The sequence below is a fragment of the Entelurus aequoreus genome, linkage group LG06, assembly GCF_033978785.1.
Source record: "Entelurus aequoreus isolate RoL-2023_Sb linkage group LG06, RoL_Eaeq_v1.1, whole genome shotgun sequence".
Taxonomy (NCBI): domain Eukaryota; kingdom Metazoa; phylum Chordata; class Actinopteri; order Syngnathiformes; family Syngnathidae; genus Entelurus; species Entelurus aequoreus.
The window spans coordinates 63,246,361-63,318,449 of NC_084736.1; the positions used below are offsets into that span (position 1 = coordinate 63,246,361).

General features: G+C 39.7%; 1 protein-coding gene across 1 annotated transcript; it reads right to left on the bottom strand.

The window, feature by feature from the left end:
- Positions 1–11,083: 11,083 nt before the first annotated feature.
- Positions 11,084–37,505, bottom strand: tmc1 (transmembrane channel-like 1). Its single transcript, XM_062049613.1, has 19 exons — positions 37,488–37,505; positions 31,831–32,293; positions 31,573–31,761; positions 31,424–31,514; positions 27,996–28,077; positions 27,760–27,866; positions 27,581–27,679; positions 27,372–27,514; positions 27,161–27,305; positions 26,885–27,079; positions 23,021–23,200; positions 22,800–22,949; positions 21,583–21,711; positions 21,411–21,478; positions 15,946–16,185; positions 15,754–15,879; positions 13,329–13,407; positions 12,133–12,256; positions 11,084–11,940 (listed from the first exon to the last, which is right to left on the bottom strand). The coding sequence occupies exons 2-19, from the start codon at positions 32,016–32,018 to the stop codon at positions 11,744–11,746; spliced, it is 2,532 nt and encodes an 843-aa protein (XP_061905597.1). The 5' UTR covers positions 32,019–32,293; positions 37,488–37,505; the 3' UTR covers positions 11,084–11,743.
- Between the last annotated feature and the right edge of the window lie 34,584 nt (positions 37,506–72,089).

Below are 72,089 nucleotides of genomic sequence, written 5' to 3' on the forward strand. Positions count from 1 at the left end.
ATTGATCTGTTTCTATATATATTTATTGTGAGAAATCATTAAGATGATCAGTGTTTCCACAAAGATAAATATCATTAATTATTAATAATAACAGAGTTAAAGGTAAATTGAGTAAATTGGCTAATTCTGGCAATTTATTTAAGTGTGTATCAAACTGGTAGCCCTTCGCATTAATCAGTACCCAAGAAGTAGCTCTTGGTTTCAAAAAGGTTGGTGACCCCTGTGATAGAGTGATTGGAGCACATACTTGTTGGTCACAAAAAACATTCATGAAGTTTGGTTCTTTTATGAATTTATTATGGGTCTACTGAAAATGTGAACAAATCTACTGGGTCAAAAGTATACATACAACAATGTTTGGTTACAATAAATAATAAATTAATTAATAAATTCATATAAGAACCAAACTTCATGAATGTTTTTTTGTTTTTTTTACCAACAAGTATGTGCTCCAATCACTCTATCACAAAAAAATAAGAGTTGTAGAAATTATTGGAAACTCAAGACAGCCATGACATTATGTCATTCACAAGTGTATGTAAACTTTTGACCATGACTGTTTATGTTGTATTCAGTTGAGAGATGTTTCATGAGAGAAGAGTGCGTGAGTGTGTGCTTTCAAAAGGCGCTGCCTATTGCCAAGTAAAGCGTGATGTTTGCGAGGACACGCTCATTGGCTGTTTTAAACTGTAACTGAAAGAAGTTTTCACTGATAGTTATTGTGGATGATTGTCATTTTATTGAATGTTCATTATTCTTCTGTAGTAGTAGTACTGTGTGTATGTGTGCACTGGCTGCTGCTTGCACTAGTAAAGAGCTACTTCCTGAAGTAAACTTGCTGGGATTCTAAAGCTGTCTTGTCCGAAACAAAAGGAGCGTACCAAGTTATTTCAAACGTATCGGTAACGGTGGTCTAGCATATATAAAAAAAATAATTATTAGATTAAACCTCTAAAGGCCTTAGTGGCCACATGCGTGGACAGCACCTTTTAGCTCTTATTTCCAAAATTGTGTACACTACTAAATTAGGGTCTTATGCCGACATATGGACACTTATACTGCCATCTGGTGGTGTCAGAAGAGTATAATAAACAATGGAATTTGGGGAAAAAAAGTGTAAAAATAAAAATTAGCATGTCACTACAAATGAAGTACACATTTGTGTACTTATGGACTAAGTACATCACATCAAAAGATGATTTTTAGTTTTTATTCTAATTAGGGTCCAATAAGCCCAAATAGCAAAAAAAAATTGCATGTAAACAAACAGCTTGGGCCTTAAGAGGTTAAAACTAGCAACGTCATTAGTTTTAATTATGCTATTTTTTGTAACACTGTTTATAACATAAAATAATAGTAAATATATTTCACTGCATAGAATATTTTGAGGTACATTGCATTGGTTTTTGCATGTAATTAAGTAAACTGAACAAAGCTGAAGAATATCAAAAAAGTGGTCCTTCGCCTACATTATTTTTTTTCTGTATGAATTTAGAAAATTTAGGACACCCTTGGCTTATACAAATGATTAATGGGGCCTAATGGCACATTTTATCGTACCCAAAGTATTGAGCTATAAAAAAGTCACAGCTATAGGAAACTAAATATAGATTGCTTTGATACTCTTGGCCAGGGCTTTTCAAATGGGGGCCAAATCTGGCCCGGAAATGTCACTATACCGGCCCCCAAGCTCAGTTTAAAACTTGGGAGACAAACATGTTTGCAGCAAACTCGTAAAATCACTAGAGTGCTCTTGTTGTATAGATAGAGCAACCAATGTGAACACATTGGCAGATTCTTGACGGACATTTTAACCTTGCTTAGCAAACATAAAATATTGCGGTCCAAACTTGTAATTTACATTACTGAAGGCACCCTTTTAAGTTCACTCTTTTTTGGCATTTTTGTTTTTTTCAAAAAGTGACTTATTTAATTAAGGTTTTGCAGTTACCGCCAGTAGTCATTTATTCAACTTCTATACTATTCTTATACTAGTGGTGTTCCTCAAGGTTCAATCTTCGGTCCTCTATTTTTCATCATTTAGGCTATTCAACTGGTGGCCAATTAGTTATTTTTTGGAATTGTGCTTATCATTCACAATCCCTATGTAAGACAAGAACACATGTGTTTTTGTTGTGGCTAAGAATGCAGCTAATGGGAGTACACTATTCGCTCATGAAGCCAAAAACCACCAACAATACCCCATTTACATTTCGTGACCTGAATATTAATGTCGACAAACTATTTTTAGTGACGCATTGATCACAGAGAGCTAACTAGCTTATGTTGCCATGTTGACATACTGTATTGAGCCCGCGAGCTGCTGCATCGCTTCTGAGCTGGTGAAAGTTAATTCTAGATTATAAAACATGTCTCACACCTGGATAGTAGAAGGTTGTGGCCATAAACCAAGAAAATGGTCAATTTTGGAATCCAACTCATACCAAGCGACGGCGAGAAAGATACGAAAAGACGCGTGTTTGCGGCACCTTGTTTGGTTTTGCTTATTTTTTTTAACCCTTAGTGAGGATTATGATTATTTTTCCATCTCAACAGGAAGATATTAACATAACATCAGTCGGCATCCCAGTGACAGCAGACATTGTACAGTAAGTGATTGTTTATTATGTTCATAGTTTGTATTTCTTGTTCAGCGCTTAGCAAGACTGCTACATGGTGCTTAGTGTTTCACTAAAGCTGAATCTGTTTAGCACACAGCTTCTCATACTTGTAGTTCATCCCCCTTATATTCAGACTCAAAAATATAAGGTTCTGGATCATAATTTGTTCCAAAGTAGTCGTATTTATCTTTCATTGAGATAGGCTCCAGCACCCCCCGCGACCCCAAAAGGGACAAGCGGTAGAAATGGATGGATGGATGGATGGATGGATGAGTCTGTCATGATTAGTAGTACTTGTAATTGTTTAAGGAAAAAGCGAACGTTGTGATGTGTTTGTGAAATGAATACGCCGCCATATGCTTAAAATGAGCAAAATACATAAAGATAACATGTTATTTATCATAGTACCTGTTACTACATTACATACAGTATAAACTGTACATACAGCATAGTGTTGTCCCGACACCAATATTTTGGTACCGGTACCTGTACCAAAATGTATTTCGATACTTTTCGGTACTTTTTGATACTTTTCTAAATAAAGGGGACCACAAAAAAAAATGCATTATTGGCTTTATTTTAAGAAAAAATCTTACGGTACCTTAAACATATGTTTCTTAATGCAAGTTTGTCCTTAAATGAAACAGTGAACATACAAGACAACTTATCTTTTATTATTAGTAAGTAAGCAAACAAATACTTCTAATTTAGCTGTTGACATATGCAGTAACATATTGTGTCATTTTCCATTTTATTTTGTCAAAATTATTAAGGACACGTGGTAGAAGATCAATTATTAATCTACTTGTTCATTTACTGTTAATATATGCTTACTTTCTCTTTTAACATGTTCTATCTACACTTCTGTTAAAATGTAATAATGACTTATTCGTCTGTTGTTTGGATACTTTACATTAGTTTTGGATAATACCACAAATTTGGGTATCAATCCGATACCAAGTCGTTACAGGATCATACATTGGTCATAATTTAAGTCCCTGTGTGTCTAGGGACGTATTTCCTGAGTTTATAAACATAATATACATTTTTAAAAAACGAAAAGAGATTTAGTGATGCTAAAAAATATCGATATAATCATAGTAGTATCGAGTAGATCAGGGGTCAACAACCCAAAATGTTGAAAGAGCCATATTGGACCAAAAATACAAAAACAAATCTGTCTGGAGCCGCAAAAAAATTAAAAGCCATATTACATACAGATAGTGTGTCATGAGATATACATTGAATTAAGATGACTTAAAGGAAACTAAATGACCTCAAATATACCTACAAATGAGGCATACTGATGAAATATGTACATATAGCTAGCCTAAATAGCATGTTAGCATCGATTAGCTTGCAGTCATGCGGTGACCAAATATGTCTGATTAGCACTCCACACAAGTCAATAACATCAACAAAACTCACCTTTGTGCATTCATGCACAACGTTAAAAGTTTGGTGGACAAAATGAGACAGAAAAAGATGTGGCACAAAACACGTCCTAGAAAGTCAGAGAAAGTTATACATGTAAACAAACTACGGTGAGTTCAAGGACCGCCAAAATTAGTAGGAAAAAACGGTGCTCGCCAAATACTTGAATCAGTGAAGCATGTTTAATATAAACAGTATGCTTTATAACAATTAGGGAGGTTTGTGTCATGCCTGTCCTCCTACAGAAACCATATTAAAACAAAAAATATATTTTTTTCCCCTCATCTTTTTCCATTTTTCATACATTTTTGAAAAAGCTCCAGAGAGCCACTAAGGCGGCGCTAAAGAGCCTCATGCGGCTCTAGAGCCGCGGGTTGCCGACCCCTGGACTAGATACACTCCTGTACTTGGTATCATTACAGTGGATGTTAGGTGTAGATCCACCAATGGCGTTTGTTTACATTTTGACACCGGTGAGCTACGGTGTGTAGTGAAGCATGTTTAGCTATTCCTCGTCCTGCAGGGATGATACTTGTAAGAAACGTACTTTATTGTTTTGGAGGTTTTTTGATGTTTTTAGAACCCTTTATAGGTGGAATAGAGTGACTCCCATTGACTCTGTTGTTAGCTGACTTTTGCTAATGTTTATTTATGATTTAGAATGCTAAAACAGAAAAATACATATATGTGTGCCAGTCTTACCAAAGGATTGTGAATGATATACAGAATTCCAAAAAAAAGTACAGTTCCACTTTTAAAAAAAACAACATAGTGCTGTCATAGAGATTACATAGCAGAAGGCTCCTGTAACTCTGACAAAATAAAATGACCAAAATCAAATGTCCACTGTAGAGGACGTTGGTTATCCGGCACATACAAAATCCAACTATAGTGAAGGGAGAAGTCTGCCAACCGGGTCCTTAGCTTGATGGAAACATGTTGAATATCCCTGCTATAGGCAAAACTGAGGAGTAAATCATGACTCCCTGACATAATGTGTTGCAACAACTATGATACTAGCCCACGGTCAAATGTCAGATGGGTCTTTTTGAATAATGCAAGGTAACAGGAGAAGCTAAGGTGCCCCTCACCTCTACCCCAACAAGCAAGCTGTCATCCTGCAGCTTCTCCTCTTGGCCCAGCATGTCCACACCATCTAATAGTCCTCCTTGTCTCTTTGAGTCCGCGTCCTTCCTTCTCCATTGCATGTCTCAGATGATTATTCATGTCTGAGTCATGTTTAAATGTGCTGTGTTTTAACCCAACCCCAGACATGTTGTGTGCATGTCTAAGTATTTTGTCTAAACGTGTACCAGTGAGTTTGCATCTTTATTTTATCCAGTGTAAGGCAAATAAGACCAGATTCTCATTTGCAATGCTGACTTAGCAAACAAGCAGCATTTGCATGCTCTCATTCTCTCTTATTTACCAACAAAAAATTCTGCTATAGATTGCTCTCACCTGTTCACAAATGCTCTTAACGTGCAGCAGTGAATGTGTTGGAACATTAACTTATGTTTAGGATGGAGAAAATGCAGTAATTTGACAATGCTCAAAATAAAATATGTTCATAAATTTATTTCTAAATATAGTTTTTAAAATTATGAGAGCCCTCCAGACGTGAAATAAAACCCTTTAATCACCTTTAATTCTCTTTGAATCCAAAAAAAAGGGACAAGCGGTAGAAAATGGATGGATGGATGGATGGATAGTAGACACAATAATAGAAAAGAAGATATCTACTGTATACTGACTTTGGGAGCGATGGTATTATCTACTGGCCAATACTACTGTAATATTGATACACTATATTTAGTTCATCTAGGCCAGGGGTCGCCAAACTACGGCCCGGATCCGGCACGCCAGCGTCCAAAATCCGGCCCGCGGGAAGTCCCAAGTTAAAAAAAAAAAAATAGTTTTTTTTTTTTTTTTAATTAATTTTTTTTAATTTTTTTTTTGTGGAAAATCTGTCCTTTCTAATCCATTTTCTACCACTTGTTACTCTTGGTGTCTCCTAGCCGCGAGGGCAAATCCTATGGTCTAAAAATGCATTTTTCCATCGATAACGTGACATCCAGTGATAAATGATAAATGGGTTATACTTGTATAGCGCTTTTCTACCTTCAAGGTACTCAAAGCGCTTTGACACTATTTCCACATTCACCCATTCACACACACATTCACACACTGATGGCGGGAGCTGCCATGCAAGGCGCTAACCAGCACCCGTCAGGAGCAAGGGTGAAGTGTCTTGCCCAAGGACACAACGGACGTGACTAGGATGGTAGAAGGTGGGGATTGAACCCCAGTAACCAGCAACCCTCCGATTGCTGGCACGACCACTCTACCAACTTCGCCACACCGTCCCCTCTTTCAGTCAATTAGTGCGTGTGGAATATATATATATATATATATATATATATATATATATATATATATATATATATATATATATATATATATATATATATATATATATATATATATATATATATATATATATATATATATATATATATATATATATATATATATATATATATATATATATATATATATATATATATACAAACGTATATATACAGCCTGGCCCCCGGCCAAATTTTTTTAACCCAATGCGGCCCCCGAGTCAAAAACTGTTTGGTGACCCCTGATCTAGGCTTTTATTGATTGAAAACGCTTGATATAGGCCAAAAATACATAGAATATGCTATGAAAAAACAAAACGACCTGCAATAGAATGACGCTGCAAACTTTGAAGCGTGCTGTGGCGACTGTAGTTGGTATTGTAGGGGAGGCAAAGGGGATAAATACAGTATGCCCTAATATCTGCCTTTCTCAAAATGTAAAAAATAAACAGGTACATTGTGTGCAAAATGTATTTGATTTGAAAGACCAATAAAGGGTTGGAAATGTTTCCAGGTCATTCAAGCACCAACCGGTCCCGTAGTTTACAAATCTGAACTTTTGGACAATTTTTCAAATATTTTAAAATAAATAAAATGTGTTGTTATAGTCATCAAAATTATGGAGAAATTAGGTTCTTAATTTAAATTAGATTTATTGCTATTATTACTACTATTATATGTTTTTATCAGTTTATTATTTATAGTTAATTTGAACATATATTTAAAAATGTATGTTTTATATTATTATTTAGATGGATTTGAGCTATTCTCCAGTATGGATGTCTCAAAGGTGTCTTTTTTTCCCTCAGTCCTCAGTGCCATGCCATGTTTTGTTACTGTCAAAAGTGCTTGTTGTGTGTGCGTGTGTGTGCACGCTTGCATGTCTGTGTGTGTATCTTGTTTTTTTTGTTTTTTACCGGCGTAAAGTACTTTGTGTTGCAACTTGCCTGTGCATTAAAAGTGCTCCATAAATAAAGTCTGAGTGACTAATTAAAGTACATTCTTGAAAAAGTTCAGTAAAAGCTTCGAAGCCCTATTAGTGAATGTAGTACTTCATCTTCATTAAAGTCATGGAATAAGATATCTATTATTGTTGTACAGAGAAAGTTAAGATATCAGATAGGAGGCTGTGGTGTGACTCACTTTACTGGCACATTCGCCAAGCATGGAGGCCGACTAGTTATCAAGACTCTACTTGTGTATCTAGGCTTCATCAAATCATGTGATTGACAATCTTTGGCCATGTTGACGGAACTTGTTCTGTCCCGTGGCTCTCAAATAACTTTCTTGCCATGAATTCATAATGAGCTTCAATGCAACAGAATGTAATCAATACTGTGAATTAACATCCCGGGATATTGTCCTTGTGATCTTATATATTTACCCTTCCTTAGAGCACAAGATGCTCCACAGCAAGCACACCATAATGATAACTGAGAAATGTTTGTTTGACTGACAGGTCAGTGAAAGTATGGATAATTGTCAGGACCACAGAGCAGAACAACCACTCGGACACTGGATCTGACAGTTATCAGATGATACAAGACATCCTTGTAACATGATGAAATTGAAGAACGTAGCTGAAGTAGTTTGGCACGATCACAGGTCAAAAGTATGCCAGTCCAATAAGTGAGGAGCCAAAAAAGGACATTGGATAGTTCATCCACGATCCCTATGTGAGACAAGAACGCACGTCTTTTAAAAAATTGTTAGTACGAGGCAGCTATCAATGCAAGAAATAGGATTCATCTACTACGCCTATAAAGTGCTCTAAAAAAACATCCAAAAACTGCCAACAATGCGCCATTTACATGCCGCACCCTGCATATTAAAGGCCTACTGAAATGAAATGTTCTTATTTAAACGGGGATAGCAGGTCCATTCTGTGTCATACTTGATAATTTCGCGATATTGCCATATTTTTGCTGAAAGGATTTAGTAGAGAACATCGACGATAAAGTTGCAACTTTTGGTCGCTGATAAAAAAAAGCCTTGCCTGTACCGGAAGTAGCGTGACGTCACAGGTTGAAGAGCTCACATCTGCACATTGTTTACACCAGCAGCGAGAGCGATTCGGACCGAGAAAGCGACGATTACCCCATTAATTTGAGCCAGGATGAATGATTTGTGGATGAGGAAAGTGAGAGTGAAGGATTAGAGTGCAGTGCAGGACGCCAGGGTGTATCTTTTTTCGCTCTGACAGTAACTTAGGTACAAGGGCTCATTGGATTCCACACTTTCTCCTTTTTCTATTGTGGATCACGGATTTGTATTTTAAACCACCTCGGATACTATATCCTCTTGAAAATGAGAGTCGAGAACGCGAAATGGACATTCACAGTGACTTTTATCTCCACGACAATACATCGGTGAAGCACTTTAGCTTCGGAGCTAACGTGATAGCATCGTGCTTAACTGTGGATAGAAACAGAAGAAACATGCCCCTACCACTTACTATTACTTCTACTATCAGGAGACACCGAACCAAACCCTGGACCTGTAACCACACGGTTAATGCTGTCCAGCCTGGCGAAGCCTAGCAATGCTGTTGCTAACGACACCATAGAAGTTAACTTAGCTACGGGACCTCGACAGAGCTATGCTAAAAACATTAGCTATCCACCTACGCCAGCCCTCATCTGCTCATCACGTCCCGTGCTCACCTGCGTTCCAGCGATCGACGGCGCGACGAAGGACTTCACCCGATCATCGGTGCGGTCGGTGGCTAGCGTCGGATAGCGCGTCTGCTATCCAACTCAAAGTCCTCCTGGTTGTGTTGCTGCAGCCAGCCGCTAATACACCGATCCCACCTACAGCTTTCTTCTTTGCTGTCTCCATTGTTCATTAAACAAATTGCAAAAGATTCACCAACACAGATGTCCAGAATACTGTGGAATTTTTCGATGAAAACAGACGCTGTTTGTATTGGGACACAATGGTGTCCCAATACTTCCGTTCAATCCATGACGTCACGCGCAAACGTCATCATACAGAGACGTTCTCAGCCGGATATTTCCCGGGAAATTTAAAATTGCACTGTACCGAGGATGTCGTTGTGGCTTGTGCAGCACTTTGAGACACTTGTGATTTAGGGCTATATAAATAAACATTGATTGATTGATTGATTGATAAGTTAACCCGGCCGTATTGGCATGTGTTGCAATGTTAAGATTTCATCATTGATATATAAACTATCCGACTGCGTGGTCGGTAGTAGTGGGTTTCAGTAGGCCTTTAAGCAAAGCTATAGCGACATTGTTGTTGCGAGGGCTAACACTGAGGAACTACTTTTCTGGCATTGTGACATATCGCCTTGCTCACATTGCTCGTCCAACGACTAGCGAGTATTAGGCTTTGGTATGTAAAAATAAAGTTAAAGTACTTATTTGGTTTACAGCTATGTTGTTATTATGCTGTTTGTTACTTATGTATGTTATGTTGCAGCTATTTAAAATAGTTTTGTCAATTTGTTCTGGCCTGAAATAAGTTGGCCCTTTGAAACATATCTTTGTCTTTGTGTGTTATATGTGGACCTTATTGCTTAGCAGAGTTCAGTGATGCAAATGTATGTCAAGTTGGTCAACAGATTGTATTATTCTCCAGTGCAATAACAGTACTGAAATGAAGGCTAAAAGGGCATTAATGGCAGATTTTTTTTTAAAAAGAAGAAAAAAATAAGTAACTAAATAGTTACTTTTCACAGTAACGCATTACTTTTTGGTGTAAGTAACTGAGTTAGTAACTGAGTTACTTTTGAAATAAAGTAACTAGTAACTGTAACTAGTTACTGGTTTTCAGTAACTAACCCAACACTGCCTTTGAGTTATGAAAAGTTAATGCTCGATTATATCATACGTCTCACCTGTATAATAGAAGGTTGTGACACCAAGCCGAGAAGTTGGTCAACTTTGAAAATCCACACGCTACCTGTAAATGGCAGCAAAAATGCAGTTCTGTCACTTTACGTTTTTTGTTTTTTTTGTCTCTTTATTTTGAAGAGCCCACTCTTATTCTGTTACTTCCTTTATTGCTGATGCTTGACTTCCTGCTGCCGTTCCGTCTGACATCAACAGCATATTCACGTTACTCCAGGACTGGTAAAACATGCTGACAAAGATATATTTGTCATATTCTGTGTGAACATTTGTGAGAGGTTATTTTATTGTGCCTCGTGTTTTTGTTGTTTGTATGTCACATTTAAGGAGAGTCACTACGAGCTGTGTGTGGAAGCTAGGCTAACAAGCTGAGCAAATTTAGCGCCCTTGGAAGCGGAAGGAGGCAGGAGGAGACTAATAATTTATTTATTGTAAAACAAGTGGTTCATTTCATTTAAAACAAACGGGGAAATGTCATTATTTTTATTTACTAAAAAAGATTTGTTTGTAAGTTTAAAAATGTAAACATGATTTATGCATTGTTTGTGGATTGATTGATTGAAACTTTTATTAGTAGATTGCACAGTTCAGTACATATTCCGTACAATTGACCACTAAATGGTAACACCCGAATAAGTTTTTCAACTTGTTTAAGTCGGGGTCCACGTAAATCAATTCATGGAAATATGGTACGATGGCATTTGTATTTTCTGTCCATCTTCATAGTTTTCACGGTGTCAAAATTGTGAGGAGAAAAGGAGGAGGGAATTAAAGTTGCACCAGTCGAAGCTCTCTGCATCTTGCGTCATTAATCCAAGTGGGCCGCTACTACCAACTTGATAACATATGACTCATAACTAGGCTCTCAACAAATGGAACTCCACATAAGACCATAGCAACATTGCTACAAATATTTTTTTTATCAGTGGCCTGAGTGTGTGAATGTGAGTGTGAATGTTGACTATCTGTGTTGGCCCTGTGATGAGGTGGCGACTTGTCCAGGGTGTACCCCTCCTTCCGCCCATGTGCAGCTGAGATAGGCTCCAGCACCCCCTGCGACCCCGAAGGGTCAAGCGGTAGAAAATGGATGGATGGATGGAAGTGAGAATTATTTATCTCTTTAACCCTCCAGAAAGATACAACCATCCCATTAGTCGGCATCCCATTGAGAGCAGACATTGTAGGTTACTGTTCTATGTTCTGAAAGTGGTCAATCCACAGTGACCAATCTGTCACACAATACCTCAATGCTAACGAGAGGACTTACACTTCAACGACTGTCGTTAGTATTGACAGTAGGATTGCTCGTTTGCATCTCAACAGTTGTTTTTCTCACTACGATAAGGCATTGGAGGATGAATATTTTTCTCAGTAAAGTGCTCAGTTTAGAGTTGTGTTCACTCTCTCAGTGTCTCTGCACCTTCTGATCACTTTGCCCAGGGAAGCCGGGCAGGTACCTAGAAGCCCCATCGTTGCTATGGCGGTAACTCCTGGATGCAGGGGCTGTGGTGGCCGGACGCACTTTGTCTTTGACAGCAGGAGAGTTGCGTCCATTCTTGCCACAATGTGACCTCTGACCTCTGCTGTGGTTTCTCTCCCCGTCTACGGAAAATGAGAAATCATTTAGTATTTCTAGATACTAAACTTTCTATTATAGTGCGTAGATCTATAAGAAATAATATCTGGCAATTAATTAGCCAAGGGTGCTCAAAGTCAGCTAGGATAGGCTCCAGCTCATCTGTGACCCTAATGAGAATATACTGTATGTAAAATAGATGGAAGAGTGTCGCTCACTTTCATGGTCTTGCAGTAAGGCTTTGTTGTCCTTGTTTTTTTCTGCAGCTTGCTTGGCCTCTTCCAAATCCATTGCAGCCTTCAATGCAGCAAGCTTATTCTTTTTCTTGTTCTCTTCATTTTGCTTCAAGCAGAAACCCACAAAAGACAGTATTGTGTATCATTTCCTCCTTGACGTTAAAAACTATACATACTTTAATTTTTAAAAGAGGAAGAAAATTATGGAATCCTCCTCTAAGCCGACCAATGATGGTTTGGACTCTGCTGCCATCTTGTGGATAAATTTGGCATGTGCAGCTACAGAGTTGTGTACAGTAGAAGTTGAACATACAGGGCGCAGTATTGTTGGGTTGCAATCACGTGACCTAGAGGAACATCCCGGTTTCAGGTGATGGTCCAATTGGACTACTGTTTATTTACCTGCATAAGTGCAAACGTGGCCATATTTTGAAAGGTTTAGAGCAGGGTTGTCAAAGTAATTTCAGATCGAGCGCCACATGGAGAAAAATCTACTCCCAAGTGGGCCGAACTGCTAAAATCACGGCACGATAACGTAAAAATAAAGACAACTTCAGATAATTTTCTCTCCAAGTTGTGCCCAGAAGGGTGACGACAACAGAAGTGAACCGTGTTTTAAAGACATGCCAACAGTAGCACTGACAAGGCTCGAGTGGACACTTGATTTGTAATGTGATCCAAGATGGCTAATGCAACTTGGTTGTTATTATTTCAGTTGTTGAATGTATTGATTTCTCAGCTGATTATATACAACCCTAACGCTAACCCCAACCCTAAGCAAAACCCAACATACCCGTAGCCTTAACTTATTTTCAGCAGAGTATATTTATTTATTTATTTCTGTTTTCCATGTTACGTATTGTATCTCCAGCTTCACTTCCATTTAAGACCCGCTTCACTTTGGTTGTAGTCAGCTCTGCGGGCTGTGGGCACGTCCGTAAGTGGACGCGACTTAAAGTGGGCGCGAATTACAGTAGTTATGTGCAGCCGCAGCTAGATCGACTTGGGAAAGTCGATTTAGCTTCATTGGACTGATTGACAATCCAATATGAATTTTGATTCCATGGGGCCCAGAATTCCTGTTGGCACCATACTTTGAATTTTGATATCGACCCAAAACAATAATGACATGGTTATATATTGTATAATTACTAAATAAAGTAGAGAAACCAATTTACCGTCTGTAGTTTTTTCTTCAGTTCAATGTTTGCTGCCTTGTAGCTTTTAGACGTGGACTGCAAGTAATAAATGGACAACCTGTAATATAGAGCCAGTGATTATTACTGAAATGTTATATGATATTCATACAACCCTTAAAGCATTACAGTGGCACCTCTGTGTTGGTACGGCCAAAAATTGGTTTTCATATACAGTACCGTCTTGATTATCGTATGGCTAATTCCCACGCATAGAGAGATGCATATGATTTGTAAAGTCATAGGTGTGCACTACTGAATTGAGCTGCCAGATGACAGAAAGCTTGAATAGTATGGTGCTAAAATCGATTCACATCCACATGCATTTTTTTATTTATTTAATTTCTGCTTTTTTGTCAATTAAATTGAATTAAGTGGTACAAGCGGTAGAAAATGGATGGCTAGATGGACGCACCTTTTTTAGGCTAACACTGCGCGTAAAAATCATACGCTAACAGCCAAGAGGAGCTTTTATAACCTAATTAGTCATTTATAACCAAGTAATATATTAAGAGAATCGTGTAAAATCTAGACTTGATTCTTAATGGATTCGTCACCCCAAGAATCTGAACCGAATCAAATAGTGAGGTGCCCAAAGATTCCCACCGCTATGGATTACTGTTCAGTGTGTTTAGTGACAATTCCATGAATTGATTTACCGGTACGTGGACCCCGACTTAAACAAGTTGAAAAACGTATTCGGGTGTTACCATTTAGTGGTCAATTGTACGGAATATGTACCGAACTGTGCAATCTACTAATAAAAGTTTCAATCAATCAATCAATCCAACTTTGACCACAACGTCAGTTGTTAAGAAGAGTGGCGCTATCCATAAATCGGACAGTGGTAAACAGCCTTTCTTGCAGAATATACAGGAAGTCACATTTAGATGCATGTTACATCAAAGTACAATGCAAGCGCCGAAAAACTGGGAACAGATGATTGACAATGATTGACAGCATGCAGTGCATTATACAAAATCAAGTTCCCAAACAAAGACTCGCAGTCTTGAGTACTACTGCAATATAACCCATCGGGGGAGGGGGGAAAAGTTGCAAGTGCCATGATTAAAAAGGTGAAAAACACTATTGGATTTAAGAAAAAGCTCTCTCTCTCCCACTCTCTCTGCTCATCACCGTTTTAGACAACAGAAGTCTTCACTAAAGATAAAAGTGATGTCAAATGTACGGTTTTCCATGTAATGTGTCGTTAAGTATTATTTTTCATTTTCTGCAAACTATAATTGTTAGAGATGTCCGATAATGGCTTTTTTGCCGATATCCGATATTCCGATATTGTCCAGCTCTTAATTACAGATTCCGATATCAACCGATACCGATATATACAGTCGTGGAATTAACACATTATTATGCCTAATTTTGTTGTGATGCCCCGCTGGATGCATTAAACAATGTAACAAGGTTTTCCAATATAAATCAACTCAAATTATGGAAAAAAATGCCAACATGGCACTGCCATATTTATTATTGAAGTCACAAAGTGCATTATTTTTTTTAACATGCCTCAAAACAGCAGCTTGGAATTTGGGACATGCTCTCCCTGAGAGAGCATGAGGAGGTTGAGGTGGGCGGGGTTGGGGGGGCGGGGTTGAGGTGGGAGGGTAGGGGGTAGCGGGGGGTCTATATTGTAGCGTCCCGGAAGAGTTAGTGCTGCAAGGGGTTCTGGGTATTTGTTCTGTTGTGTTTATGTTGTGTTACGGTGCGGATGTTCTCCCGAAATGTGTTTGTCATTCTTGTTTGTTGTGGGTTCACAGTGGGGCGCATATTTGTAACATTGTTAAAGTTGTTTATACGGTCACCCTCAGTGTGACCTGTATGGCTGTTGACCAAGTATGCATTGCATTCACTTGTGTGTGTGTGAAGAAAGCTGTAGATATTATGTGACTGGGCCAGCACGCAAAGGCAGTGCCTTTACACAGCGGTGTTTTAAAAAGTCATAAATTTTACTTTTTGAAACAGATACCGATAATTTTTCAACCGATACCGATAATTTCCGATATTACATTTTAAAGCCTTTATCGGCCGATAATATCGGACTGCCGATATTATCGGACATCCCTAATAATTGTTCTCTATAAAATGTGTTTGTGTTGATATTTTTGGGTGTCTACAACAGATTAATTGGATTTACATTTTTAAAAATGGAAAAAATTGCTTTGATTTTCATAAAATGTGTTTTTTGTTCGACCAGATTACTAACCAAGGTACCACTGTATTACAATGTTGCCCAATGCACTAATCCACAGAATATTGTGTTGCCAGTATGGAAGAAAAATGATTGTCTTATTAGTCATTACGGTCAGAAAACCATCGACACTCCCCCAAATGTTTAAGACATCAGTGTGATGTTTGTATATGGCAGACATACTCTAACATTCTTACTCACACCATGAGCAACATGAAGGGCAGCACCAGTCCAGGATTGGAGGCATAACTAAACACTTTTCCAAACCAGGCTGGGAAGTCTGACTCCAGAGTCTCATGGATCACATCAAACATACGATTCTTGCCACTAAAGAGAAAGAATGAGCAACATGGAAAACCTGCGCACACTTTGTGTAAATAGTCAACTCGTTACCTGAAGGGTCCGCAATCAAAAGACGGAGGGATTGTGACAATGGTGTACATTGCGGGTAGGGTGGACAGGAAGAGGATGACCAGTAACATGGCCATGTAGAAGTTGTTGGAGCCGGACGCCTTGAAAACTCTTTCCTGCGGCACGTTACAGCACATGACGGCCCAGCACTGAAGGTACATGGACACGTGGAGGCGGAGGACATTCAAAGCGGGCAGGCAAGGAGCATAGAAGGCGCCCATCCTAAAAGAATGCAGTGCTATACTCAGATGTTGTAAGGTCAAGACAGGGCAGAATCAGATGGGACAAGAGGTCAAATGCAGAGGACAAATTTCACCACACCTAGTGTGTGTGACAATCATTGGTACTTTAAAGGCCTACTGAAATGAATTTTTTTTATTTAAACGGGGATAGCAGATCTATTCTATGTGTCATACTTGATCATTTCGCGATATTGCCATATTTTTGCTGAAAGGATTTAGTATAGAACAACGACGATAAAGATCGCAACTTTTGGTATCTGATAAAAAAAGGCTTGCCCCTACCGGAAGTAGCGTGACGTAGTCAGTTGAACATATACGCAAAGTTCCCTATTGTTTACAATGATGGCCGCATGAAGTGAGAGAGATTCGGACCGAGAAAGCGACAATTTCCCCATTAATTTGAGCGAGGATGAAAGATTTGTGGATGAGTAAAGTGCAAGTGAAGGACTAGTGGGGAGTTGAAGCTATTCAGATAGGGAAGATGCTGTGAGAGCCGGGGGTGACCTGATATTCAGCTGGGAATGACTACAACAGTAAATAAACACAAGACATATATATACTCTATTAGCCACAACACAACCAGGCTTATATTTAATATGCCACAAATTAATCCTGCATAAAAACACCTACGTGTTTGTTATGCTAGCTCCTAGCTCCTCTGCTAGCTCCTAGCTCCATAGAACGCGCCAATACAATTCAAACACCTGATCAACACACACAATCACTCAGCCCAAAAGACCGTTCACCTAACCCAAAGTTCATAAAGCTTATATATTTAAAAAAGTTACGTACATACGCAAAAAAAAAGTTGCGCACATACGGTCAAGCGATCAAATGTTTAGAAGCCAAAGCTGCATACTCACGGTAGCACGTCTGCGTCTTTGTCATCCAAATCAAAGTAATCCTGGTAAGAGTCTGTGTTGTCCCAGTTCTCTACAGGCGTCTGTGTATCGAAGTCAAAAGTCCTCCTGGTTAGAGTCTCTGTTATCCGAGTTCTTCCATCTTGACTGCATCTTTCGGGAATGTAAACAAAGACGCGCCGGCTGTGTACTGTTGTTGCTGACTTCGTTCGAAAAATACGTCCGTTTTGCACCGACAACTTTCTTCTTTGCTTGCTCAGCTTCTTTCTCCATAATGCAATGAACATAATTGCAACAGATTCACGAACACAGATGTCCAGAATACTGTGGAATTATGAAATGAAAACAGAGCTTTTTCGTATTGGCTTCAATGTGGAAGGCATACCCGTGTTCCCCGGTCTACGTCACGCGCATACGTCATCCTCAGAGGCGTTTCGAACCGGAAGTTTAGCGGCAAATTTAAAATGTCACTTTATAAGTTAACCCAGCCGTATTGGCATGTGTTATAATGTTAAGATTTCATCATTGATATATAAACTATCAGACTGCGTGGTCGGTAGTAGTGGGTTTCAGTAGGCCTTTAACTTTGACTTTAACTTTAACTTAAAGGCCTACTGAAACCCACTACTACCGACCACACAGTCTGATGGTTTATATATAAATGATGAAATCTTAACATTGCAACACATGCCAATACGGCCGGGTTAACTTACAAAGTGCAATTTTAAATTTCCCGCTAAACTTCCGGTTGAAAACGTCTATGTATGATGACGTATGCGCGTGACGTCAGTCGTTGAAATGGAAGTATTCGGACACATTGTATCCAATACAAAAAGCTCGGTTTTCATCGCAAAATTCTACAGTATTCTGGACATCTGTGTTGGTGAATCTTTTGCAATTTGTTTAATGAACAATGAAGACTGCAAAGAAGAAAGATTTAGGTGGGATCAGTGTATTAGCGGCTGGCTGCAGCAACACAACCAGGAGGACTTTGACTTGGATAGCAGACGCGCTAGCAAACGCTATTCGCCGACCGCATCTATGATCGGGTGAAGTCCTACGCCGCTCCGTCGATCGCTGGAACGCAGGTGAGCACGGGTGTTGATGAGCAAATGAGGGCTGGCTGGCGTAGGGGGATAGCTAATGTTTTTAGCATAGCTCTGTGAGGTCCCATTGCTAAGTTAGCTTCAATGGCGTCGTTAGCAACAGCATTGTTAAGCTTCGCCAGGCTGGAAAGCATTAACCGCGTAGTTACATGTCCATGGTTTAATAGTATTGTTGATTTTCTGTCTATCCTTCCAGTCAGGGGTTTATTTACTTTGTTTCTATCTGCAGTTAAGCCCGATGCTATCACGTTAGCTCCGTAGCTAAAGTGCTTCGCCGATGTATTGTCGTGGAGATAAAAGTCACTGTGAATGTCCATTTCGCGTTCTCGACTCTCATTTTTAAGAGGATATAGTCCCCGAGGTGGTTTAAAATACAAATCCGTGATCCACAATAGAAAAAGGAGAGAGTGTGGAATCCAATGAGCCAGCTTGTACCTAAGTTACGGTCAGAGCGAAAAAAGATGCGTCCTGCACTGCACTCTAGTCCTTCACTCTCACGTTCCTCATCCACAAATTTTTCATCCTGGCTCAAATTAATGGGGTAATCGTCGCTTTCTCGGTCCGAATCGCTCTCGCTGCTGGTGTAAACAATGGGGAAATGTGAGGAGCCATTCAATCTGCGACGTCACGCTACTTCCGGTACAGGCCAGGCTTTTTTTATCAGCGACCAAAAGTTGCGAACTTTATCGTCGATGTTCTCTACTAAATCCTTTCAGCAAAAATATGGCAATATCGCGAAATGATCAAGTATGACACATAGAATGGATATGCTATCCCCGTTTAAATTAAAAAAATTCATTTCAGTAGGCCTTTAAGATAGGACGGTATAGGCTGTGATGTTACAGGACAGAAAGGTACTTGTAGCCATAAGACCTTACAACCTGATTACTGTGATGCTTTTTTTTCGTGGTGTGCAATACGGATGGCAGTGTATTTTTGTTGCAGTTTATCTTATATCTCTACATATTAGTAAGCAATACCATCCATCCATCCTTTTCTACCGCTTGTCCTGTAGTATTTATTAAAACATGTTGTTCTACATTGCGCTTTACTGCACTGCAACAACAACGTTCCCCATTGTGGGATAAATAAAAGCCTATCCTATCATATCATATCCTATCCTAGATAGGACAGGATATAGCAGGAATGTCAAAATCATTTTAAATGGAGGAAAATATTTTCCCAATTGGGCCAGGCTGGTAAAATCAAAGATACAAATAAAGATAACTTCAGGTGGTTTTCTTTGTTTAAAAATAGACCAAGCACATTTACAAAATGTACCAATCATAATGTTGTTGTTTTTTTACACATACATGTTGCAGTTAATACTATTCTATCTTAATTTGTCATTATTTATGCTTTCTGAATAAATGATGTAATAACATTCATCAGTCCAATAGGTGGAATTGAGTCTGGCAAAGTTTTAAAATGCTACCATTGGTGTTTGTTTGTTTTTTAACCTAATAAAAGATCAAATGAAGAACATCAAAATCAAATTACTGGATGTTTAATAATTTAATTTACTAATTTCCCTCAACTAATGTATGAACATCATGTGGTTTAGTCTGTATGCATGTGGCAACATCTACAACAAAACTTTTGAATTTGGACTCATTTTATTAGTCACATAAGTTAGAAGGATATTAGTATTTCAGCGTATTTGTGTGTGCCAAGAAAATGTGTTCCCATGCAGTCCTTTAAGTACAACATGAAATGTACAGATTATCAAAATCATTTTTTGGGTGGGGTAGAAACATACTTGCCAACCTTGAGACCTCCAAATTCGGGAGATTTGGGGAGGGGAGGGGGTTGAGGTGGGCGGGATTAAGGGGGGGAGGAGTATATTTATAGCTAGAATTCACTGAAATTCAAGTTTTTCTTTTATATATATATATATATATATATATATATATATATATATATATATATATATATATATATATATATATATATATATATATATATATATATATATATATATACTTGAATTTCAGTGTTCATTTATTTAAACATATACACACATAACACTCCTCTCTACTCATTGTTGTATTTGAAAGTGCAATGCTTTGCAGCCAGTAGCACAGCCTTTGAAGGAGCGTAGGTATGGGCAGTGTAATATTCTGAGTTGGAGTCAATTACCAGGCGAGGTGACGAAGTTACGTCTCTTTACTTCATACTTCAGAACCGACTCCCACACTTGCCGTCACGGTGCGCAATACAACGTAAACCGTTGGCCAACCAAAAAGTAACCACAGAACACTATACGGTATAGTGTTCTGTGGTTACTTTTTGTTTGGCCAAGCGGACGTGACGACAGGCTGTCCTCACTCAGGTCCGCACGGACCTGGAGGGGGCGTGCCTTAAGTCCGGCTGGAAATCGGGAGAAATTCAGGAGAATGGTTGTCCCGGGAGATTTTCGTGAGAGGCACTGAAATTCGGGAGTGTCCCAGAAAATTCGGGAGGGTTGGCAAGTATGGGTAGAAATGTCACAGGTTACATTACCAAAAACATATTTGATATTCAAGGCATGAACGTAACAATCCAAATTTTGCATCATTACTATCACTAATAAGCAGCATGAATACATGATGTCCAAACAGGGAAGTGTTGCCTCTATTCATCTATCTTAACACGTCGCATAGCTCCGCCCCCTCCCAAGTCATCCATGAATTGATTAACGTGGACCCCGACTTAAACAAGTTGAAAAACTTATTCGGGTGTTACCATTTAGTGGTCAATTGTACGGAATATGTACTGTACTGTGCAATCTACTAATAAAAGTTTCAATCAATCAATCAAAGTCTTGTGGCAGGCAATACAAAGACTTGTGATGGCGACATCCAGTGGACACATTTAGAACAGCGGTTTCTTTCATTCAAAATTTTCAGCACATTCTCATACTTATCAAACTCATCTCGCGGGCCGCATAAAACCTGTTCGCTGGCCTGATCCGGCCCAGTACGTTTGACACCCCTTGGATATATGATGTAGGTTACTATAGGCTATAAGATAGGATAAGATAATATATAGTTTAGGATATAGGATAGAATATAGGCTAAGATAGGATAGGATATAGGATAGTATAGGATATAGAGTAGGATAGGATAAGACAGGACAGGAAGTGATGGGCAAAAATAAGTTATGACAAAATTGGATACAATATTATTGTATACAGGCACGTTTGTGAAAGTAAACGTTTTTTTATATTTGTTATTATAAAAACATTGTCCTTTTCTTACCATATCATTCCTTGATTGAAGATCAAGCCAAGGACATTCCCACTCACATCAAACTCAGAGTATGACGGCTTTTACATAGAAAAAAAAGACATTAAAAAAAAATACTCTACTGACTCATATTTTCGCAGCCTGTGTAGAAATTTCAGGAGGCAGTTAGAAAACGATGACTCACAAATCCAGCCTCCAGGTCCCAGCACCAGCAGTAGTTGAAAAAACGAACGAGCACAGCTCTCAGGAAATCACCAATAAGCAGCGTGGTGTAGGTTGTTATGGTATCAGATATGATGAGTCGCACAAACTCCTGCAAATGATAGGGCAACCAGGTTTTTATGATGTGCAGTACAGTACATGTATTCAGAATCAGAAATACTTTATTAATCCCCGGGGGGAAATTAGAATTTTCAGCACATTAAGCACATTAAGTGGTCCTGCAAAAATAGTAATAATGTTATTGAGCACAATGTGTTCACTCACTCTGTGTTGAGTCATTTTAAAAATATATATAATCAATTAATCACTCAAAACTTTATTTATATTGCACTTTTCTTTCACAGGGAAGTTGCAACACAATGTGCTTTACACCAGTTTAAAAAATTAAAAAATTTAAAATTAAATATGTACATTAAATAGTATGACAGTAATAATAGTAATAATAGCAATAAATAAAATAGAAAATAACAGAATAAAAGTTAAGACGCTAAGAACAGTTTAAAATCTTCAGTACAAGCCCGATATAAGAAGTTTGTGTTAAACCTTTTTAAAAAAAGAATAAAATAAAACTATCAACAATCTCTGTAGTCCTGAGGCTCTCTGACAGGTTGTTTCACAAATGCCGCTTTACCATATATCTTTGTTTTTGTTCTGGTATTTGGTAAAGATAAAGGGATGGCACCTAAAATTGAGCCTTGGGGAACCCCACACCTTATTTCATGGGTTCCTGCAGGAACATGTGTCTATGCTTTGTAAATATACACCGCTGTACAAGCTCTACACTGACATTGGGGACGGCGTTTCTCAGTTGGTAGAGCAAACATGCCAGCAACTTGAAGGTTCCAGGTTCGAGCCTAGCTTCCGCCACCTCAGTCATATCCGTTGTGTCCTTGGGCAAGACACTTAACCCTTGCTCCTGATGGGTCATGATTAGCACCTTGCATGGCAGCTCCTGCCATCAGTGTGTGAATGTGTGTATGAATGGGTGAATGTGGAAATAGGGATAATAGTCTCAGAGCGCTTTGAGTACCTTGAAGGTAGAAAAGCACGTTAAAAGAATAAAATCCATTAACCATTTTACTCTAAGTCTATTTCTATAGTATGTCCCATTGTAAAATGGTGGCTGAATTGTTGTACTCACTCTTGTGACAAGCGATATGTTGACAATTAAAGACTGACCTGTCCCACCATGGTCTCCCAGCACGGTCCGCGAGGCACATCAGCAGGATCCACAGCAGGTGGCACAGTACTGTTTTCCGAGAGGGTGCCATTGTAAAGACTTGCTTCCCACAGAGTTATGTTGAACTTGACTATTTTTTCCTCCTCCCTCTGCAAAACGCACAAAGCCTTGAGCTCGTGTGCTATTAAATTACGCAGCATCTGCACACATTTGACCTCACTTTGAGGTTGATCTCATCCATGAGTGCAATGATGAAGGTGTAGAGGTTTCCCAAGAAGAGGGCAAAGATGCGGCCCAGCTGCCACTGCAGGGCGACTCGAGGGTGGTAGTTTTCCAAAGTGCTAATGATGTCAAACAGCATGGGACAAAACATCCCGAGTAATGACATGATCATATTTACCTGAAAAAACACATTATTCAAAAATGTGATCTACAGTACAGAAGCAATGAAAATCTTCTACTTATTTTCAGTGACCACAGAACGAGATTACATATATTGAATTTGGGAAAACCTGTTTCACTGATTTTAGATGCCGCAACAAATACATAAACAGTACACTTCAATGGGTACACCTGCACAAACAGTGATGGTCATATTTTTACATTGTCTGCAAGGTAATTAGGTAATTAATTAACCAAACAAATCAAGGCAAGTTTATATATAGAGCACAATTCATACCCAAGGTAATTCAAAGTGCTTTACATATGCATACAATAACAAATAACATCCATCCATCCATTTTCTTCCGCTTATCCGAGGTCGGGTTGCGGGGGCAGCAACCTAAGCAGGGAAACCCAGACTTTCCTCTCCCCAGCCACTTCGTCCAGCTCTTCCCGGGGGATCCCGAGGCGTTCCCAGGCCAGCCGGGAGACATAGTCTTCCCAACGTGTCCTGGGTCTTCCCCGTGGCCTCCTACCGGTCGGACGTGCCCTAAACACCTCCCTAGGGAGGCGTTCGGGTGGCATCCTGACCAGATGCCCGAACCACCTCAACTGGCTCCTCTCGATGTGGAGGAGCAGCGGCTTTACTTTGAGCTCCCCCCGGATGGCAGAGCTTCTCACCCATCTCTAAGGGAGAGCCCCGCCACCCGGCGGAGGAAACTAATTTCGGCCGCTTGTACCCGTGATCTTGTCCTTTCGGTCATAACCCAAAGCTCATGACCATAGGTGAGGATGGGAACGTAGATCGACCGGTAAATTGAGAGCTTTGCCTTCCGGCTCAGCTCCTTCTTCACCACAACGGATCGATACAGCGTCTGCATTACTGAAGACGCCGCACCGATCCGCCTGTCGATCCACTCTTCCCTCACTTGTGAACAAGACTCCAAGGTACTTGAACTCCTCCACTTGGGGCAGGGTCTCTTCCGTAACCCGGAGATGGCACTCCACCCTTTTCCGGGCGAGAACCATGGACTCGGACTTGGAGGTGCTGATTCTCATCCCAGTCGCTTCACACTCAGCTGCGAACCAATCCAGCGAGAGCTGAAGATCCTGGCCAGATGAAGCCATCAGGACCACATCATCTGCAAAAAGCAAAGACCTAATCCTGCAGCCACCAAACCAGATCCCCTCAACGCCTTGACTGCGCCTAGAAATTCTGTCCATAAAATTTATGAACAGAATAACAAATAACATTCAATTAAAATCAAACAGTGTAGATACAATACTTTCATTTGTCGTGTTCACAATTAAATTCAAATGTTTTCATCCTGGATTTAAACTTTGCCAATATTGAACCTTTTCATATCTTCTGGAAGACTGTTTGGAAGACTGTTTTAATAGCATAAAACTGGCCTCATCATGTTTAGTCGTGACTCTGGGCACGAGCAAGTGACCACTACCTGAGCTTCTCATAGCCCGTGTTGGTTCATATGGTTCTAACATGTCAGAGACATATTTTGGCAGAAGACCATGAAAATACTTGAGCTGTTTTAATAATAATAATACCTGGGATTTATATAGCGCTTTTCTAAGTACCCAAAGTTGCTTTACATGTAGAACCCATCAATCATTCACACCTGGTGGTGGTAAGCTACTTTCATAGCCACAGCTGCCCTGGGGTAGACTGACAGAAGCGTGGCTGCAATTTGTGCCAACGGCCCCTCCGACCACCACCTATCATTCATCATTCAATTCACCGGGGGCAAGGGTGAAGTGTCCCGACCAAGGACACAACGGCAGCGATTTTTGGATGGTAAGAGGCGGGGAGCGAACCTGCAACCCTCAGGTTTCTGGCACGGTTGCTCTACCCACTACGCCATGCCGCCCCATTTAAAGTCTATTCTTTGAGCAACAGGAAGCCAGTGCATATATTTGTATATTTAACATATTTCCTGGTTCTAGTCAGGACTCGAGCAGCGGCATTTTGCTCGTATAAGGCCCTTTTCCACCAAAAGTTCAGGAACGTTTGGTTCTTGGAACCTCTGGGTGCTGGATCTATAGGTTCCTGTAGAAGTGTGGTTTGTGTTCCCACCACATTTCGCAGTTCAGGATAGTTTACACAAATCAGGCTGATGACGTATGGAGGAGTGGTTTACTATATTTCCATACCATTTAAATAAACAGACAATATTAGGGTAATTAAGTAAGTAATTAAAATACAAAGCAATGATATACAAAACAATATGATTTATGAAATAAAGTGTACCTGTCATGATCCGTGGTCCGGATCATGTTTTGCTTAGTTAAGTTCTGTTAGTTTTGGACTTCTTTAGTTCCCGTTTAGGCTTCCTTGTTTGCTTTTGTCACCATGGCGACTTAGTGTGTTCACCTGTCTCTGATTGGTGCTCACCAGCTTCCCGAGCACTAATTAGAGGCATTATTTAAGTTGCCTTTGCCAGGCAGTCGGCCTGGCTTCACTGATTATGTCACACTGTTTGGTCACGCCTGTACCAAGTAAGTTTCTTGTTCCATGCCCTAGCTTCTGTTTAGTCTTAGCTTCACGTGTTTTAGGCACGCCTTTCTTTTTGTTTTGTTGTTTGTGTTTTTTGGTAGTTGAGTGATTTATGTTAATAAATCCCATCCTACCTTTACGCCTTCGTCCGGAGCCGTCTTTTTGCATTGAAAGAACAACCCGCAGCAAGCTGCAGCCCCTTATGTGACACAGGGTGCGTAAATGTCACGTTCAACGTGAGGCCAGCCAGAAGGTCTTACTGACAACAACTCGTGATCTGATTGTCTATCGCAATTATATATCAACTGTATGTGCCCATTCACTTACAGTGCACAGATACCCGCATTGTTGATTCTGAAGGTAGATTTCGTACAGCATGGCAACATAAGCTAGCTGAATTCTGATTGGATAAAAACTCTTACCTAAAAACAACAGCACTGGAAGGAGCATAATATGACATGAAGATGATATGAATACTTTTAGATATTTAGGGAAAGTAAATTCAAAATTACTTTTATCTTTAACCATGATCATGATTTCTAGTTGTTAGGCCAGCAGAGAAGGCCTTGCTGGCCCTGACGGCACGCCACTGGATTTCAGTATATTCTGAGTTTAGTTGAAGAAAATAGTTTTGCATCTTCATACTGATCTGTTCGATCAGCAACAAAGTGAATCAACAGGCAAGTTGAACAATAGGTGTCCCAGAATTGACCCCTGGTCTGCGACACAGTTACCAATTCCAACAAAGTACATCCTTTGATTGAGATAAGACTTGAACCAGTTTAGAGCAGTACCAGATATTACCAACCAGTTTTCTAACCTCTAACCATACAATATGTTTTTAACTGTGGCTGTTGCCTGTATGGTGCAGTGTAACAATCTAATATCCATGTTCTATAGTTAATCCTGTTAAGTGGAGAAGTGGAGCTTATTCTAGCTGACTTCAGGCAAAAAGTAGACTTCAGCCTGGACTGGTCGACAGGCTATAACAGGGCAAACAACCATTCAGACGCACATTCACACCTTCCCTGACTGGGAACTGAAACCCCACTGGCTGCACAGAGACGGTTTACCACTATATTATCAGTGTTGCACACTATTATAATTTTAATAGTTTAATCACCCATTCTCAGATACGTGCCCACATGGCACTACAGATCTTAATCCTCTGTTTCAGTCTTTCAATTGTACCTCATTCCGTTCCCACCAGCTGTGGTTGTCCAGTCCATCCAGGGCAAACTTCTGAGAGCGCCGCACAACAAAGTAAATAAGGTATCCACTTCCTGCTAAGCAGCACAAGACCAGGAAGTTGGCCATCACCCGCAAGAAGCGAGTCAAATGAATGTTGTCATCCTTTTGACTCTCTTGCTCTTCTAAGATGGCTTCCTGGTGTGACGAAAATAATACACAAGCTCGTTGTAAATCTGTCGTAATTCTTGCAGTGTGACACAATACATAAGGATTGACCTTAAAACTGGTAGTGATGGAGGCAAATTTATTATCCGCAGTTTCTGCGTTCCCTATCAGGTAGTCCCAGCTTGTGAACATTTTCCAGCAGAAATTAAAGCTGTTGTCGTCTCCAACTCCGGTCTCGTTTGCATTACGAGCCATCCTTTTATCAAAGACAATGTATATTTATTACTTATTACATTTCGTATTCACACAGTAAATCACTCACGTTCTGATCACCACCATGTAGCTGTAGGCCACTGTGCCCACTCCAACCAAGAAATAAGACAGAGGCATACGGAACTTGAGCCAGCCGATGGAACGCTGGTCATTGTAGTAACCGTAGAAGAGGACAGAGTACTGGACGTAACCCTGCAGCGGCATATTTGAAATAAGAGCAAGCAAAAGGAACATAATATTACACAACTATAAACTGACCCCAAAGTCCCACAGCACAGCAAAGTTCATTGCACCCCCTTCCTCAGCCCTGGGGACAGTCTTTCTTGGGATGCTGCCATAGGGCCTCCCCATCAATGCCTGATTGGCAAACACACAATAATAATAATAATAATAGATAATAATACATTGGTATCAGTTGGTGGCATGAAGCAACAAACCTCTGGCACCATGACCAGGCCAAAGGTCAGACCAAATAAGATCATGTTGATGCCGTACATCCACCGCAAGAAGATGAAGTAGGAGGCAACAGAGGAGCCAAAGTGACCTGTCACACAGGGGAAACATGGGGGACATGAAGATATGTTACACGAATGCTCACTGAAAAACCTTGACCTGTTTTTCAAGACTGGTTCTAACAGGAAGCTTTGAGAGTCTGGAATATTTTTCAACTCACTTTCAATCTCCTTGATTTTCATCTCCCAGGGGATGCATGCCGTTTTGAAGTTTTCAAAATCCCGTTGAAACTTCATCCATTTCTAAAAAAATATATGTATATGTATCGGAGCTCTGAACAATCCCAATTTGGATCAGGTCTAAATTACATTGTCACCTCAGTTTCCGTACGCTCCCCCCTTTCACAGGATTCGGTTTTTGACGGAAATATTTGCCAAATGTTTGCCCCAGTTTTTGTATGTTGTCTCTTTCATCGTACGGCCAAACATTAAACCTAACAAACTACTGCCATCCGTTAGTCCCATTATCATTCTGTAAAATCAAGTTCCCAAAGAAAGAATACCAAACAATGATGACATCCAACCTGATGCACTAAAGTTTTGATTGTATTAAAACTGCAAACTTGGTAGGAGACGCAGATCTAATCTAGTAAGCTTGTGCGCAGAGGATTGCGTCTGTTAAAAGAGCAAAATAGAGAGTGCAATCCATTTTGTGTGTCTGTCTTCATGTATCTATCCATCCATCCATTGTCTACCGCTTGTCCCTTTTGGGGTCGCGGGGGGTGCTGGAGCCTACCTCAGCTGCATTCGTGTATATGCAGAATTTATGCTGATTATTAGAATGCCCGCAATACTGGGAGGAGATGCAAATATAATCATTTAGTGCTCACAATGTGATTTATTAAGCCAACAACTGCAAGACAGCAACTGCTGTCTTGCATCTACAAAACCCAAAACCAGTGAAGTTAGCACGTTGTGTAATTCATAAATAAAAACAGAATACAATGATTTGCAAATCCTTTTCAACTTATATTCAATTGAATAGACTGCAAAGACAAGATATTTAATGTTCGAACTGAGAAACTTAATTTTTTTTTAGCAAAAAATCATTAACTTAGAATTTAATGGCAGCAACACATTGCAAACAAGTTGGCACAGGGGCATTGTTGCCACTGTGTTACATGGCCTTTCCTTTTAACAACACTCAGTTAATGTTTGGGAACTGAGGAGACCAATTTTTGAAGCTTTTCAGGCGGAATTCTTTCCCATTCTTGCTTGATGTACAGCTTAAGTTGTTCAACAGTCCGGGGTCTCTGTTGTGGTATTTTAGGCTTCATATTGCGCCACACATTTTCAATGGGAGACACGTCTGGACTAAATGCAGGCCAGTCTAGTACCCGCACTCTTTTACTATGACGCCACGCTGTTGTAACACTTGGCTTGGCATTGTCTTGCTGAAATAAGCAGGGGTATCCATGAAAAACACGTTGCTTGGATGGCAACATAAGTTGCTCCAAAACGTGTATGTACCTTTCAGCATTAATGGTGCTTTCACAGATGTGTAAATTACCCATGCCTTGGGCCTTGGGAGCCCGACTTAAACAAGTTGAAAAACTTATTCGGGTGTTACCATTTAGTGGTCAATTGTACGGAATATGTACTTCACTGTGCAACCTACTAATAAAAGTCTCAATCAATCAAAAAACTAATACACTCCCATACCATCATAGATGCTGGCTTTTGAACTTTGAGGCTAGAACAATCCGGATGGTTATTTTCCTTTCCTTCCGGAGCACACAATGTCTACAGTTTCCAAAAACAGTTTTGAAATGTTGACTCGTCAGACCAAAGAACACTTTTCCACTTTGCATCAGTCCATCTTAGATGAGCTCGGGCCCCGCGAAGCCTGCGGCATTTCTGGGTGTTGTTGATAAATGGCTTTCGCTTTGCATAGAGTTTTAACTTGCACTTACAGATGAAGTGACGAACTGTAGTTACGGGTTTTGTGAAGTGTTCCTGAGCCCATGTGGTGATATACTTTACGCGCTGATGTGGATTTTTGATGCAGAACCACCTGAGGGATCAAAGGTCCGTAATATCATCGCTTACATGCAGAGATTTCTCCAGATTCTCTGAACCTTTTGATGATATTACGGACCATAGATGGTAAAATCCCTAAATTCCTTGTAATAGCTCGTTGAGAAATGTTGGTCTTAAACTGTTCGACAATTTGCACACGCATTTGTTCACAAAGTGGTGAACCTCACCTCGTCCTTGTTTGTGAATGACTGAGCATTTCATTTTATACCCAATCATGGCACCCACCTGTTCCCGATTAGCATGTTCACCTGGGGGATGTTTCAAATAAGTGTTTTGATGTGCATTCCTCAACTTTCTCAGTCTTTTTTTCCACTTGTGCCAGCTTTTTTTAAACATGTGCAGGCATCTAATTGCAAATGAGCTAACATTTGCAAAAAATAACAAAGTTTACCAGGTCGAAATTTAAATATCTTGTCTTTGCAATGTATTCAATTGAATATTGGTTGAAAAGGATTTGCAAATCATTGTATTCTGTTTTCATTTACGATTTACACAACATGGCAGTGCTGGCAGTAAGTCGGACACGTTTCCAGGAGAGGGTTGGACTCCGCCAAGGCTGCCCTTTGTCACCGATTCTGTTCATAACTTTTATGGACAGAATTTCTAGGCGCAGTCAAGGCGTTGACGGGATCCGGTTTGGTGGCTGCAGGATTAGGTCTCTGCTTTTTGCAGATGATGTGGTCCTGATGGCTTCATCTGGCCAGGATCTTCAGCTCTCACTGGATCGGTTCGCAGCCGAGTGTGAAGCAACTGGGATGAGAATCAGCACGTCCAAGTCCGAGTCCATGGTTCTCGCCCGGAAAAGGGTGGAGTGCCATCTCCGGGTTCGAGAGGAGACCCTGCCCCAAGTCAACTCAAAGCATGTGTATCTCAAAACAATGTCTCCCATTAAAATCAATTTTTAATTGGTGCCCCGCCCAAAACATGCCTTTTAAAAATGAAAAACAAAATGTTGGTAAAAAATTTAAAAACAATACAACTCCAGTAGCTTATGAAGAAATGTAATAATAATGTACAACATTTACCTAGGAGAGTGGACCTCTATGGTCTCTCCTTCCAGCTGCTTCTCCGTCAAACACACCATCTGCAGCTTCTTTCTATTCGGTTTAGACATAATTTAAATCCTTGGCTGGTTTTAGACTCATAATGCTTCAGTATGGTGCAGCGTAGCAGTGATACACTCAAATTGCTTCACCAAGTCGACTACACACTCGATCATGTGTTTGATGATTTATTTCTTTATTTCAATGAAGATCATCCGCTTCTTCTACTTCACACTAATTTTCTTTCTTCCCATGGTTTAATTATTTTTTTAAAATATTTATTGCTCGAGAGTAAGACCAGATGATTGGTAGGATCTTAAGTGGTTCACTGACATTCGCTATGCCAACTAATGGCAGGGATGCTTGTGACTCACTCTTTGTCTTGTAACTTAAAGCATAAAAAAATAGCCAAGAGACAGCTCTTATCTCAAAACACTCTTAAGTTGAGGACCACTGTACTAATATTTGCCAACATTGACTAATTGAATTCAGCAGCCTCGTCTTACCTTGCTCATCATGACCTTGTAAGCGTAGAACTTTCTACCTTTCCCTTTGCCCAAAGCTCCTTCATACTTCTCCACAAAGTCCTGAGACTCCCTGGAAGGAAGAAGAAGACTCAACTCCCAAAGTTGACACGTTGAAAAGTGACAGTTACCGTAAAGTTGACAGCTTCTTTTTCATGGGCCAAGGCTTCCCCCGAAGACTTTGGATCAGTTTCTTCCTGTCGTCCACTTCCTCTTTTAGCTCCTGCAGATCCTCAGCCGTCAGTGACTGTGGACTCAAGTCTTCCTCGTCGCTGTCGTCATCCTCACTGGTGTCTTCTTCACTTGTCACCTGCTCTGAACTGAGACATGAAAATGTTGTTTTTTCATAAAGTGTTTAAGATTTGGATTATTGTAACTCATTTATTTACCTTGTTTCAATTATTTTCTTGTGCTTTTTTTTCTTCACATCCTTTGTTTTTTCTTTCACTTCACGTTTACAATCATTCTCTTTTCTCTCTTCTTTTTTGGCACTTTCATCTTTGTGCTTCCTCTTGGCTTTTTTATACTCAACTTCTTCCACTTGATCTACCTTTTGTTTTACTCTTTCATTTTTCATGTTCTTCTCTTTTGCTTTCTTTTCCACCCTTTCTTTGACTTTATCTTCCTTTCTTTCACTCCTGCTTTTATGTTTGTCATTCTTTTCAGTTCTCCTCCTCTTTCCTCTTTCATTTCTCTCTGATCCATCATCCACTGACTCCTCTTCAACGTCTTTTGAACGTTGTTTCTTCTTTCTTTCTTCTCCCTTTTCCTTTTTCTCCCGGTTACTTTCCTTCTTCTTTCTTCTGACCTTCACCCGCTCATGCTCCTCTGGATTCGTAGACTTGTGATCTTCTGCAGTTTAGATGTTGTAGTTGGGACACAAATACAAGACTCACGTTATTGACAATCACCGTGACACCTACTCTTTCTGTAGTATTTCCAGTATTTATCATATTTTTGATGCGTGCCAGTGTGACTACTCTTTTTTTATAGTAATGAAGTACTATATGCAGAGACAATTAGGTGACAGGACTCACCCGTTTCCAGTCCAATGTCAACTACAGACAGAGAGATCATAGTAACAAAATTAACAATGACATTAAATACAGGAAGGTTCGTATTACCAACAAGTCCAATAGGTTCCCACTTCCCTCCTTGATTACCGTATTTTTCGGAGTATAAGTCGCTCCGGAGTATAAGTCGCACCGGCCGAAAATGCATAATAAAGAAGGAAAAAAACATATATAAGTCGCATTAGAGTATAAGTCGCATTTTTGGGGGACATTTATTTGATACAACCCAACACCAAGAATAGAAATTTGAAAGGCAATTTAAAATAAATAAAGAATAGTGAACAACAGGCTGAATAAGTGTACGTTATATGACGCATAAATAACCAACTGAGAACGTGCCTGGTATGTTAACGTAACATATTATGGTAAGAGTCATTCAAATAACTATAACATATAGAACATGCTATACGTTTACCAAACAATCTGTCACTCCTAATCGCTGAATCCCATGAAATCTTATACGTCTAGTCTCTTACGTGAATGAGCTAAATAATATTATTTGATAATATAATCATTTTAATTTAATAATTTATTTGATATTTTACGGTAATGTGTTAATAATTTCACACATACGTCGCTCCTGAGTATAAGTCGCAACTACGGAAAAAAAACTGTGAATTATAGTCCGAAAAATACGCTACAGTTTTTTCCATTTGCTTACACACAATTTTACTAACTGTGTGTCTTTTTTCAAAAGATATACACACTTTTTTCCAAACACCACATTCAATGTTCTTAATTCCTAGATTATTTGCAAAATGACACACTTCGGTCAAAACATATGCCCATTTATCACAATAAAGCAAGCATTTGTAAGAATGCAGTTTTATTGTCATCTCACTCACACAGACTTCAAATGATAAGACACTATTGAGTGGGTTACCCACAACAGTGATAAAAACAAAACACATTTGTAAAAAAAAAAACTATTTTACTATAAGAAATCACATGTTTGGGGCATTTTGCCCGACCTTTTTAGCATATGTGATGAATGATTACTGTAACTTGACAAAATATATTGGCAAATCCATAGCAATAGTCATTGTTTACTTTGAAGTGGGCCTATATGTAAGGACCTAAAGAGAAAGTAAAACATATTCTGTAATCTTTTCAAGAACTGCTCAACAATGATGCTGCAAACTGCAAATATGTATTTTTACCACAGTCAGGTAAAGTAACATATCACAGTAGTCAACAATGACATGCAGTACAAATTAAAGTTGTGTGAGAATGTAAAATTTAGTGTGTAAGCAATTGGAAAAAAATGGATTATTTTATCCAATATTTATAGTTGTTGCTTTCTACAAACATTTGAACTACAGATTAATATTTATCAAAAACTATAGAAAGCGAGTTAGACTTTTATAGCAGTGATGGGCTCGTTGGAGCTCTTTGGCCTCCTTTTTACATAACATTTGTGTAATATTTTTACATATGATAATAATACGAAAATAATTTCATTTTAATTAATTAATTAATGTAATTAATTTTTTTTAAATGATGATCTATTACAAATCCTATACAGCAAATCCTAAAAGTATGTTCCAATAAATGTGTTACAAAAAAAGGTCAGTAAGAATAACGAGTTAACTCATGTGATTAATCACAAAAATATTGCATTAATCATGTATTTACCCAGATTAATCACATAATTTATTTTGACTAGAGATGTCTGATAATATCGGACTCCTAATATTATCGGCCGATAAATGCTTTAAAAAAATGTAATATCGGAAATTATCGGTTTCAAAAAGTAAAATGTATGACTTTTTAAAACGCCGCTGTACGGAGTGGTACACAAATAGGGAGAAGTACAGAGCGCCAATAAACCTTAAAGGCACTGCCTTTGCGTGCCTGCCCAATAACATAATATCTACGGCTTTTTACACACAAGTGAATGCAAGGCATACTTGGTCAACAGCCACACAGGTCACACTGAGGGTAGCCGTATAAACAACTTTAACACTGTTACAAATATGCGCCACACTGTGAACCCACACCAAACAAGAATGACAAACACATTTCAGGAGAACATCCGCACCGTAACACAACATAAACACAACAGAACAAATACCCGGAACCCCTTGCAGCACGAACTCTTCCGGGACGCTACAATAAACACCCCCCGCTACCTCCAACCCCGTTCTCAAACTGTGGTACATGTGCCACTAGTGGTACGAGGGATACATCTATTGGTACGCCAAAATTTAACTTAATTATATATAACTAATTTTATTTGATTCATTTTTTAATTACAGTGATTTATTTTCTTACATTCAAACATAGTGTTACTGTTCAAACTATGTGTAATGTTACAGTGGCCAAAATATTAAATATACTCGTTAAATAAAACCTCTGCTTTGTTTTTAATGAATACTTAGGCCTACTATGCTACTGTATTTTAATGTTGGTCATTATGGTGGTATTTGGAGAGCAAAGTGTTTTCTGAGATGGTACTTGGTGAAAAAAGTTTGAGAACCACTGATTTATACCTTAACTGCCAATGGTTACCTTAAAAGCACCGTGTTCTGTATTGTAGCCGCTGTTTGGCTCAGCCACAAACAGCAGTACTATATTGGATTTGTAGAGGTGTTGTAGAGGTGGGTAAAAGGTGTTATGTCCTGTCTAGAGGGCTCTTTTACTGTTGATAAAGATATTTAGAAGATTATAAAAAAATGTTATGCTCTACAAATATTTGATTTATAATTATTGATTTCTACTTTGCGGAAATGTTTTTATTGCAGTCATGTCCGGAACCAATTAACAGCGGTAAAGGAGGGAGGGACAACTGTACTTTTTTGTGTATGAGACATTACCTTCAAAATATATTATTATTGAGGAGATATATTGAAGAGATATTAAAGTCTGCCTTTTGGTGTGCGATTTTAGTGAAACCAGATTCAAGGCTCGCCACACGTGTGCAGCAGAGGAGCACAGACACAAACAGCCTAAAGAAGGGAGACCAGACAGGTGCCTAAAAGGGGTGCAGGACAGAACCATATGTTTGACATCAATTTACATACTTCTTCAATTGTTTAAGCAGGACTTTGAATAAAGGGCCCAGTTTTTAAAAGTACACACAATCAGCAAAACCATCAATTGTCAGAACACCTCAGATCCTTTGCAAAATGACATACTCTTTGAAAAAGTATACACCGCTGTATAAAAATTATATTTTGTTACCATATGAAAACACACACGATGACTAAATTCTGTGTGAACCAGTTACACACTGCTGTGCTTAACCTAAAACACTTTTAGCGATTCTCAGTGATTTGAGTACTGTTCAGAAAACTTACCAAATACAACATAGGACCAACGCTACAGAATGTCTAAATCAGTCAAAATTTGAACAAAAGATGTCTATACTACGGCAGTAGTGTGCGTATCACTACAAAAATATACATGTTCTCTTTTTCTTCCTCTTCCCCTACCTCCACCTTGGCCTTGAAGTGTGAAGCTGACATTGTGCTTATAGTTGTGCTAGTCTGGCTCAGTGGTTTGCTCCTTGAGTGTAAGGTTTCGATAATTGTGCAAGAATTTTGCTTTTAGTGTTTATCCAATCAATCAATCAATCAATCAATCAATCAATCAATGTTTATTTATGTAGCCCTAAATCACAAGTGTCTCAAAGGGCTGCACAAGCCACAACGACATCCTCGGTACATAGCCCACATACGGGCAAGGAAAAACTCACCCCAGTGGGACGTCGGTGAATGACTATGAGAAACCTTGGAGAGGACCGCATATGTGGGTAACCCCCCCCCCCCCCCCCCCCCCCGACCGAAAGCAATGGATGTCGAGTGGGTCCGACATAATATTGTGAAATCAATCAATCAATCAATCAAAACCTGACAATTAAAAAAAAAAAATTCCAAATCTTTATAACAGGGGTGTCAAACTGGTTTTCATTGAGGGCCACATGGCAGTTATGGTTGCCCTCAGAGGGCCGCTTTTGACAATGAGTTATATATATATATATATATATATATATATATATATATATATATATATATATATATATATATATATATATATATATATATATATATATATATATATACATATACATATATATATATATATATATATATATATATATATATATATATATATATATATATATATATATATATATATATATATATATATATATATATATATATATATATATATATATATATATATATATATAAAATTCTTTTTTTTTTTTTTTGCAAAAAAATATTACAATTTTACTTTAAAAACTGGCAGCTCAGTCACCAGAATTTTACAGTAAAAGCAATGGTTTTTTTTTACAGCATATAAAAAAATGGAATGGAATGGAGAAACAATAGCACTGTTTTTAGACAAATTCAAGCAACAGAGCTGCCAGGTTTTTTTTACCGTAAAAACTTGTTTTTTTTATTTATTTTTTTGGTTTGTTTTTTTCAATGTTTTAGTGTCTTACTGTATATGGAAAAAACAGTTCCAAAGTTGATTTTACTCAGTCGGCGGAATTTAACCGTAAAATCTATTGTCAATTTTACAGTCTACAATTTGATTGATAATTTGTTTTGAAATCATAAGTCAAGCAGATATTTAAGTACAGTATTTATCTTTATTTTAACAAAAATTATTTTTGGAATACATCCATCCATCCATTTTCTACCGCTTATTCCCTTCAGGGTCGCGGGGGGCGCTGGAGCCTATCTCAGCTGCATTCGATAATACAATATTTTGATAATATTGAATTTTAAAATATATGCAATTGCATGCAGTACATGATTTTTAATGTCAAAAGGGAAAGTCAAATATATTTAATAAGAAAAGATTAAGCATTTTATTAATGTGGCGGGCCAAATTTGCCTTGAGTTTGACACCTGTGCTTTATATCAACTTAGTAAAAAGGAAGGCCTTCTTTAGCAAACCTTCAGTTAAGACAGTGTGAAAACTAAAGACAATTCAAAATACCAAAAAAAACATGGACTTACTGTCTTCCTCAGTGGTTATCAGAGGCATCTTCCTCTGCGTGGTTCAGGACTTCTGCTGTCCAATGAGCTCAGGGAAAATGCGAGATGAAAACAGTGCCGGTTTCTTTTTCTATGAAGTGCACACACTGCCATGACAACTGATTGTGTGTGTGTATATTCTATGTGCACGTGTGTGCATGGAGGGGCATGTCCATCAAGAGCAACTCGCATGAGAAGTTCACTTTTTCCTTGCCTCTCATTGACCCGCGACAAGGACAATGACGTCCTGGAAATCCTAGAGCCACGCAATTTCACTGCCAATTAATTATTCAAAACAGTTATGACTGCCTTTCATGGAGTGTGTGAAATGTGTATCCAGCAGAGTGTGTGTGTGTGTGTGTGTGTGTGTACTATATCATGTAAAAACATGAGAGTTGCAGGGAGCAAAAGGTCAATGCCGGTGTGAGGGTGTTTATGTCCCATCACAATAAAGGCTCCAACATAATAACTGGATGAGGCGTGACATTGTTGAAATCATCTTTCAATAATTATTTTTGCGCTGACCTTTTTTAAACATCCTGATCAGCAGAAATGTTATCATTCTTGACCAACATTGAAATTTTAATTATTAGACTTAGACTTCCTTTTATTGTCATTCAAATTTGAACTTTACAGTACAAATAAGAACGAAATTTCGTTGCATTAGCTCGTTGTAGTGCAGGATAAAAGAGCAATAAGGTGCAGATATAAATAATGCAAATAAATATATATATATATATAAATACATATATAAATATAAAAATGCAAATACATTATGTATTAGTATTATAGATCAGCCACTAGCTTAGGTGTTTTCAGTTACCAAGAAATAATGTCTACATTTGTCTGCTATAAAATTCTCTCTTATTATGTTATTATGTTATGGTAATTACTTGTAAGACAAGAATTAGGGGCCGGAATGTGGTAGCCATTTTTGTGTTATTCATATTTCTGTAATCCTGCATATACAATTAATTAATTGTTGTTTGATGACTACTTGGGCCTACTGAGCTACTGTACTTTGGTGTTGGTCATGGTGGTGTTTCATGAATACTTGGGCCTACTGAGATACTGCACTTTGGTGGTGGTTGTGGTGGTGGTGTTTGATGAACAATTGGGCCTACTGTGCTACTGCACTTTGGTGTTGGTCATTATGGTTTTGGTGGCCATTTTTGTGTTTTTCATATTTCTGTAATCCTGCATATAAAATGTATTATTTGTTGTTTGATGAATACTTGGGCCTACTGCGCTACTGCACTTTGGTGTTGGTCATTGTGGTGGTGTTTGATGAATACTTGGGCCTACTGTGCTACTGCACTTTGGCGTTGGTCGTTATGGTTTTGGTGGCCATTTTTGTGTTAATCCTATTTCTGTAGTCCTGCATACAAAATTAATTAATTGTTGTTTGATGACTACTTGGGCCTACTGAGCTACTGCACTTTGGTGTTGGTCATGGTGGTGTTTGATGAATACTTGGGCCTACTGAGATACTGCACTTTGGTGGTGGTCGTGGTGGTGGTGTTTGATGAACACTTGGGCCTACTGTGCTACTGCACTTTGGCGTTGGTCATTATGGTTTTGGTGGCCATTTTTGTGTTATTCATATTTCTGTAATCCTGCATATAAAATGTATTATTTGTTGTTTGATGAATACTTGGGCCTACTGAGCTACTGCACTTTGGTGGTGGTTGTTGTGGTGGTGTTTGATGAACACTTGGGCCTACTGTGCTACTGCACTTGGGTGGTGGTCATTATGGTTTTGGTGGCCATTTTTGTGTTATTCATATTTCTGTAATCCTGCATATAAAATGTATCATTTGTTGTTTGATCAATACTTGGGCCTACTGCGCTACTGCACTTTGGTGTTGGTCATTGTGGTGGTGTTTGATGAATACTTGGGCCTACTGTGCTACTACACTTGGGTGGTGGTCGTGGTGGTGGTGTTTGATGAACACTTGGGCCTACTGTGCTACTGCACTTTGGTGTTGGTCATTATGGTTTTGGTGGCCATTTTTGTGTTATTCATATTTCTGTAATCCTGCATATAAAATGTATTATTTGTTGTTTGATGAATACTTGGGCCTACTGCGCTACTGCACTTTGGTGTTGGTCATTGTGGTGGTGTTTGATGAATACTTGGGCCTACTGAGCTACTGCACTTTGGTGGTGGTCGTGGTGGTGATGATGTTTGATGAACACTTGGGCCTACTGTGCTACTGCACTTTGGTGTTGGTCATTATGGTTTTGGTGACCATGTTTGTGTTATTCATATTTCTGTAGTCCTGCCTATAAAATGTATTATATGTTGTTTGATGAATACTTGGGCATACTGCGCTACTGCACTTTGGTGTTGGTCATGGTGGTGGTGTTTGAAGAATACTTGGGCCTACTGTGCTACTGCACTTTGGCGTTGGTCTTTATGGTTTTGGTAGCCATTTTTATGTTGTTTATATTTCTCTAGTACTGCATATATTATTAAGTAAATTATTTATTTTTTTAATTGCCATCTGTGGAGGTATCTTCCCTCCGGGTTCTCTGGACCACTAATCACCGACATGACAGCTCCTTTTCAGGGTTTGAACACTGGTTTATTTTCATAAATCGTGCCAAGTCTTTTCTGTGCTTTTCAGCAGTTCTCTTTTGTCTCTCTCTCGCGCGTGCTCCAACTCCAACTCCCCTCTCCTCCCCGGCCGATGCCTTTTAACAGAGCGACAGGTGATTAGATAAGCAGGCCCAGGTGGGCCATCTATGCACCTGTCGCTGAACTCAAAGCCGGTCCTGACACACCCCGCTTCGCTGCAAGTCCGCAGGCCACGCCTCCCTCCACACCATCAAAATATGTTTTGATATATTGTTAAGTTGTTATTGTTAAGGTAATTTATGGAATTAGAAAGCGTCGTTTACATTCTGTGTCATTTACAGCAGTGGTCCCCAACCTTTTTGTAGCTGCGGACCTGTCAACGCTTGAAAATTTGTCCCACAGACCGGGGGGGGGAATTTTTTTTATTGTTTTTTTTTTTTTTTTTTCCATAAAGAAATACAATCATGTGTGCTTACGGACTGTATCCCTGCAGACTGTATTGATCTATATTGATATATAATGTATATATTGTGTTTTTTATGTTGATTTAATTTAAAAAAAAATAAAAATAACCGGCCCGGTACCAATCGGTCCGGTGGTTGGGGACCACTGATTTACAGCACCTGTGAGGAGAGCATATAGGGGCGCACAGGTGAAACTGATTGGACACATGTCGGGTGGAGAGATTGGCGGTGAAAACAGTTTTTGACCACTTGTTACACAACACTTGAGCCTTAGTTTTGTTTATAGCTGTGTATGTAGTTAAAATTATTTTTGTTAACCTTGGATAGACTGTTGGAAAGAAGACCTTTTTTGCAAATAAGCTATTTTTTGAGAGACTTAAGTTGTAGTCGGAAGTGCGTATGAAAGTGCACCACCTGTCCTTGCTCGGCCCACGGCCTTCGGTTTAGAACCTGGAGAGCTTGGAAAGGCCGATACAGGCACTGTTTTATCTCCCAGCCCAATGGTTTATGGTATTCAGGCTTCCTCCCACCTCCAAAGACACTTTTAATGACGTTAATGTTTAGTTATTCTCTAGTGTGGACGCCTCAAAAGTGGCGTATTTCCTCATTCCTCAGTGCCATGCCGTGTTGTTTTTGTCAATTACGTGTGTTTTTTTTACTGGTGTAAAGCACTTTATGTTCCAACTTGCCTGTGCGCGAAAAATGCAATATAAATTAAGACAGTAGGCTCTTCTGTATGTGAGAAGAAATCGATTCTTGTTTGGAATCTGCCATATCAGCCCATCATGCACAAAACCTGCTGTAAAATACTTGTAGGCATCCAGACTCTTGTATGCCTTAAGGTCCTTTCCAGTGTACGGAGATGGTGATTATAAATGTCTGGATATGAGAGTTCAGGCAGGTCGGCTGTTGCACAATGCTCAGGTGATTTTAGCATGCTTCTCTGTAAAAGGTACGGATACGTTGTGCCAACAAGGTTCAACTTCTCTCGGTAACGTTTCTTGGACTCTTCATCCAAATGCACAACTTCATTGGATAGCAAATCAGCCATAATTCGGATGAAATCGGTGAAAATCTAGCGCAGAAATCAAACTGAATCTGTAGGAATGAGCTGACCGGTTGACCGGCAAGATGGCGGCGTAACACAAAGTCACGTGATAAAACCACGTGACTGCAAAGCCTCTATACAGTATATATAATAAAATACATATATATATATATATATATATATATATATATATAGCAAAAATTCAATGAAAGTCAAGTATTTATTTTATTTATATATATATATATATGTATATATATATATACATATATATATATATATATATATATATATATATATATATATATATATATATATATATATATATATATATATATATATATATATATATATATATATATATAAATAAAATAAATACTTGACTTTCATTGAATTTTTGCTATATATATATATATATATATATATATATATATATATATATATATATATATATATATATATATATATATATCAGTGGCGTGCCGTCACTAGAGGCAGGGGAGGCACGGCCTCACCTGCCATCATGGAAAAAAAGAAAAAAGAAAAAAAAATTTATTAAATTGTTATATGTATCCAGTGATTGCACTAAAGTTATTTTCCATTTAACTTCACCAGTTTTAGATTACCGGTATTTTTATTTTTATTTTCACATTTGCCGTTCAAATACTGAGAAGAGACGGTGCGGTGATCAGCAGCCAGTTGAGGCACGTCACTGATTTGTGCCTCAACATGGATTGTGCGCAATGACTCGGCTAACTGCTGGCCTGCTGTGCAGTGAGACCGTATTGCTATATGAATTATATTATACATTTCCATAGTTTAGTTAGCTGAGGTATATAATGTACAGTGTATTTTGTCAACAACTGTATGTGTGTAACGTATTTCTTGTGCTGAGCTATCATAAATCTGCTGCGGAGACGCACTGTGAGAGGCTCGTCTCATAACCCCGCCTCCTGGGGCGAAGAACCTCCGCCGCAGAATGCACCGCCCGACGGGAGCACCGCGGCCACACCAACCAAAGCCCACACCCAAAGGCTCCACGTGCATGACCGAATCCACCCAAAAAAAGTCACTTAACAAGAAGCCAAAAAGTGCAAAAACAACAATGCTCGCGCTGCAGGAGCCGCGAACGACCGCAGGGACACAACATTAGGTACACCTGCACTGCAGGTTCATACTGTATGTTTGTAAATCTGACTGTGATGATGCAGTCGTGCCTCACCAGACATTACCCTCACCGCACGCCACTGATATATATATATATATATATATATATATATATATATATATATATATATATATATATATATATGTGTGTAGTTGTATCCAATGCTAATGAACCTACAGGGGGAGCTCTTGTGCTTTACTAAAGTGTACTTAAAGGAGTGCTAACCCGGACTTTGCATGATATTTTTTTCATTCATTCTACTCAGGTTATGTTTTTTTTGCTCATGCCCATCTGAGAAAAACTTATTGCAGGCAATGTTGGCCAATCCAAGTGAATGTGTGTGTGTGTGTGTGCGTGTGTGTGCGTGTGTGTGTGTGTGTGCGTGTGTGTGTGTGTGTGTGTTCTTGTATTTCTACCCTTCTTGAGACATCAACAAGGAAAAGTAGATAGATAGTACTTTATTGATTCAGGAAGTACCTTTCATACTCAATCAGTGGTATGTGTTCATCTACAAAACCATTCTGGGTATCACTCCATCTTATCTATCTTGTCTTTTAACAAAGAAACAAGGAAGTCACAATCTTCGTTCAATGAATGTTCTGCAATTTGTCGTCCCCAAAGTAAGAACTGAACTGGGCAAGAAAGCATTTAGGTTGTCAGCACCAAAGGCTACAATCGAATCTTCAACTTCAAACCCTTGTTACATTAAAATGAGTTTGAAGCTTCTGTGAAAGGATTGCAGTCTACCTTGTCTGTATGCACATGTGTTATGTGAGCAAGTTTTAATGTTGTAAATGTGATGTTTTATGTGTTATTTACCGTTTTTAATGTAACCTTGCTGCTGCCCTCTTGGGCAGTTCTCCCTTGGAAAAGAGATCAAGTTAGGACCGAAATCATGGTCCCGATACGGAAAACCATTGCATCTAATGCAGAATGTCTCATTTGCACCCCTGAATGGTGAAATCTATCAAAATGAGGGTGGTCCCAAAAAGGATGGATTTTTTTCAAATTGACTGTGTGTCAGTTTTAAAAGTGCTCCCCCTCTAGTCAACATATGAAATAACAAGTGTGTGTAAGAATTTGAAGTGCTCCCCCTCTGGCCAACATATGTAATAACAAGTGTGTGTAAGAAATTGAATTGCGACCCCTTTGGCCAAAATTAATTTATAAATAAATAAATAGGACGGCGTGGCGAAGTTGGTAGAGTGGCTGTGCCAGCAATCGGAGGGTTGCTGGTTATTGGGGTTCAATCCCCACCTTCTACCATCCTAGTCACGTCCGTTGTGTCCTTGGGCAAGACACTTCACCCTTGCTCCTGATGGCTGCTGGTTAGCGCCTTGCATGGCAGCTCCCGCCATCAGTGTGTGAATGTGTGTGTGAATGGATGAATGTGTAAATAGTGTCAAAGCGCGTTGAGTACCTTGAAGGTAGAAAAGCGCTATACAAGTATAACCCATTTATTATTTATTTATTTATTTATATATCTAGAAAGGGTGGTCCTAAAGAGGTAGGCTTTTTTCAGAGGTCCCAAGAAGGTAACAAATACAAGAATGTGTGTGTGTGTGTGTGTGTGTGTGTGTGTGTGTGTGTGTGTGTGTGTGTGTGTGTGTGTGTGTGTGTGTGTGTGTGTGTGTGTGTGTGTGCGTGTGCGTGTGTGTGTGTGCGTGTGTATTTTTGATTTTAAACACACTGTCAGTTAAAGTTGACTTGTAAGGTAATTGATACAATGCTCTGTACAATATTTTTAATTCATAGAAAAACTGGACAGAATTTATAAAAAGGGAAAATCCAAACTGTTTGGTGATTCTGTAAATCACGTTATTCCGATTAGTTTAGACTAGATTAGATTGCCTCTAATTCCCCAACCCCTCATTAGAGGAAGTTTCTTCTTAATTCCCACATGTGCAGCAGATGTTTTAGGATTCACAGCATGCTGTCTTTTATGCACTTCCCACACATACAGTCAACTAGACTTAGATGTTCTTTATTGTCATTCAAATGTGTACTTTACAGTGCAGATAAGAACTAAATTGTGTTGCACATTGTTTGTTGTAGTGCAGGATAAAGACAGCAACAAGTATTTACATAATAACAACAGCAGCAAGTATTTGAATCAATAAAAACAGCTGCAGTATTTACCTAAAATAAGTAAATTGCACGTTTGTGACGTGTGTTATATAGTATTTTTACAGTTCAGTGAGGTAGTTCTGTGTGTATGAGGGGGAATGGAGGGTTTCTTTTTTGGCCTTCAAAAGTCTTATGGCCTGTGGGAAGAAGCTGTTATCGAACCTGGAAGTTCTGCTTGGGAGGATGCGGAACCTCTTTCCAGAATCCAGCAGCAAAAACAGTCCTTGGTGGGGGTGGGAGATGTCTCTGCTGATTTTCTGAGCCCTGTTCAAACATCAGATTTTTGCTATTTCCTGGATGGGAGGAAGTGGAGTCTGAATGATCTTGTCTGATGTCCTCACCATAAACTCTGTGCAGGGGACTTCCAGAATTGTATAGCTTAAAATTAGCTATCATCTATACAGTGAAAAATGATGTTGTCAGTTATTATTTAAATGCATAAAATGAGTTATCATCCACATAATAAACAAACTTATTTTGTCAGTTTATTTTTTTTTTTTTAAATGCATAAAATGAATTTTCATACATATAGCAAAAACATATTTTATAGAAAAATATTAGAATAAAAGACTGACACTGATGGGTCAAATGGGCATTCAAAGAATTACATTTATTTAACATGTCATTTTGGGATACTTATATTTAGGACTAACATTCAATAAGAGATTTCAGGAAAAAACTATGAATACAATTTTTCATACACCTTTTTGTCCTGACGCTACTTAACTGGGCTAAAATTTCCCAATGGATGGATGGATGATTCATTTTGAACTTACCAAACAATTCAAACAATATAACATCTCCAATACAATAGTGTCATCTGAAAAAACAATAGTAAAATTCAAAGAAAATTTAAAAAAATAAACATGGTATGTGTCCAAAAAGTAGTAAGAAGAAGCAAAAGCTAATAATAACCTGATCCATCAGTCGGCTATAATAATCTGATTCTTTATCAACAATACAACACATATTGAATGACCTTATATAAAAATTATGTGTATATAATTACACCAGGGGTGTCCAAAGTGCGGCCCGGGGGCCATTTGCGGCCCGCAGCTAATTGTTTACCGGCCCGCCAAACATTCTGGAAATATTATTGAAAAAATAAAAAAGAACATTAAAAAAAGTGGAATGAGGTGCAATCTAACGAGAAAAAGTTGCAATGTTGAGACAAAAGCTGCCATGCAGGCTGTTTCTTTTTTCTTTTGTCTTTCTTCATTTTTCTTTTTTTGCCTTTGCTCAAAAAAAAAAAATAATGACAAAAAATCCATGTTATAATGAATTATTGTCAGGGCTCCAATTACTTCAAATATTTCACTTTAAAATGTTTTATGTGGTGAATATTGCATAAATTGTGTCGTAGCCATATAAAAACATCAAAGTTTTCTTTGACAAAAGCGCATAAAACAAACAAAATAACAGTTCCAGCATAAAATCGACAGATATATCTGAAGTTGATCTCGTAACTTAAGTGTTGAAAGTAAAAGAAAAACCTGATAAATATGTATCATTTTATGAGTGGGGCACCTTTTGGATCCCAAATATATTTAGTGATTTTTTATTTATCTTTTCACTGTGATTGCTCAAAAATATGAAATAATTAAAATCAATGGTGTCCTGCATTATTGATCTTTTAGGGCTCTAATTACTAAATACTGCATATTTCAGTTTTACTATAAAAAAACTAAGTTGTTTTTGACAGAAAAGCCATAAAACATTTTTTTTTATTTGTATTGCTTTTTATCAACTTGAAGTTGATATAGAGATTTACTGTAAGCGTTAAATAATTTAAAAATAATAATAATCTGACTTATTTTTAACATTTTAATGACTGAGACCCTTTATGGTCCCCGGGACCCCTAAAGGTAAGATAAATAAAAAATGCATATATTTTGTTATGGTTTGAAAATGAAAAATATCAAAATGGCCCCCACATGCTTTAACTTATCCGTGTGCGGCCCTCAGTGGAAAAAGTTTGGACATCCCTGAATTACACGATACATTTTATATATAATTACATCCATGAATACTCACAATAATAATCCCAGCCATCCAATAATTTCATTCGAGGTAACACAATCAAAGTTATAGTAAAAAATGTTGCAAACATTTACCTGAAAGGGCGAAAAGGTCCCCAATATACTCCCAAACACATATAATCTAACTGGAACTACCGGTAGTCACACACATGCAGCAATGGTGGCCTACTTTTTAGTGAATGAGTTCAAAGGTGAAAATCCTCCCAATCCCAAAAGTGACATTTCTTCACAATTTAGTATTTAGAATGACATCAGTGATGTCTCAGTATCACTAATACAGTACCATCTATTCATCCATTATCCTATGCTCATTATGCTCCTGCTTGCAAGGACTGCATTCCTTACTAATCTTGATATCCCATTTGATCAAATACTAATCATTTTTATCATTTGTTCTGTTGGCCATGACTGACATGGTGTACTGTACCAGCCTGGAACAGGAGGTGTTATTCCTGCCTATCAGGTTCTGTCAGTTAAGTACTGACATCACTTGTAGAGATAAGTGACTGGGTCACAGTTATTGTGATAGGAGCATACCGAGCAAAACAAAATGTTTGTAACCCATAAATCAAAAAACATATGATATTTTGTGTTGTGTATTTGCTTGCACAAATACTTTATAGATTATAAAGGATGTTTACGAATGCAAAACACTTTAATGTTAATAAAAAAGATCATTCAAATATAGTTCATTGTTACCTATTTAATGTGGTGTGACTGGTGTCCCATAAAAAATGAATGTGGAACGTCCCTGCATGTCTTTGTTTGAGGACAGCAATCAACCTGGGAACTTCAAACCCTTCTGTTGACGCTAAATGAGTTTGGTCGAGAGGGAGTGAAACTCTGCTGTCTGGAAGCTGAGTGGAGTTGTTTACAGATTACCCAGGTGTGGCTTATCTTATAAAGGAGATTCAAACATGACTACAATCATGACTGAAACAGAAACTTGCCAGTGCGTGTTTAGCATACTTGCCAACCTTGAGACCTCCGAATTCGGGAGATGGGGGGGTGTATATATTTTCAAGTATTTCTTATATATATATATATATATAAATAATCCGTTCATGAATGAGTATATCCGTTCGGCCACCGTGTTCAATGGAAAAGTCTCATCTACAAAATGTGCAGGCAGCATACCCCTTCCCCTTCGAGCTGTCCTGGATGAACTGAAATTATTTTTTCCAATCATTTTGGAACTTGCAAGCGTACTTCTTCTTCTTACTCGTCGTCGCCATGTATCTTCTTCGTTCTTCTGCTTCGTCTCTGTTATGTTATTTGGACATTAGTACTTGCCGTAGTTTTGAAGCAATGCATGATGGGAATCCGGGTGTTGTGTGTCAGTGTATTAACGTGCCGGCTGGAATAAACACACGCTGAGAAATAGTTCCGTGCCTGCCTACTTTATGGGTTACAGATAAACCTATGGATAACGGAGACATACAGTATATAATAGTCTCCTTTTCAGGTGAGAGAGGACGCTATAGGCCAGGGGTGGGCAATTAATTTTTACTGGGGGCCGCATGAGCTACCCGAGCACTGCTGGAGGGCCACATCGACAATATTTCAATTAAATTTTGCTCAATATTATTTTTGATATATACCGTAAGATAAATAATAATAATAATAATAATAATAGTAATACTTCAACATAGTGTGTGTAACAGCATTCCATGACTAATATATATAAATTAACATTAATAATAAATGACAGTAAAATAAGCACACGTATGACTGAGGAGTCATAGTGTAACTTTGTGTGGTGTTTGAGTTGTCCGACTTTTTGTGTGGCCTTAAACGCACCAGTGGTTTAGTGCTATGCGTGTTGGTGACAGATGACAAGTTGGTTTTGGCCTGGTTTGTACGGCAGAAAATGACTAGTTTTTCGAGATAGAATTGTTTTACTCATGTTTTTGGTGTGGTTATGTCCGAATATAAACAGTTTTGTTCAATAAAGTGATCGATATAATTCCTGTCCTCGAAGCATCTCGATAGACGTTACAATAATTGAACGGTGTTCAATTGAACGGTGTTGACGAACACCATTAGGGCCGCTTGTTGTCACTGTCACTCAAAGTTGCATTGCAAAATTCCATAGAATAAATATGTTTATTTTGTTTATAATTCAGATGGGATTTGATTTGGTGCGCGGCATATACTTGCTGCGCGCAGCGGACGCTTGAGCAGTGCGCAATTGCGCAGGCACGCACCTTAGGTGAGGGGACGTTGCTTTGCAGTTCATGTGTTGTTGAAAACACGGCATTCCTCCTCAACTTTTCTCTTTTTGGCGTCTCGGGTGTAAACCGTGCATCACTTGTCGCTGCATGTGCACCTTCACTCGCAGGTTACACACGGACACACGTCCATAAATAATACTTTTCAAAATAAAAGCAGCACAGTTGTATTGCGCGCAGGACATAGATGTTTTTTCAACTTTATTTTGTAATTGCAGTTGTTCACATTCACTCACAATCACGCACACGTCCACACGGAAGTAATACAAATAACGATTTTCAAAACAAAAGCAGCACCGTTGTATTGCACACTCGACATAGATACTTTTTAAAATGTATTTTGTAATTTATAATTGGCCTCACGCGGGCCGGACAGGGACGCACAAAGGGCCGGATGCGGCCCACGGGCCGCAGAATGCCCAGGTCTGCTATAGGCAGTGCCTTTAAGGCACGCCCCCAATATTGTTGTCCGGGTGGAAATCGGGAGAAATTCAGGAGAATGGTTGCCCCGGGAGATTTTCGGGAGGGGCACTGAAATTCGGGAATCTCCCGGGAAAATCGGGAGGGTTGGCAAGTATGGTGATTAGTGTGACGCAAAGTTGTCTACCTGGAAGTCTGACCGAGGGTGATTGATTGTTTCGGAGCAGTTTTCCACTTACTATTTCATTGTTAATTTTTCTTCTTTCATTTTTAAAAAAATATTTTTTTACAAGATGGCACCGCTGTAGTGGCTGCTGTTGACAGGAGGTCTGTGCTCCTGTGTCATCCGTTTGTGTCCCTGATGTTTCCCTCTTGTTGTCATGTGGGGGTTTTTTTGCCTTTCGGTTCGGGACCCTTTGGGACTGTGTGATAAGGGGCGGCACTTTCGTGACTTCTACGGTGCTTTTTTGTGAACTTCTGGATGTGCCTCCCGGGAGCCTTTTGGCCATGTAGACCAGCTACTGGGTCTCTGCCACACCAGAGTCCGTTTGGAGAGACTTAAGGAGATGAAGAGACAGGGCTGCTGAGCTGGCGCTGAGCGCCGGGACAGACAAGCTTCACAGTGTCTTGGCTGAATGAGCAGGTATCGGACACCTCGGTCTCTTTGCTTATCCATGCGGACTGGCCAAGGGTGGAGTCGGGTCTCTTGGTTGCTTTGTTGGGTCTGCTCCTGTCTCTGGCCGTGCTCCCTCCACCCCAGCAGACGATGGCGTGGAACACCGCAGAGGCCACTACAGTGTATATGTTTTGTTTTGTTGTTGTTGTTGTTTTACTTCTTCTTTTTTTTATAATGTCCTGCCCAGCTTCTCGGGCAAATCATATAGCAGATGTAGATGCCCATATCGGCTGTTCAGATTTACTTTACAAAAGAGAAGTGTAGGATACTTCTCTTGTTGCCTTACTTGTATTTTGACTTTATTAAATGTATTTATATAATCATTTGGTGCAGCCGGGCCGGAGCAGGAGGGGATAGAAAGAGAGAAAAAGGAAGACAGAGGGGGGAATTGTGGGGACAAGAGGGGGATTAGACAGAGAGACAAAAACAACAACAGCAAACACAACAACAACAACAACAACAGAGCAACATCAGCAAATACGACATGTACAAATATGATGGTAAAAGTAATAGCAAATAAGCAGTTAGCGAAAATAAAAAAATAATACAGAAATGACAATGAGCATTATTACACTAAAAATGGAGCAATATGAATACCAACAGAAATAGTGCTATTGATAATAAACAATACCAGTACTTTACCTTTATTATCAACAATACAATTGTTCAAATGCAACAATACATATACGTAATGATAACTTGAGATACGAAAGAATGCAGAAAAATGGAGGGGAAGAAAGAGAAGCAACCTACATTAACCTTGTAGATTGTTATAGTAACAATAGGTTAAGCTTTGTCAGTGTGCCATGTGTTATACCCAGTTTACCCTAGGGCAACAACGTTAATATATGTTTGATGAAACGTGATTATGTGCATGAGTGTATGTGTGCATATGTACCTGCATATGTACAGTATGTGTATATGTGTGCTTGTACAGTGAATGTATATGTACAGTATGTGTATATGTGTGTACAGCGAATGTATATGTACAGTATGTGTATACAGTATGTGTGTTTGAACAGTGAATGTATATGTACAGTATGTGTATATGTGTGTTTGTACAGTGAATGTATATGTACAGTATGTGTATATGTGTGTACAGCGAATGTATATGTACAGTATGTGTATACAGTATGTGTGTTTGAACAGTGAATGTATATGTACAGTATGTGTATATGTGTGTTTGTACAGTGAATGTATATGTACAGTATATGTATGTGTGTGTTTGTACAGTGAATGTACATGTGTAGTATGTGTATGTGTGTGTCTGTACAGTGAGTGTATATGTACAGAATGTGTATATGTATGTTTTTACAGTGAATGTATATGTACAGTATGTGTATACAGTATGTTTGTATAATGAATGTGCGTGTGGATGTACGAACTTTGAGTGTGTAAATATGTACTGTATTTATTTGTATATGTATGTGGGAGCGTAGGTACCTATGTATGTCTGTATGTATGTGTGTGAGTATATGTGAATTTGCATGTACAATACATTTGACTCCCAGTGTGTGCGGGAGCCAGAGTACGGCCCAGGCCTCCCCGAGAACCCATCCCACAAACAGTAGGTGTGGTGCCCAGGGAACCAGGGGCCACCGCCCCCACGCAGCCAAGCCGGACAGCGACAGGAACCCCAGAGCCTGGCCCACCGCGCCGCCCACAAGGGCCAACAGCAGGCCGCAGACAGACGCACCCGGCAGAGGACAAGGCACGAGAAAAGCAGGGGGCAGCCAGACCCCAAGCCAGCAAGAGACCACACTCCACACGGACAGAAAGGCGGGACGCCCCGCCCGAGGGGCCCGGAGACCCCCCGCAACCGGACGGGAAGACCGCCCCCGCCCCACCGGCAACCGGGCCCCCACGAGCCCCCCCCCACCGCCGGAGAGCGCGGCGAGGCCAGCCCACGGCCAACCCACCCAAGCCGGCCGCCACAGGACCACCCAGCACGGGGCCACGGGAACCACCCACTCCACCCGCAGGGACCCCAACGATGGAGATGGAACAACCAGCAACCGCCCCGCCGAGTCCCCCCCTGAGGTAGGGGAAATAAATAAATAAAATAAATAAATACATAATAATAATAATAATAATAATAATAATAATAATAATATTAATAAAATATATTAAAAAATAAGAATACATAAATAATTAAATCTATTTATAAAAAAAAAAAAAGAATTGAAAGAAGATCACAGACATGCTGACACACATGGTCGCTACCCCAACAACTGGCCGACTCGCAGCACCTCGGAATACCCTGCAGCACCAAGCTACCACAGTAGACGCAGGGACCAGACCCAGCAGGCCCCAACCAAGACGGGCACCCGGAAGGGATGGACGGTGGGACCCAGGAGCTCCAGACACGCAGTCCGGATGCAGTAGCCTGAGGCGCCGACCCCCACCCGACAGGCAGGCCCAGAACGTACCCCCAGAAATATACATGCATATATATATACATACACATAAACATACATATGTACACATACACACACATACACATGCATACACATACACATATTTATACATACATATATACATACATACATACATACATACATACATACACACACACACACATACACATACATATACACAGTTTGTCAGCCCCGACAACCACCACGCGCGTGCGCTGCCACCAGTCACAACATCAGCCACCCCCCTGCACCAGACCCAGCAGCCACGGGCGCCCACACCACAAACAAACGGCAGCAGAAACAGCAGCCACAACACCCCCAGACAGCCAGCACCACCCAATCAAATCAAAGAGATAAAAAAAAAAAACGCGACCGGCAACCACACGCCAACAGGATCACAGAGACCAGCCAGCGCCAGCCCGCCAGCAAGCCCAAATATACATATATATATATATATATATATATATATATATATATATATATATATATATATATATATATATATATATATATATATATATATATATATATATATATATATATATATATATATATATATATATATATAAAATAATAATAATAATAATAAATTAATAAAAGCCTGGCAGGCCACCAGAACGCAGTCCCCGGAATCCGCGCCGGCCGACGAGGCAATGAGGGGTGCGCCGAACACCAACCCCCCCACATGCATGTGTACAAGGCCCCCAGAGTGTCTACTGTGTAGTTAAAATTAGGAGGGCAGCCATTACAGCCGACCTCCAGTCCCTATTGATGCGTGTACTGTAGCGTGAGTGAGATATGTATGCTTGTGGGAACTAATAATGCGATTAAAATTGGGGGACATCAAGGTCTTGGTGGGTCCCAACCAAGCCGAGCCCTCCAAATCCTAAGTGTCTAATATGCAGCTAAGATTGAGGGATGGACGAGCAGGGGACAAGACAGGAGGACTGGAGCCCCATAGGAGGCATGGAGGCATCCTCAACCCCCCGCCATGCCTCCCCGCAGGACAATCCCCCAAAGTCCTATATTTGTGTGACTGTGTGTGCTATAAGTAGGAGGAGTAGAGGGCCCGGACATCCCCCCCAGTCCATGCGGCCGACAACCAGGAACTACGGCCAGGAAGCCGCACCCCCCCCCCCCCACCCCCCACCCCCCCACGGCCCGTGACCCACACCAGACCACTTTAGCGTGACGCCACGCGAGCCCACCCCCCGCCAAACAAAGCCAGCCCCCGCCCACCCCAACCCAACCCCGCAGAGCCCATACCAGCAACCAAACGCAGAAAAACTGCACAGCCCCATGCCCAATGCAAACACCGCATCCCGGCCATCCACACAGCAACGTACCCATACGAGTTCCGGCCAGGGGATGGCGCCCCCCAACTGGGGAAGAAGTCAATGCACCCCGTCCGCACGCCAGCCCCCAAACCAGCCGGCAAGCCAACGCCAGCCAGCCCCCACAACCCCAGAAGCGCACAGATACCAGCCACAGTCCCCCAACCACTCCAACCCAACACAGCGACGCCAACCGCCGGCAGTACCACAGCAACTATCACCACCACCGCCCGTCCGCAGTACAAACACCCGCGGCCGCCGACACCGAAACAAAAAAAAAGCGACCTACCCCGTAAACCACAACAACGCACACCCCCAGCTACCACAGAGGCCACCAACCCACCTACCCCAACTCATCCACATACAGGCCAATCGATCCACCGGACATCCACACCCATACACACACCTACACATACATACACACATAGATACACACATACACATATACATACATATATGTATATACACATACATACACATACACATGCATGCATATACATATACACGTACACACACACACACACACATACATACACCTACATACATATACATATGCACACATATACACACACATACATATACCAAAACAAAACAAAAACAAAAAAAAATAAAAATAATAATAATAATAATAATAAATAAAATAAAATAAACCCTTTAAATAAAATTTAATAAAAATAAACATGAGGCCTGGTTGCCAACAGTGTCCAGCGCCACCAAACCCCGCAGCCTTTCCCGCATGTCCAGGCCCCCCCGCCCACCACCCACCAGGCACCCCATCCGGCAAAAAGCCATAAGGGCCCAGCCCCGCGCCCACAGCCGGCATGCCATGACATCTCTGCAGGCCTGGTGCCGCGATCAGCAATGCACACCGGGGCAGCGACACACACATGTACCTACATACAGTACATACACACAGATTCCACCTTACATACATACAAACGTACACACACACACACGCACACACACACACACACACACGCGCACCTATATATACACATATATAATTTAACAGAATAAATAAAATGTATTAAATAGATAATTAAAAAATATATATAAGTATATATAAAAATAAAATTAATAAATAAATAAGGGCGGAGTAGAACACAGGAGGGAGACCCCCGCAGGGCAGTCGGGCAGCACCGCCGGGGCCCCAACAAGGGAGGCAAGCAGCCCCCCAACCCGGCACCAGGCGGGCCCGCACAGCCGCAGCGTAGGGCGACCCCGGGCAGACCCCGCCCCGCGCCCCAGGGGAAGGAGGAAGCCCACGGACACCCGAAGCCAGAGGGGCACGAGCCGACCCCCGCCCGACAGCGGCAAGGCCCCGGCCCCACGGGCGCAACCCTCCGCCCAACCACCCACGAGAGGGGCATCCCCCCACCCAACCCAAGGCGGCCGCCCCCAACAGCTCCACCCGCACCCCAACCCCCGCCCAGGCACCCCCAGCCCCCAGACCACTCACAGATCGGCCCGCAAGGCCGGCACCAGGGAACACACCTCAGGCCCACCCGCCCCGCGGCACACGGGGTATGTTTTACTTTTGACTGGTTGCATCAGCTCTGCTCTCTTAATGTCTTTAATGTCCATTGTGTTCTTTGATGTTTCCCTCTTACACACATGTTTATGTGTGCTATGGCTATGCACCTGGGGATAAGTTGATTGGCAACATTAAATTGGCCCTAGTGTGTGAATGTGAGTGTGAATGTTGTATGTCTCACTGTGTTGGCCCTGTGATGAGGTGGCGACTTGTCCAGGGTGTACCCCGCCTACCGCCCGAATGCAGCTGAGATAGGCTCCAGCGACCCCCCGCGACCCCAAAAGGGACAAGCGGTAAAAAATGGATGGATGGATGGCTATGAGGTTGTTTTTTTCATTGGCCTCAGTCTGGACCCCCTCTCCAGGGGCCCAGGCTTATACTAAATATTATTTTTCTCACACATCCCTCCTCATCACCACTCCTCCCCATCGTTTACCTGTTTCTCACCTTTTTTGTAAGGGGCGCCGGAAGTTGGCAGACCCGTCAGCGATCCTGTTCTGTCTCCCTGTAATGTTTGTCTGCTCTTGAATGGGACTGTGCTGAAAATCTTAATTTCCCCTCTGGGATTATTAAAGTATTTCTAATTCTGATTCTGTTACTGCTGCTGTTGCCCCAATACCGATGCACAATATATGTTTTGAACTGAAAACTGGCACATTTTGGCCGTTTGTTGTGTAGCCTGTGTAGCCTGGATAAGCTGCTCTGTTTACATTAGAACACCCTCAAAAGGTTTCCCATACACACGACATTGTTGTCAAAACAATCACACACCGATTGAAAACAAGGTTCTACAAGCGGAAAAATTACTAAATGAGCTAAAAAGTTCAACATTACATTAGTGTTGGCCACTAGATGACACCAAACCAACCACTATTGTGGTCACGGCTCAAGACAATGGGGGACAGGGCTTTTGAAAATACCCCCCCCCCCCCCCCGTCTGTTGAATGCCATTCCTGATCTTATTAGTGCCCCACAGATGCTGTTAAAAAAAGACTCAAAACCTACCTTTTTATGTTGAAATTGTGTGATGTGTTTAATACTGTTTTTTTTGTTGTTGTTTTTGTTTTTTATGTGTTTTACTAAGTAGCACTTTGGGATTTGGTGTCAAATGAAAAGTGCATTATAAATCAAATATATTCTTATCATGAGGCTGAGCCAATCAGGGGCCATGATACTGAACAGCACGTTCTGATTGGTTTTGTCGCATCTAGTGGTCAATACTACTATTGGTTTTTTTTTTCATTCAGCCATTTGTATGCTTTAACAAATGCTAAATTTAGACCAAAAAAATAATTAGCTTTAAAAAATTATTTTAAATAGCAAAACAAATCTGGGATAGCGTGAAGCAAACTTTTGAGTTGAGTTGAGTTTGAGTTTATTTCGAACATGCATGCATACAACATTGATACAATTTCCAGTTTTTCTTTTCAATATGTTCGAAAAGGAGTAGGAAGAAGCAGAGCTTATTTAATCCTACCCCCTTTCCTTTACATAGCAGTTGCTAACAATTTTGTTCACTTCCTGTTCTCAATTTATTCACAATATACTCCATAAGTAATAACTTCAAAAAAATAAATAAATATATCATCAGTGAAGTAAGTTGTATTTCATATGGTGATATAAATAAGATTATCAATAAAGCCAGAATTTATCATGGTTCTTCTTCTTTGTACTTTGCAAACAGAGTTTCTTGAATTGGATCATATTAGTTCAGTTCAGCTTATTTATTTATATAGCACATTTAAAAACAACCCCAGTTGGTCAAAGTGCTGTACGGACATAAGAAAAGGGGACACGTAGTGTCACATTGACATCGTAACACGGAAGGATTTACAGTAGTAAATTCTTTATTAGTACATTATTTGATTTATTTGCTTAATCCATTCCATTATTTAATTCCACATAGCAAAGCATTTTTGGTTGAAAAAAAGAGATGAAGAAGTAAAATACAGCACTATGTCATAAGTTTCTGATTTATTAAATTGCACTGCAAAATATTGCTCATTTGTTGTGGTCTTTCTTGAACTATTTAGATTTCTAAAGATTTCTACACATAGAAGTAATCATCAACTTAAAGTGCCCTCTTTGGGGATTGTAATAGAGATCCATCTGGATTCATGAACTTAATTCTAAACATTTCTTCACAAAAAAAGAAATCTTTAACATTAATATTTATGGAACATGTCCACAACAAATCTAGCTGTCAACACTGAATATTGCATTGTTGCATTTCTTTTCAGTTCTTTTTGACAGACATTTTTTTTAAATCTCACATACCCCTTGGCATACCTTCAAGTACCCCCAGGGGTACGCGTACCCCCATTTGAGAACCACTGACACAATGGACCGTTATGCAGAAATGCATTTTTTTAGTTTGCTTCTTTTGCAAAAATTCCTTCTTGATGCTTGCTGAAGCTCTTTTCCGGGTCAGCCCTGATCCCAAACATGTGGAGATTTGGTGGGGGGGCAAAATACCAGACTAGGAAGAAAAAACATTGCTCAATGTTCTTGGGTGTGATAGAGCCACAGATAGTGTGCAATAAAGGAGAGGGAGAGAGAGAGAGAGAGAGAGAGAGAGAGAGAGAGAGAGAGAGAGAGAGAGGAGAGAGAGAGAGAGAGAGAGAGAGAGAGAGAGAGAGAGAGAGAGAGAGAGAGAGAGAGAAGCATGGTAAGTATGCGTGAGTAAAGCGGCGTCATCAAGCAAGAGGCGGAGTTGAGCTGCCTTTGGGGGCGGGGCTTGGCTCCTTTAATTGACAGATTACTGCGTAGGGGGCGTGGCTTATCCTTGCAGACAGAGAAACACGTGGCCAGGCCACTGCGCACGAGGGAGCAGCAACAAAGAGCAACCAGTAGTAGTACACGAGACATCTGCTGCAGACACGCGCGTACACACGCACACACACACTCACACACACACACACTCACTCACCCATGCACTCACACACACTCACATGCGATAGTTCACGCTCGCCGCACACATACGTGCATGTGGTGTAATGTGAAGTCCAAACACCCACAGAGCAGCATGGAAAAGCTACAATTCTCCCAGCAAGTGAACACATCATTATATGCAAATGCAGCACATTTCACCTTTCTGTTTTCACACACACACACACACACACACACATCTCTAAATATACACACGCGTTCCACAAGAACCACACAGTCCCATCCAAACACTCGCTCTCTTGTTTTTCCAGCAATCATGGTGAGGGCTGCACAAGGGAGAGGTTTTTGTGTGTGAATACTGGAGGAGAAAGGAGGAATTTAGACAGGGAAAGTTGGGGGCACTCCACCCTGGGCCAGAAACAAGAAACACATTCATGACGCAAAAGAGCCCGTCTGAACAGTACAAGAGAGGGACTGAGCCGTCGGTAGTTGCTGACTTAGCAGGTTATCTTTTCTGGGAATAACTTTGTTTCCCTTTCAGCATGTTTTTGTTTATGTTTTATAGTCCAAGTCCGACTGGTAAAATGGCCGGGGCGTAACACCAAATTTTAGGCCCCCATACACAAGACTCCTAAAGGACCCCCCCATCCCACCCTAAACCCCAACGTCCCCACCCTATACGCACACACCTGATATGTTTACATGCACTAAAATACTAGTTATTGAATAGATTTTATTGAAACCAGTTTTTTAAACACATGTAAAAAACGTTAATTTGGGTTTCGCTGACGGGATTAACATATCTGGATAAACGAGACCAAACCAATCAGAGTGCGCTGTTCAGTATCGCGGCCATCATGAATCAATTTAAAGGCCTACTGAAACCCACTACTACCGACCACGCAGTCTGATAGTTTATATATCAATGATGAAATCTTAACATTATAACACATGCCAATACGGCCGGGTTAACTTATAAAGTGACATTTTAAATTTGCAGCTAAACTTCCGGTTCGAAACGCCTCTGAGGATGACGTATGCGCGTGACGTAGACCGGGGAACACAGGTATGCCTTCCACATTGAAGCCAATACGAAAAAGCTCTGTTTTCATTTCATAATTCCACAGTATTCTGGACATCTGTGTTCGTGAATCGGTTGCAATCATGTTCATTGCATTATGGAGAAGGAAGCTGAGCAAGCAAAGAAGAAAGTTGTCGGTGCGAAATGGACGTATTTTTCGAACGTAGTCAGCAACAACAGTACACAGCCGGCGCTTCTTTGTTTACATTCCCGAAAGATGCAGTCAAGATGGAAGAACTCGGATAACAGAGACTCTAACCAGGAGGACTTTTGACTTCGATACACAGACGCCTGTAGAGAACTGGGACAACACAGACTCTTACCAGGATTACTTTGATTTGGATGACAAAGACGCAGACGTGCTACTGTGAGTATGCAGCTTTGGCTTCTAAACATTTGATCGCTTGACCGTATGTGCGCAACTTTTTTTTGCGTATGTACGTAACTTTTTTAAAATATATAAGCTTTATGAACCTTGGGTTAGGTGAACGGTCTTTTGGGCTGAGTGATTGTGTGTGTTGATCAGGTGTTTGAATTGTATTGGCGTGTTCTATGGAGCTAGGAGCTAGCATAGGAGCTAGGAGCTAGCATAACAAACACGCAGGTGTTTTTATGCAGGATTAATTTGTGGCATATTAAATATAAGCCTGGTTGTGTTGTGGCTAATAGAGTATATATATGTCTTGTGTTTATTTACTGTTGTAGTCATTCCCAGCTGAATATCAGGTCACCCCCGGCTCTCACAGCATCTTCCCTATCTGAATAGCTTCAACTCCCCACTAGTCCTTCACTTGCACTTTACTCATCCACAAATCTTTCATGCTCGCTCAAATTAATGGGGAAATTGTCGCTTTCTCGGTCCGAATCTCTCTCACTTCATGCGGCCATCATTGTAAACAATAGGGAACTTTGCGTATATGTTCAACTGACTACGTCACTCTACTTCCGGTAGGGGCAAGCCTTTTTTTTATCAGATACCAAAAGTTGCAATCTTTATCGTCTTTGTTCTATACTAAATCCTTTCAGCAAAAATATGGCAATATCGCGAAATGATCAAGTATGACACATAGAATAGATCTGCTATCCCCGTTTAAATAAAAAAAATTCATTTCAGTAGGCCTTTAAGTGGACCCCGACTTAAACAAGTTGAACAACTTATTCAGGTGTTACCATTTAGTGGTCAATTGTACGGAATATGTACTTCACTGTGCAACCTACTAATAAAAGTCTCAATCAATCAATCAATCAATCACTGATTGGCTCAGCCTACATATTGGATTAGATCAGTGGTTCTTAACCTGGGTTCGATCGAACCCTAGGGGTTCGGTGAGTCGGGCTCAGGGGTTCGGCGGAGGTCAAGACACGCCCGACTCATCGTGTAAATAAAAACTTTTTCCTAACAGCGTATTACGGATACGGCAACAGCAGAAGTCACACTGATTTGCAGGTGTGTAATTTGTTGTGAGTTTATGCACTGTGTTGGTTTTGTTGTTTGAACAAGGTGATGTTCATACACGGTTCATTTTGTGCACCTGTAAAAAAACATGGTAACACTTTATTATGGGGAACATATTCACCATTAATTAGTTGCTTATTAACATGCAAATTAGTAACATTTTGGCTCTTAACTAGTCATCATTAAGTACTTATTAATGCCTTATTCTGCATGGCCTTTTTATAACCCTAACCCTCTAACCCTGGCCCTAACCCTAACCCTTTTTTTGATTGATTGATTGATTGAAACCTTTATTAGTAGATTGCACAGTACAGTACATATTCCGTACAATTGACCACTAAATGGTAACACCCGAATACGTTTTTCAACGTGTTTAAATCGGGGCCCCTAACCCAATAACTCTAAATTAAGTCTTTGTTACTTAGAATATGTTCCCCATACTAAAGTGTTACCAAAAACATATAACTTTGTGTTGAATTAGAAGAAAAAAAAACATTTTATTTTTCACTAAAGAAGGGTTCGGTGAATGCGCATATGAAACTGGTGGGGTTCGGTACTTCCAACAAGGTTAAGAACCACTGGATTAGAGCATGGGTCGGCAACCAAAAACGCTGAAAGAGCCATATTGGACCAAAAATACAAAAAACAAAAGCTGAAAAGCCGTATATAAGTCTTATAACAGTGGTTCTTAACCTTGTTGGAGGTCCTGAACCCCACCAGTTCCACCGAACCCTTCTTTAGTGAAAAATAAATAAATACAAATTTTCAAATTCAAGGCAAAGTTATATGTTTTTTTACTGGTGCACAAAATGAACCGTGCATGAACATCACCTTGTTCAAAGAACAAAACCAACACAGTGCATAAACTCACAACAAATTACACACCTGCAAATCAGTCGGACTTCTGCTGTTGCCTTTGAGAGACCAGTTCAGATATGCGTGACTTCACCTTGGCAAGTGCCACTCTCATGTCATTTTAAATGATAAATGATCAAATAAAATTATTTATTTATTTTCACAGCAAAGTCTGTTCCTTTTCTTCGTTTTCCACCCAGACATACAATACTAGTGCACACCTCATGAAAAACAATATTTTTTGTTATTGTCATTGTAAGTGGGCCGAAACACTTATACTAGAAAATAATCTCATGGAAATGACAGCTGTCATTTGATTATAATAATAAAACATTTAATTTGTTATTTAGTCAGGTTTGGGACAGGTGTGCTCACATGTGCTCCACTGAATGCTCAAGGAGTTTTTGCGTTTACTCACGCATATGGAAAATTAGAGGGAAAATTGTTTGAGGGTATCCATAATACGCCGATAGGGAGAAGTTTTTATTTACACAATGAGTCGGGTGTGTCTTGACCTGCGCGGCGGAGGCTCCGCCAAACCTCTGAAGCCGACTCACCAAACCCCTAGGGTTCGATTGAACCCAGGTTAAGAACCACTGTCTTATAATGAAGGCAACACATGACATAAGTGTCTATATTAGCTATAATAGCCTACTATCAAAATGATTGTGTGTTGGAGGCTGACGCAAATCTTTGTTGACAGAAATGTTGAAATGTAATATTTATTCTACACATTTTTACAACATTAGGAAACGTTAGTAAATCAGAGGCTACTCAAAAGGTGAGATAACTCCTGGAAATGACTGGCTTTTAATGGCCAAAGGTCTAGATGTGTGTGTCCAAGTTAAAGGAAACGGCAGGCGGATTTATTACAATCTTTGGCAAGTTAGGTAATGTTTGCTGTGGTCTGGAACAACATGGCACACAAACAACTATCTGAAATACAGCCAATATTACATACAGGTAATGTGTCATGAGACATGCAAAACTAAATTATATACAAAGAGGATAAAAGTAAAGGATATTAAATGAGCTCAAATATACCAACAAATGAGGCATAATGATGCAATATGTACATACAGCTAGCCTAAATAGCATGTTAGCATTGATTAGCTTGCAGTCTTGCACTGACCAAATATGCCTGATTAGCACTCCAACAAGTCAATAACATCAACAAAGCTCACCTTTGTGCATTCACGCACAGCATAAGACTTTTGGTCGACAAAATGAGACAAAGAAGGAGTGGAAGATTTTACATGTAAACAAACCGTTGCGTCACAGTCCACACTATGGTGAGTTCAAGAACCGCCGAAATTAGTAGGACAAAACGATGTTCAGCAAATACTCTCATCAGTGAATCATACACACAAACATATTAAACAGTGGGCTTTCTAACAATTGGGAGGGTTTGTGTCATGTTTGTCCTCAAACAAAAAACATACTAAAACAAAAAATAATTTTTCCTCATCTTTTTCCATTTTCAATCCTTTTTTAAAAATGCTCCAGGGAGCCACTAGGGTGGCACTAAAGAGCCGCATGTGGCTCGAGGGCCGCGGGTTGCTGACCCCCAGATTAGCGTGTAAAGGTGACTGAAGGGTGTTATTTCATGTCTATAATGTTGAAAACCTATTTAGAAGCTATTAAATAGTTTTTTATGCTCTATCTATCAAAATACTGATTTATAATTAAGGATTATTTTTTCGTAGTAATTCATTTATCACAGTCATGTTTGTAAACAATTATGTCGAGATCTGGTGAGTGTGGCTTGCAGCGTGACACCAAGATGCAGAGAATGGCAGGCAGAATGCAGGTAAAACTAATGCGCACAGGCAGCAGATTAACAAGTACAATGATCCAGCATCAAGAGGCAGGTGACACTGGACTATAAATCCTCTTGATTAGCAATCAGGGACAGGTGTGTCCACTGATCGCCAATCAAGATCAGGTAAGGGAAACAGCGCTAGGAGGCATGAATAAAGTCACTGCATGACAACACAAAAATAGGAAGTAGAAACTAGAAATAAGAGCGCTGGACAGGAATTAAACACCAAACAAACACAAACATGACCAAACTGTCGATAGCACGCCTGACAAGTTAACTGCTAGGGGTAACTGTACTTCATAGTGTAAAGTAGAGATTATTAGATTTACATAATATTATCATTTGTGGATAATAGGAATCATAAAAATGCATTATTATTATTATGAATATATTTTTATTATTAGTGCATCTCTTATTATTTAAGTTTCCCCCTAAATTTAAAAACTAGTGAACTCTCTGCAACAGTTTTTTAACTTTAATCGATGGTCTTTGAACGCACCACAGATGTGGGCAATGAGATCCAAAGTGAAACTTGCTCATAACTTTCACCTATAGTATTTATGGCGTCTTTTTTTAACTTACATATCTTATTGGCAGGGAAAAAAAACTTCCAACTTTACAAAAGCTCAGGGGCCACCGCTATGCTTGGAGGGACCCCGGTACAATATTTTTACTTACCCTCTCACTTCTACACCGCTGTGCATGGTCACAGTCAAACTCTCTTTCTGGGCAGAGTGGCTCGGTTGGTAGAGCAGCTGTGCCAGTAGCTTGAGGGTTCCAGGTTCGATCCCTGCTACCGACATCCTAGTCACTGCCACTGTGTCTTTGGGCAAGACACTTTACCCACCTGCTCCCAGTGCCACCCACTGTAGTTTAAAGATAATGGGTTTCATTATGTAAAGTGCTTTGAGTCTCTAGAGAAAAGCGCTATATAAATAGAATTCACTTCACTTCACTATGGCAACGCCTCCCCCTCTCATCAACATTAGGTATGTTCAACATGTAGAGAGCAGGGTGGGGACCCACTTTTGAGGCAATGGTTTTTACACACACAACCCCAATGTGCAGCTTATCGTGGCGCACACACAGCTTATGTAAATGGATAAGCTGCCATTTTCACTGCTAGCCCCTTTATCAACGGTATTTTGCTATACACAGACATGCAAACTGCATTAGTGTGTGTGTGTGTGTGTGTGTGTGTGTGTGTGTGTGTGTGTGTGTGTGTGTGTGTGTGTGTGTGTGTGTGTGTGTGTGTGTGTCCGGTGGGGCAATATCTGCCTAGTAACTATAGACACTGGCTGTTCCAGATTCGCATAAGTAATCCTCGCACACACACACACACACGGAAAGGCATCAAAAAGGGTAGGATGTATGTTTCCGTTGTCATGACAACAGCCCACTATCAGCTCCCCACGTGTATCCGTCATGGTTGTGGAATGGAAGAAGTCCCCGATATAACCGCCAGCACCATAAAATACACTCACCCATACACATACACTTACGCACAGTGGAACAGAAACCTTCAAGCATTCACACACAAACATAAGCAGAGTGATGACAGCATGTATGGGATGGGGGGGGGGGGGGGGTAGTGATACTGGACACCTCCCACTTTCTCCTCAGCCGCCCCCTCCCCACACTGAAACCCATCAACCCTTACATACTGAGCAGACATACATTTCACATACACATGGTCCGTCTTTTCTTTTTCTGTTCAGAGCTGCATGAACACGACACACAAACACACAAAGAGCTCAGTGTAGAGAGCCCAGTGGCTTCGCACTAACCCCCTGCCCCCCCAATCCCTGTGCTTACTTTACTGACATTATGAAAAAGCTGATGTCTGTAGAACAGGGGAACAGTTTTTGAAAACTTGCATGACAACTCTCCACACTCAACAACTAAATGTTTATATGCACAAAGCAAACTATAACCTGATACCCAAGAATGTACAACAATTGTTCCCAACAGAAGAGGAGAAATATAAACTTGTAAAATGTAACTAAAAATATCTGTATCCACGCACAGCATTTAGGACCTTTAGCATATCAGTATGTGGAATTAAATAATGGAATGGATAAAGTAAAACAAGTCAAACAAAGTACTAATCTACTTTAAAGGCCTACTGAAATGATTTATTTATTTATTTAAACGGGGATAGCAGATCCATTCTATGTGTCGTACTTGATCATTTCGTGATATTGCCATATTTTTGCTGAAAGGATTTAGTAGAGAACATCGACGATAAAGTTCGCAACTTTTGGTCGCTGATAAAAAAGCCTTGTCTGTACCGGAAGTAGCGTGACGTCGCAGGTTGAAAGGCTCCTCACATTTCCCCATTGTTTACACCAGCAGCGAGAGCGATTTGGACCGAGAAAGCGACGATTACCCCATTAATTTGAGCCAGGATGAAAGATTCGTGGATGAGGAAAGTGAGAGTGAAGGACTAGAGTGCAGTGCAGGACACATCTTTTTTCGCTCTGACCGTAACTTAGGTACAAGCTGGCTCATTGGATTCCACACTCTCTCCTTTTTCTATTGTGGATCACGGATTTGTATTTTAAACCACCTCGGATACTATATCCTCTTGAAAATGAGAGTCGAGAACGCGAAATGAACATTCACAGTGACTTTTATCTCCACAACAATACATCGGCAAAGCACTTTAGCTACGGAGCTAACGTGATAGCATCGGGCTTAACTGCAGATAGAAACAAAAGAAATAAACCCCTGACTGGAAGGATAGACAGAAAATCAACAATACTATTAAACCATGGACCTGTAAATACACGGTTAATGCTTTCCAGCCTGGCGAAGCTTAACAATGCTGTTGCTAACGACGCCATTGAAGCTAACTTAGCAACGGGACCTCACAGAGCTATGCTAAAAACATTAGCTCTCCACCTACGCCAGCCAGCCCTCATCTGCTCATCAACACCCGTGCTCACCTGCGTTCCAGCGATCGATGGAGCGACGAAGGACTTCACCCGATCATCCGTTCGGTCGGCGGCTAGCGTCGGATAGCGCGTCTGCTGTCAAAGTCCTCCTGGTTGTGTTGCTGCAGCCAGTCGCTAATACACCGATCCCACCTACAACTTTCTTCTTTGCAGTCTTCATTGTTCATTAAACAAATTGCAAAAGATTCACCAACACAGATGTCCAGAATACTGTGGAATTTTGCGATGAAAACCGAGCTTTTTGTATTGGATACAATGTGTCCGGATACTTCCGTTTCAACGATTCACGTCACGCGCATACGTCATCATACATAGACGTTTTCAACCGGAAGTTTAGCGGGAAATTTAAAATTGCACTTTATAAGTTAACCCGGCCGTATTGGCATGTGTTGCAATGTTAAGATTTCATCATTGATATATAAACTATCAGACTGTGTGGTCGGTAGTAGTGGGTTTCAGTAGGCCTTTAAGAAATTATTTAAACTCAAAGTGTGTACAAAATACAAGGAAGAATACTGATAAAAATATTGAACCTGATTGATGAATGACACATATTCTATCACATATTCAGTAAATTATGCGAACCAAACAGTAAAATAACTACCTATGCATGTGAATTGTATTGATTTGTATTTATTAGTGTTGAAGATCGAAAAAGGAAGTGAATAATTGTGTTAGAAACGATTTCCAGACAGGAAAAGGGTATGATTAAATAAGATTTGCTTCTTCCTACTCCTTTACGGCCATGTTAGAATGTGAAACTGTAAACACGTAACTGTAAACATGTTCAAAACATTTGTACGCATGTACAACACTTAAGACCTTTAGCATATCCATCCATCCATCCATGTCCGTGTGTGGAATAAATTATGGTATGGATTAACCCTGTAAAACCCAAATATAGAAAAACCTATAAAAAAAAAAAATTTGACCTTTCAGATGTTGTTGTAGGAGGCATTTGATGCAGAAATTGAAGAGTTAAAAAAAAAGTTTACGTATGTTTTTGAGAAATGTTGTAATATTGCAACATTGGGCTTTGATGGGAGTAGTATTTCTGTATTTGTACTCACGTTGTCTGAACAACTAAGGGTTCATTTGCAGGGTTGATTACTTACTTAACCCCATAACGGTATATACCATTAATAATAATCACACATTAGTTATATTTTTATGAAGTCATCTATTACAAATATAAAAAATATGAAACAAGATAAAACTCTTAAAAAACGCTTTTCACCCCTCTTTTTTTCTTTTCATGACATTGGTCGTGAAGACTTTCATTGGTGGTGAAAGTCCTAAAAACAGTCCCTGTCGTCTGTAAAACAAAGGCGAACATCACACTTTCTGCATTGTGTGTTGGTGAATCCTGTATTGCATCATCATCTCATCCACAGAGTTGTGCTCTTCTGGTACACCTGCAGGCATTTCTCTCTGAATGAATCAAGCCAGAGTCTGACTTTCCATAGTTTGTCTTTCCTTTCCGTCTCATGTTGTTTACAAAATGTAATGACGTCAACAGGGATTGGAATCTGTTGCGTGGCATCACATCAGCAACAGGTGGTGGACCAAGTGCTCAGGGTAGACAATAGTGTCTGCCTGGTAAGTCGCTTTGGACAAAAGTGTCCAAATTCCATCAATGTAAATGTAAATGGTTTAATGGCTCTAATTATCATACTAAAAGGACAACATGCATACCCCCATTACATCCACGCATTCAGGAACATTCCTTTCCCCAGAACTGAATTGTCTGTTGATATCCTCTTTGTGGACAAAGTCATGGAATTTTAGGTCAGGCTGATCAATTAACTATATTTTTTAGTAATAAAACTTTTAAATAAGTCACCAGAACACAACACAAGGGTAGAATGTATACTATACATGTATAGAGAAAATACTTCAGCCAGAGGGAATACAACCTGTTTGAGCCCACTGTAACAAGCCAGCTATTTTGACATCCACATTCACCCAGTGTTGTATAACTGCAACAATTATATAACAAGCTCTAAATGAAATTTGATGCATCTGTTCCACAATAACTACATATGTACATGCTCTAGACATTGTAATAACAGCCAAAAAAATATATAAAAGACATTTTACTTAATTGAATCTGATGAATCCAGTCCAATGAAACAAATAGATTTTGTTCGAAGAAAACCTTGAGAGATTGTGTGAGTTCATGGCCAGAAGGCGTGACTTATAAACAAATATACGATCCAATAGCCTTGTAAGACTGAACAATAAATGATAAATGATAAATGGGTTATACTTGTATAGCGCTTTTCTACCTTCAAGGTACTCAAAGCGCTTTGACAGTATTTCCACATTCATCCATTCACACACACATTCACACACTGATGGCGGGAGCTGCCATGCAAGGCGCTAACCGGCAGCCATCAGGAGCAAGGGTGAAGTGTCTTGCCCAAAGACACAACGGATGTAGGACCCAATCACTATGTAAATGTGGTAAAAAAATATATATATATACACTACCGTTCAAAAGTTTGGGGTCACATTGAAATGTCCTTATTTTTTAAGGAAAAGCACTGTACTTTTCAATGAAGATAACTTTAAACTAGTCTTAACTTTAAAGAAATACACTCTATACATTGCTAATGTGGTAAATGACTATTCTAGCTGCAAATGTCTGGTTTTTGGTGCAATATCTACATAGGTGTATAGAGGCCCATTTCCAGCAACTATCACTCCAGTGTTCTAATGGTACAATGTGTTTGCTCATTTGCTCAGAAGGCTAATTGATGATTAGAAAACCCTTGTGCAATCATGTTCACGCATTTGAAAACAGTTTACCTTGTTACAGAAGCTACAAAACTGACCTTCCTCTGAGCAGATTGAGTTTCTGGAGCATCACATTTGTGGGGTCAATTAAACGCTCAAAATGGCCAGAAAAAGAGAACTTTCATCTTGTTCTTAGAAATGAAGGCTATTCCACAAAATTGTTTGGGTGACCCCAAACTTTTGAACGGTAGTGTATATATAACAGATTGTTTTTTAGGATGGTTAAGGGTAACGTTGTAATTTTACAGCAAGGGGTGTTACAGGGTTAAGCAAGGAAATCAAACAAAGCACCAGTATGATTCAGTTTAAGAGACTGTTCAAACTATGAGTATTCACAAAGTACAAAGAAGAACAAATAAGATGAACATCTTAAACCTTTTTTTTTTTTTAATTATTATTTTTTTGCTTATTTGTGGTATATTTATGTATTCATTATTTATTTATTCACTGTTCTGTGACAAACGGAGAACAAGGAAATGGGATACAACTGCTATGGTATGAAAAGGGGTAAATAAGCCCTGCTTCTTCTTACTCCTTTTCGGACATGCTGTAATGAAACAACTGGAAATATGTGATGCATGACATTGTATCGTATGCATGTTCGAAATAAACTGAAACTGAATTGAAATGTGAAAGGGTCCCATCCCTACTCCTCAATAACCCCTCTACTTGTATGCGTGTGTGTGGTCGAGTTGTGTTGGGATATCCAAATAGAGTGTAAATTGAGGCAATATGATACATTTTAAAAATGAATCCAATGATGCCAGACCAAGTAGATGAAGGTTTGACTGTCCATTTTGTTGATTATCAATTTCAACAGCTTTCACTGCGTTGTTTACATTACACTCTGTCAAAACACAGAGCTGTGATGAAATCCTTGTTATCTTAGCCGTCGTATGTGCTCCTCGAGCCTCTTATACCAAGATTACGCAACACTGCAGTCATGGAAAGCCCACCACCATGCCTCTTTGTTTACACAGAGCCTATCAATGCTGGCAAAATGCCACCTCAGCTTGTGAATTTATACACAGTTCCAGCATTTCTTTAATGGAGGTGTGTCAACGCTCAGCACTTTGAGGGAGCTACTCCTCTGTGGCACCTGGACCATTTTTTGTGTTACTGCCTCCAGCTGCCATTTGCCTTCATTTTTATTAGTATTATTTTTTTGTCTTTGTGCAGATTTAACATAAAGAAGAGATTAAAGCGGCTCTGAAATTGTGAGACGGATCAAGTAGGCCACACCTATTCACATGATTTGTGTCACACCAATACTGTTTCAAAGAGGTGCAAACTGTCAGTATCGATGGCTTTCCAGACAGTACAAGTCCTCCGAGTTCCATGAACCCACCGATACACAACACGTTCCCTCACATGGAGTGACACACACTGCCCAAGTAGTGTTTGCTTTCTGCAGGGCTGTGCCTGGGGGTTGCGTTTTGTGTGAGTGACAGGGTGGAGGAATACGTTGAGACTTGTCAGACCTGCAGGGCCAACTGACACACTGCATGAATGAATGTATTTTGTTTCCCCCAAACGTGACGAATAAAAGAAAAGTCAAAGGGGGTTTTTGAAAGCACATGAATTTAGATCAAGATAAAACGAGCGCACGTTAGTAAAATAATTATTTAATTGTGTGTTATTACCTAGGATTAATTGTAAACACTGGTATATATAGTACAGTGTTTCTTAACCATAGGGCCCCCAAAACATATTTGTTTCTCAGCTGTGGCGGTACTCAGTTGTAATACACTTTTCCACCCCTTGTGGCAGTAATGACAATATCAAACAAACAGAAGAAGTCTGGAGCTTAATTAAGTCATAGAGAAGTTTCTATAGCACAAAAATTATGACTAAAGTGGTGAAGCTGTATTTTTATTTTCACTTTCATTTTATTGACAGTTTATTTAAGAAACATTATTAACATTATTAATTTATTTTAGTTATTTTAGCATTGCATCGTATGTAAACGTATTGTTTGTCAGTTATTTATGAATCCCTTCTTATACCGTATGTTTGGTTAGTACTTATTTGGTTTATGCGTTAAACAAATAATAATCTTTGTGATTAACACATGCGTTCATATCATTTGACAATGTGGTAAAACTGTAAGTGTGTTAGATATAATTATTTAATATGATGGAAATCAAGAGTAAAATTCCTAATTCAGTGTTGATATTTGAGTGGGCCCCAAGCCCTTCTGAAGTGGAAAAGTTGGGCCCATGGTCAAAAAGGTTAAAGACCCCTGCTATAGTATATACTGGTATATTCTGGTAAAGAAATATAACAGGTGTTTTTGTTGAGACACTTTTAGTCTACCTTAATTACAGGGCATGTGCTACCTAATGCGGAAGTGTTTCTCGTCTTTGCTATGTACTCCCAAATTCTTGGAAAGATACAAAGGACATTACCTCACAGTCACAGTTGTTTACTAGAACTCCTTATTCACATTACAGTACATTATACAGCTTGATTACAGTTTTCACATTCCAGATTATTTATAGGATGGCCAAAATGTCCATTGCTATTATTGCACAAATGTACGGAAAACCAACACTTTCTTTGAACTCCCAGTAAACATATTTATATACTCTTCAACCCAACTGACTGCAGTTTCTGTGTGTGTGTAAAAGAGATCTAAAATGAAGTCATGATTTAAATTTAGATTCTGGTTTGAAAGTTAGAATTTGTG

Bases quoted from the DNA above. Each gene is read 5' to 3' on its own strand.
- tmc1 (XM_062049613.1), bottom strand. From the start codon at position 32,018: ATGAAAAATGAAAGAGTAAAACAAAAGGTAGATCAAGTGGAAGAAGTT. The intron at 27,680-27,759 runs GTTTGTTGCTTC...TTTGCCAATCAG, and splicing joins GCCTGGTCATGGTGCCAGAG to GCATTGATGGGGAGGCCCTA. The intron at 23,201-26,884 runs GTACAATTGAAA...GTGTTTTTTCAG, and splicing joins GCTGGTGGGAACGGAATGAG to GTAAATATGATCATGTCATT.